The sequence below is a fragment of the Staurois parvus genome, unplaced genomic scaffold, assembly GCF_062004578.1.
Source record: "Staurois parvus isolate SC_StPar_1 unplaced genomic scaffold, SC_StPar_1.0 ptg000258l, whole genome shotgun sequence".
In the NCBI taxonomy this organism is placed as follows: Eukaryota; Metazoa; Chordata; class Amphibia; order Anura; family Ranidae; genus Staurois; species Staurois parvus.
The window spans coordinates 8,981,071-9,053,159 of NW_028318054.1; the positions used below are offsets into that span (position 1 = coordinate 8,981,071).

A 72,089-nucleotide genomic window follows, 5' to 3' on the forward strand; every position below is an offset into this window, starting at 1 on the left:
CTCGGTGCCCGCTGTTCCGCCAGTTGACTCGATGCCCGCTGTTCCGCCAGTTGACTCGATGCCCGCTGTTCCGCCAGTTGACTCGATGCCCGCTGTTCCGCCAGACGACTCGGTGCCTGCAGTCTTGCCAGACGACTCGGTGCCCGCAGTCTTGCCAGACGACTCGGTGCCCGCTGTTCCGCCAGTTGACTAGATGCCCGCTGTTCCGCCAGACGACTCGGTGCCCGCAGTCTTGCCAGACGACTCGGTGCTCGCAGTCTTCCCAGACGACTCGATGCCCGCAGTCTTGCCAGACGACTCGGTGCCCACAGTCTTGCCAGGCGACTTGGTGCCCGCAGTCTTGCCAGACGACTCGGTGCCCGCTGTTCCGCCAGTTGACTCGATGCCCGCTGTTCCGCCAGACGACTCGGTGCCCGCAGTCTTGCCAGACGACTCGGTGCCCGCAGTCTTGCCAGACGACTCGGTGCCCGCAGTTCCGCCAGTTGACTCGGTGCCCACTGCCTTGCCAGATGACGCGGTGCCCGCTGGCGAGCCAAATGACCTGATGCCTGGTGACCCAGTGCCCGCTGTCATACCTGGTGACCCGATGCCCGCTGTCGAGCCAGACGATCCAATGCCAGATGACTCGGTGCCCGCAGTCTTGCCAGACGACTCGGTGCCCGCAATCTTGCTAGACGACTCGGTGCCCGCAGTCTTGCCAGACGACTCGGTGCCCGCTGTTCCGCCAGTTGACTCGATGCCCGCTGTTCCGCCAGTTGACTCGATGCCCGCTGTTCCGCCAGATGACTCGGTGCCCGCAGTCTTGCCAGACGACTCGGTGCCCGCAGTCTTGCCAGAGGACTCGGTGCCCGCTGTTCCGCCAGTTGACTCGATGCCCGCTGTTCCGCCAGTTGACTCGATGCCCGCTGTTCCGCCAGACGGCTCGGTGCCCGCAGTCTTGCCAGACGACTCGGTGCCCGCAGTCTTGCCAGACGACTCGGTGCCCGCTGTTCCGCCAGTTGACTAGATGCCCGCTGTTCCGACAGACGATTCGGTGCCCGCAGTCTTGCCAGACGACTCGGTGCCCGCAGTCTTGCCAGACGACTTGATGCCCGCAGTCTTGCCAGACGACTCGGTGCCCGCAGTCTTGCCAGACGACTCGGTGCCCGCAGTCTTGCCAGACGACTCGGTGCCCGCAGTTCCGCCAGTTGACTCGAGGCCCGCTGTTCCGCCAGACGACTCGGTGCCCGCAGTCTTGCCAGACGACTCGGTGCCCGCAGTTCCGCCAGTTGACTCGATGCCCGCTGTTCCGCCAGACGACTCGGTGCCCGCAGTCTTGCCAGACGACTCGGTGCCCGCAGTCTTGCCAGACGACTCGGTGCCCGCAGTCTTGCCAGTTGACTCGGTGCCCGCAGTTCCGCCAGTTGACTCGATGCCTGCTGTTCCGCCAGTTGACTCGGTGCCCGCAGTCTTGCCAGACGACTCGGTGCCCACAGTCTTGCCAGACGACTCGGTGCCCGCAGTCTTGCCAGACGACTCGGTGCCCGCAGTTCCGCCAGTTGACTCGATGCCCGCTGTTACGCCAGACGACTCGGTGCCCGCAGTCTTGCCAGACGACTCGGTGCCCGCTGTTCCGCCAGACGACTCGGTGCCCGCAGTCTTGCCAGACGATTCAGTGCCCGCAGTCTTGCCAGACGACTCGGTGCCCGCAGTCTTGCCAGACGACTCGGTGCCCGCAGTTCCGCCAGTTGACTCGATGCCCGCTGTTCCGCCAGTTGACTCGGTGCCCGCAGTCTTGCCAGACAACTTGGTGCCCGCAGTCTTGCCAGACGACTCGGTGCCCGCAGTCTTGCCAGACGACTCGGTGCCCGCAGTCTTGCCAGACGACTCGGTGCCCGCTGTTCCACCAGTTGACTCGATGCCCGCTGTTCCGCCAGACGACTCGGTGCCCGCAGTCTTGCCAGACGACTCGGTGCCCGCAGTCTTGCCAGACGACTCGGTGCCCGCAGTCTTGCCAGACGACTCGGTGCCCACAGTTCCGCCAGTTGACTCGGTGCCCGCTGTTCCGCCAGTTGACTCGGTGCCCGCTGTTCCGCCAGTTGACTCGGTGCCCGCTGTTCCGCCAGTTGACTCGTGCCCGCAGTCTTGCCAGACGACTCGGTGCCCGCAGTCTTGCCAGACGACTCGGTGCCCGCAGTCTTGCCAGACGACTCGGTGCCCACTGTAGTGCCTGGTGACTCGGTGCCCGCCGCTCCGCCTGGGGGCCCGTGACCTGTCGCTCCGCCTGGGGGTCCGGCGCCCGCCGCTCCGCCTGGGGGCCCGAGACCTGTCGCTCCGCCTGGGGGTCCGGCGCCCGCCGCTCCGCCTGGGGGCCCGATGCCTGTCGCCCCGCCTGGGGGCCCGATGCCTGTCGCCCCGCCTGGGGGCCCGATGCCTGTCGCCCCTCCTGGGGGCCTGATGCCTGTCGCCCCGCCTGGGGGCCCGATGCCTGACGCCCCTCCTGTGGGCCCGATGCCTGTCGCCCCTCCTGGGGGCCCGGCGCCCGCCGCTCCGCTTGGGGGCCCGATGCCCGTCGCCCCGCCTGGGGGCCCGGCGCCCGCCGCTCCGCTTGGGGGCCCGGCGTTTGCCGCTCTGCCGGGGGGCCCGATGCCTGTCGCCCCGCCTGGGGGCCCAGTGCCTGCTGCTTCACCAGGTAATCCGATGTGCCTCTGCCCGGAGTCCAGCCCGATGTGCCTCTGCCCGGAGTCCAGCCCGATGTGCCTCTGCCCGGAGTCCAGCCCGATGTGCCTCTGCCCGGAGTCCAGCCCGATGTGCCTCTGCCCGGTGTCCAGCCCGATGTGCCTCTGCCCAGAGTCCAGCCCGATGTGCCTCTGCCCGGAGTCCAGCCCGATGTGCCCAGCTAGGACTGTTTGGAGCGTCCTGAGGCCGCTCCTTGAGGGGGGGTACTGTCAGGAATGGACTGGCCAGCAATAGTGGGACTCACCTGCCTTGTGAGCTGCAGTACCAGGGCTGGCCAGCGGGTGCTCCCAGCAATCAGAGACTCAACCTTGCAGCCAGTCAAACACCTGGAACTAATTATACTGGTGTATTTAAGGGACATTCAGACCTGCAGACTCGGCCTTGGTGTTGTGTTTTTCCTGGGCCCTGTATCTTGTTCCTGCATCCTGCTCCTGTTCCTGTTCCTGTTCCTCTCTTGTTGCTGACCCGGCTTGATTCTGACCTCTGCTGACTTCTCCTGTTCTGATCCCTGGCTTGTGACCCCGACCATTCTCTGCCTGACCCCCTGTACCTACCTGCCTGTTAGTTGCTGTACCCTGCTCGTGACCTGACTATTCTCTGCTTGCTCCCCCTGTACCTACCTGCCCGATTGATATTGACCCGGCCTGCCTGACGACGCTTGCACTGTATGTACTGTTATCTGTGGGTGGTTTGGTTTGGTTCATTTGCACTGTGTTATGTTTTAGTATTGCACTGCGTTTATGTTTGTATTGTTAGTGTTAATAAATTGTTTATAACTTATCTGAAGTCTGCGTTTCCCTGCGTCAGTCACACACCTCTGGTCATACCCGGGAGCCCTGACACAAGACATACTCTTCTCCCAGGGACAGCTCCACGTTATCATCAGACCACCAGACAAGAAATATCCCAGGGACAGCTCCATGTTATCATCAGACCACCAGATCAGAAGCATCAGAGGTCGGGGGAAATCTCCACCTTAGGGGCTCGCATATCACGAGCCAGAGACAAATAGGTACTGATAGTGTAGTAATCTTTATTAAAGCTCTAGCAAAAAACATAGTTGAAAAGCACTTACATGAATATAAGAGCAGGTAAAATGGCCGCCGGCCTTCCTTGCAACCGTTTGGTGCACGAAACGCGTCAGTGAGGAACCTACCAGAGTGACGTCATGCCGCAAACGGCTGCAAGGAAGGCCGGCGGCCATTTTACCTGCTCTTATATTCATGTGAGTGCTTTTCAACTACGTTTTTTGCTGGAGCTTTAATAAAGATTACTACACTACCAGTACCTATTTGTCTCTGGCTCATGATATGCGAGCCCCTAAGGTGGAGATTTCCTCCAACCTCTGATGCTTCTGATCTGGTGGTCTGATGATAACGTGGAGCTGTCCCTGGGATATTTCTTGTCTGGTGGACTGGTTTCTTGTCTGGTGGTCTATATGTTTATATAAAATGTTTTTATATGAAGAATCATTAATAAAGGTGATTTTATCGAATGTGTGGCCAATCAGATTTTTTTTCGCCTCATTGGGACTGCTATGGACAGGGCCAACACCTGCGAGCGGTGTTTCGTTTTCCTTAAGTCTCTTTAATAGTTAAGGCATTGAAAAGGTTATGTATAAAAGAGGAGGTGTTGTGTTCTGCAGATGTCCAAAAATTACATCATCATTATTCTAACAACCACATGCCTGGAAGGTTGAAGTGGTTCTAATGGCTGGGTGCATTCCCTGGATTAAGGTTAAAAACATCCCACTAAATATCCCTCCCCCCCCTTTAAACTCCTCAGCCTGTCAGGGATCCAGCGTTATGCCGGGCTGTAGTCTTCAGCTTGAGGTATGCTTTTATGCATTTAGATATATAAATAAATATATAAAAATACAATAAATAAATTTTTCCTTCTATCTAACTTATTATTTTCCTTCACTTGGAATTAGTACCTATACCATCGCATCCTGCAGTCAGTAACCTGAACCCTGAATCAGCTGACGGAACAGAGCCCATGCAGCTTGGGTTGATGCGGCCATCTCTCATGGCTGAGGAACGCCAAAGACGCAGAATAAATAACCTATGTCTGTACTGCGGTGCAGCGGGTCACATAGTACGCTCCTGTCCAGAGAAGCTCTGTAAGTATTCTTCCATTTTTGCTATGTCTGCAATCTGTGTAGATGACCCTACTCATGTAGCCGTGCCAATCTCTTTCCAGCTCCCAGGAAGAACCGTGCAGGTGACGGCCATTATTGACTCAGGGGCCTGTAGCTGCTTTGTAGACCTTAGCTTTGCAGCTCAACAACAGATTCCGTTACTGTCCAAGGAGCGAGGTCTGAATATCTTCCTGGCTGATGGTTCCTGAATTAAATCAGGGTTGGTAGATCGTGCGACCCCTCCTTTATACACCACAGTGGCAGGCCACCACCAGGAAGTCCTCCATCGCCATCCCCTTTATTTCCAGTGATTTTGGGGCTCCCGTGGCTACGAGCTCATGATCCCCAAATATACTGGAAGACTGGATCTGTTCAGTTTCATTCACTATACTGCCAGGAGCACTGCCTCCTAAAACCATCACCAGGCCCCCCAACCCTGTTGTGTGTGAATACAGATACAGACCTAGCACAAACTGTGCCTCCTGCCTATCACCATTTCCTTGACGTTTTGAGCCCACGAGGTGCAGATATTCTCCCTCTGCACCGGGCTTATGACTGCCCCATTGACCTGCTCCCAGGATCCGAGATCCCCTCTGGCCGAATCTTCCCGCTGTCAGAACGCGAGTTGGGCGCATTAAATTACATTGATGACAGTCTGCGGAAGGGATTTATTTGCCCCTCCACTTCACCGGCCGGGGCTGGAATCTTTTTTGTAGAGAAGAAAGACCAGTCCCTGAGACCCTGTGTGGATTATAGGGATCTGAATAAAGTCACAGTAAAAAATCGGTATTCCCTTCCCTTAGTCCCTGAACTATTTCAGAGGCTAAAAACAGCCTATATCTTTACTAAGCTAGACCTCAGGGGAGCCTATAATCTGCTTCGCATACGGGAGGGGGATGAGTGGAAGACTGCTTTTCGCACTCGGTTTGGGCACTTTGAGTACCTAGTTATGCCATTCGGTCTCTGTAACGCACCGGCCACATTCCAACATTTTGTGAATGACATTTTTAGAGACATCCTGGATATCTATGTGATTGTGTATTTGGATGACATCCTGATTTTTTCCTCATCCCTGCAGACACATAGGGGCCACGTCGGGAGTGTACTGGAGCGACTGCGCAAACACGGGCTGTATGCTAAGGCTGAGAAATGTAGCTTTGAGCAGCGCAGTATCTCTTTTTTGGGGTTGATCATTTCAACCAATGGAGTTGCTATGGACCCTCAAAAGATATCTGCAATTTTAGAATGGCCAGTTCCCACGGATAAAAAAGGGGTCCAGCGATTTATTGGCTTCGCCAATTTTTACAGAAAATTTATTAAGAATTTCTCGGGCTTGGTAACTCCCATCACTCAACTTACCAGGATGGGGGTACATTTTCAGTGGACGCCCGAGGCACAGGCCGCCTTTGAATCTTTGAAAAAGCTGTTCACGGCAGCTCCCATTTTGAGTCACCCTGACGCTTCACTGCCCTACATTCTGGAGGTAGATGCATCAGAAAATGCAGTAGGAGCTATTCTGTCGCAAAGAGTAGGAGTAAAGGAGCTGATGCACCCAGTAGCTTTCTTTTCTAGAAAACTCTCCCCATCAGAAAGGAATTATGATATCGGGGATCGGGAGTTGTTAGTGATAAAGACAGCACTGGAGGAATGGAGATACCTGTTGGAAGGAGCCTTGCATCCCATCCTGGTCTATACCGACCGTAAAAATCTGGAGTACCTGAGGACAGCAAAACGCCTCAGACCACATCAGGCCAGATGGGCATTATTCTTCACGAGGTTTACTCTGCACATCACTTATCGACCTGGGTCTAAGAATACTAAGCCAGACGCCCTCTCCCAGATTTTTGAAGACCCGGAGGAAACGGCCAAACCTGATACCATTCTGCCGGCAGGTCGCTTCTTGCTACTACAGTCCGAACCCCTATCTAGATTACAGGCTGCTTCCACGGGGATTCCTAGACCACCTGGAGTCTCATTACAGAGCAAAGAAGGTCTCTTGTGGAGGGGGGAGCAGTTCCTGGTACCTAACGAGACGCGAGCTCTGGTCTTGGGCTATTGCCATGACCACCCGTTAGCAGGCCACTTTGGGGTACACAAAACCTTGGACTTGGTCTGACGCATGTTTTGGTGGCCAAGCATGGCCAAGGATTGCGAAACATACGTCAAGTCCTGTGCCGTCTGCAGCAGAAATAAGCCCACCAGAGACAAGGCTTAGGGCCTGCTGCGACCATTGCCGGTGCCCAACAGACCCTGGAGCATGGCCGCAATGGATTTTGTGGTGGAACTACCGCCATCACAAAACCATACTGCGATCTTTGTGGTGGTAGATCGGCTTTCTAAGACTCACTTCCATCCATTGAAAGGTACACCATCTGCTTCAGTAACAGCACAAGTGTTTATCAAAGAAATTGTAAGACTGCATGGAGTGCCGAAGAATATCGACTCTGATTGGGGTGTTCAGTTCACTTCAAGGTTTTGGAGGGCTTTGTGCGAAGGGTTGGAAATCGAACTATCATTCTCCTCAGCATACCACCCGCAAACAAACGGACAGATGGAGCGAACCAACCAAATTCCTTCAAGATAACTGGCTGGCACTTTTACCCCTAGCAGAAAGTGCGTATAATAATGCATGCCACTCTGCCACTAAGCAATCCCCATTCTTTGCCAACTATGGCTTACATCCCTCTTTTCTGCCTGATTTGGTCCCGGAGAACTCAGTCCCAGCGGCTCAAGAGACCCTGAATTCCTTTACGACAAATAACAAGTTGTTACAGGAAACCATGGCAAAGGCGCAGGAGGATAGTAAAAGGATGTTTGATAAAAAGAGAAGAGGGGAATTGGTTTTACATCCAGGGGACCAGGTGTGGTTGGCAACTACCAATCTGAAACTGGCATGTCCATCAAGAAAATTGGCACCCAAATTTGTGGGCCCTTTCCGGGTAGAGCGTAAGATCAATAAGGTTGTATATAAGCTGGCACTTCCCGAGTATTTCAAAATTCATCCTGTTTTTCACATGTCCCTGCTGAAACCCGCTGTATCAGATCCCTTTGCAGATCGTAGATCTAGACCCCCAGAGGCCATAGACATCGATGGGGAGGAGGAATTCGAGGTGGAAGCTATTGTTGACTGTAGGGGGAGGGGTGGGCAAACACAGTATCTCATCAAGTGGAAGGGCTATGGACCAGAGGAGAACTCATCCGAACATGCTCAAAATGTGCATGCCCCTCGGTTGATTCAGGAATTTTTTCACAACCAGCCTCAAAGGAGAAACCAGTTGGGCATCCGGAGGCTGCCAGTAGGGGGGGCAATGTCAAGGCTCTCGGGCTGAAACGCGGCGCGCGGGTCTGCGAATGCGCGGTGTGCCGAGGCGTACTAGGACCTGGGCGCCCATGTCGGCAACAGCGCTCGCGCATGCTCACTTGTGATCGCGGACGCGCGCCTGGCACCAATAGGAGTGCAGGGTGCCCTATTTGAACAGGCTCTGACAGTGCTTAGTTGCCATATGGTCTTTCCTGTGTCCTGTGAGTTTACTTTGCTGCTGACCCTGCCTGATCCTGATCTGACCCCTGGATTGCCTGACCATTCTACTGCCTGCTCCTGCACCTTTGATCCCCTGTTGCCGAACCTGGACCATGACCCATTTATTCTTCTGCCTGCCGTTTGTACCGACCTGCCCCACTGTTACCGACCTGGCCTGTCTGACCTTGCTTACTCTGCCTCCTCACATCAGACTCTCACCTGCTGCGTACAACCGACAGGTGTCTCTACCACAGCTGGTTGCATCCAGGGGTCGTGACCTGGTCTCGGCTTGCTCCAAGTCCATCTTCACCATCAGGGGCTCTGGTGAACAAGCAGATCGGGACTTACATTCCGCGCCCTGGGGAATTCTGGTCTGTGGAACGCTAGAGGCTACCACCAGTTGGTCCATAACTGTTCATGTGGCCTTGAGATTAGCACAACAACAGTGCGTAGAGAGCTTCATGGAATGGGATTCCATGGACGAGCACCTGTATCCAAGTCTCACATTACGAAGTGCAATGCAAAGCGTCAGATGCAGTGGTGTAAATCACATCGCCACTGGGCTCTAGAGCAGTGGAGATGTGTTCTATGGAGTTACAAATCACACTTCTCTGTCTGGCAGTCTGATGGATGTGTCTGGGTTTGGTGGTTGCTAGGAGAACAGTACTTGCCTGTCTGCATTGTGCCAAGTGTAAAGTTTGGTGGAGGGGGAATATGGTGTGGGGTTGTTTTTCAGGCGTTGGGGAAAGGAACTCTTAAGGCATCAGCATACCAAGACATTCTGGACAATTTCATGCTCCCAACTTTGTGAGAACAGTTTGGGGATGCCCCCTTCCTGTTCCAACATGACTGCGCACCAGTGCATAAAGCGAGGTCCATAAAGACATGGATGAGCGAATTTGGCATGGAGGAACTTGCCTGGCCTGCACAGAGTCCTGACCTCAACCCGATAGAATACCTTTGGGATGAATTAGAGCTGAGACTGTGAGCCAGACCTTCTTGTCCGACATCAGTGCCGACCTCACAAATGCGCTTCTGGAAGAATGGTCAAATATTCCCTAAACACACTCCTAAACCTTGTGGACAACCTTCCCAGAAGAATGTAAGCTGCATAGCTGCAAAGGGTGGGCCAACTCAATATTGAACCCTACGGACTAAAACTGGGATGCCATTAAAGTTCATGTGCATGTAAAGGCAGGCGTCCCAATACGTTTGGTAATATAGTGTATACTGTATATCGCATAAATATTTAAAAAGGTGCACAAATAATACAAATCAAACGTATTGCACATATACATACATAACAAATGAAATAATGAATCTTATCAGGGATCCAACGCTGTGTCTGGCTGTAGTCTTCCACCCTCTCTTCCTCTTCGCAGAGGGACTACAGCAGCAGCAGGATCCATTAGTTCTTTCTGCTGTCAATCAAATGCTGTGAGGAGGGACCGAGGGGTGGGACCAAGCCGCACTATGTATGTCGGGAGCAAGCATGCATGTGTGCCCCCATATCAAGTGGCTTGCTATGGGGGAACACAGAGAAGAGAAGGAGCCAGGAGTGCCGGGGGGACCCCATAAGAGGAGGTTTGGAGCTGCTCTGTGCAAAACCATTGCACAGAGCAGGTAAGTATCAAAGGTTTATTATTTTAATGTAGAAAAACCTAGACTTTAAAATTACTATAAGAGGTCTCATCATGTGGAAATGGCGGCAGTCTGTGATCCTTATCAATGTTTAATAAGGACATTATGGCTTTGTACATGTGATATTTATGCACTGCAATACACCAATTTAGCTATTTCAGTCCCAAGCATTTGAACTTTTCTTTACAATTCACTCCATCAGTTTTTATAAAATGAACTTTTCTACTGAAATTAAGTTACTGATTTGCAAACTGACATTTTGTCAACGTTAGCAGCTAAGACATGATCTCCATCACCAACTATTCCTCCTGGCCCCTGAACTGTGCAGAGAGCACTGACACATGGTTGTCAGAGGATAGACAGAGATGTCTTTGACATATGGACTGTGAATGACAGTTTGGTTTCTCTTTCACTATACGAGAGACAATATGGTGGTGTTTAATGGCTAGAATAATGGGGTCTCTAGGGAGGGACTGGAGCAGTTTTTGTTCATTAATAAAGCACTGGGGAGTTGTTTTTTTAGCTTAATAGTTCATATTTGATAGTTGCTGTAAACAGAGTTACAGAAAAGGTTTGCTGTGAGATCTCTTGCTCTCGATCTCCAGGCAGATGTGCTACCATGGACTGGGATGATCTTTATGCTGAAGCTCATCTAGTTTACATTCACTTACTTATGGATGATTTATTAAATTGTTTTTTTACTACTACACTTAGTGGCACCCCCTTCTGTTCCCTATTAGAGAGTACTGTGTGCAGTCCTTAAAGGGTGCATTATAGTAGTACTTTTTCATTCCTGACAGTGCACCTGATCTCTGACTGTTTGCTATTTGTCCTGACCTGTTTCGGATGAAGACTGATAGTGAAAGTACATGTATCCTTCCCCTTTTTATTTTTATTTTGGACTTTCAGTTATCTACAATATATTGCATGCAGATATATTTCTCAAAACTTTCCTATTTCAGCAAAGAAATAGATGTGTTTATATATATAGTTTATACTGAGGCACACCAGTTTCAGCTTTAAAACATTTCTTAAGTTTAGCAGATATACCTTGCATTTAGATATGTAAAAAAATATAAAAATAGAGTAAATATATTTTTTTCCTTCTATCCAAGTCATTATTATCCTTCACTTGGAATAAAAAAATGAAGAAGAAAACCTCTTTATAATAATGAATAAAAACAAGGGTTATTTCATCTTCAGTATACCCTATAAAAATACTAATATACTGCAAATCACATAAATATGTCAGTGTTAATAGGAAAACAGAGAATGGCAGGATCGCCAGGGATTTCACACAACGCAAGTAATACAAAGAGAACAGGATATTCTTTTAAACAAGTACATGGAACAGCGGGCATATATCAGGAATATAAAATGCTGGGTTTGCATACTCTTTCAAAAAAATTCTTAAAATGGCACCACTCAAAATTTGCTGCATCAAAAAGTTCCCCCGATAAAAAATTCCTCAAAGTGACCCTAAACTGTAATATATTTTGCTTTTAAAATGAGGCTTCAGTAGGAGTGAAATGTGAACAAAATAACAAACATCAGAAATGTCACATGACAAATGTCAGCCATATCCATTTGCCATGTGGCATTTCTGATTTCTAAGAGTACAGGAGTACAAAGTTTTTGCCACTTCCTGTTGCATCCTGTGTACAGGAAGTAAAGAAAATGTCCCCAACAGAACACATATAGCAGTAGCTAAATAAAAAACAAACATAATTAACCACTTCCCAACCGCCCTATAGCAGAAATACTGCTACAGGGCAGCACGGGCGCACAAAATCATGTTTATATATGTGATTTTGCATTTCCGGGTAGGGGGCGCGTGCACGCCCTACCCGCGCCACCATTCACGGCCTCGGCTGTCAATCACCGGGTCCCTCGGATGGGGAGGAGGACTGTTTTCTTTACTAATAGTTCATCTCCCTGTCAGCTCGGGCACACTGCTTTGCACAACACAGCCATCCAAAGCAGTGTGCTTACAATGAAGCACACTGACATGGCCCCCTATTAAAACACTCCCTGCACAAAGTTAACCCTTTGATTGCCCCTCATGTTAACCCCTTCCTGTCCAGAGCCATTAGTACAGTGTTAGTGTTTTTGTTTAGCACTGATCACTGTATTGGTGTCACTGGGGATGTCAGTGACACCAAGTCAGTTCCCCCCCTCCGTGTCAGAATGCCCACTGCAGGGACTGCAGCTATAAGTCGCTGATCTCCGCAATTACTAGTAAAAAAAAATTACAGTATCTATACCGCCATTTGTAAACGCTATAACTTTCATGTAAACCAATTAATTTACACGTATTGGGATTTTTTTTTAGCAAAGACATGTAGCAGAATACATTTTGGCCTAAATTAATAAAAAAAAAATAGGAAAAAAATTTATAAAAAAGAAAATAGAAAAAAAAAGTAAATTATTATTTTTTTTTTTAATATACATACTGTCACCAGTCAGTGTCCCTGATCACTGCCACACCAGTTATATAATCACGCTGTACTGGAATGGTGACAACACTGTGAATTTCTTCTTTTAATTTCTTAATTTTCCAAGAAATTGTAACAAAAAATTACAACTTCAAAAAACTCGACATGCCTCGGACTGTATATTTTCCAAAAATGGGTCATTTGGGTGGTATTTATACTATCCTGGCATTTTCGGGCCTCAAGAAATTAGATTTCAGTACATGAGGACTGATAGATTGTCAGATATATATCATGGTTTGTGGACTCTATAATTTTCCTACAGACTAAATATTTTATACACATTTTGGGTATTTTCACCAAAGAAATGTAACAGAATATATTTTTACCTAAATTTATGAAGAAAGGTTATTTGCAAAATTTTATAACAGAAACGAAGAAAAGGGCATTTTTTTTCAAAAGTTTGTTTTTTATTTAGCAAAAAATAAAAAAACTCAATGGTAATTAACCACTTGCCTACCAGGCACTTATACCCCCTTCCTTACCAGGCCAATTTTCAGCTTTCAGCGCTGCTGCACTTTGATTGACAATTGCGCGGTCATGCAACATTGTACCCATATGAAATTTTGATAATTTTTTTCTCAAAAATAGAGCTTTCTTTTGGTGGTATTTAATCGCCACTGGGTGCTTTACTTTTTGCGCTATAAATAAAAAAAAGTGCAAAAAATTAAAAAAAAAAAAAAAGTTTGTTTCTTTTATAAAATTTTTCAAACAGGTATTTTTTCTCCTTCACTGATGTGCGTTGATGAGGCGGCACTGATGGGCACTGATAGGCGGCACTGATAGGCAGCACTAAAGGGCACTGATAGGCAGTACTAATGAGGTGGCACGGATAGGCGGCACTGATAGACAGCACTAATTAGGGGTCACGGATAGGCGGCACTAATATGCAGCACTGATAGGCGGCACTGATAGGTGACACTGATGACGGGTACTGATAGACGGCACTGACTGGCATCACTGCTGGGCACTGACTGGCGGCACTGACTGGCACAACCCCTGGGCACTGACTGGTGGCACTGACTGGCAGCACTGCTGGGCTGCACTGGTGGGTGGCACTGCTGGGCAGCACTGGTGGGTGGGCACAGGTGGGTGGGCACAGGTGGGTGGCACTGCTGGGCACATGTAGGTGGCACTTCTGGGCACAGGTAGGTGGCACTGCAGAGTGGCACAGGTGGGGGCACTGCTGGGCACAGGTGGGTGCACTGATGGGCACGGGTGGGCGGAGCTAGTGGGCGCACTGCTGGGCGGAACTTGCGGGTGGCACTGCTGGGCACCGATCATCAGGGCACTGATCATCAGTGCCCTGATGATCGGTGCCGATCCCCGCTCTGACAACTGCCGGTTCTCGGCAGTACTTTCCTCACGATCTGACAGCGTGAGGAAAGTGCAGCCGAGAACCGGCACTTGCATTTCCCTCTGATCAGCGTGTCATTGGACACAACGCTGATCACGTGGTAAAAGGCCGCTGTGATTGGCCTTTTACCACATCACATGATCAGCTGTGTCCGTAGGACACAGCGATCACGGAGATCGCCGGGTGCGCGCCCCCTGGGGCGCGCAGGAAAGCGCGTTCTGGGAGGACGTCATATGACGTCCACTCAGAACTGGCCGGCCGCAGTGAAGCCGTCATTCGGCTATCTGCGGTCAGCAGCTGGTTAAATACCACCAAAATAAAACAATTTGTGTGAAAAAAGATAAAAAAATTTTATTGGTAAAGTGTGGATTGACCGTGCAATTGTCATTCAAAGTACGACAACACTGAAAGCTGAAAATTGTCCTGGGCAGGAAGGGGGCAAATGTGCCTGGTATTTAAGCGGTTAACAGAAATTACAAAGCCTACCTGCTCTGTGTGTTTGCTAAAAAATAATGTTGTATTAAAGTTCCTTAAAGGATGAGTTCACCTTCGGGATCATGTTCCACCCATTTTTAAAGCATTGCACCCGATCCTGCAGCCATCTGCTGAACGCTGTTGCAATGCTTTAGAGGCTCCGAATACAAAAAATAATTTTACCTGCAAAAAATGTGCCTTTATTATCTTTTGCGTAAAGGTGAACTTCTTTTAAGCATTCTTGGGAGAGTGCATGTGATCAGCACAGGGCCAATCAGCACTGTCCAGACAGAGGTCAGGGGTTCTGCATCCTCCTAGACCAGAATGAAAGCTCCTCCTACAAGCTTTACCATGTGCTCTACTGGACACTGATGGAAGTCACAAGACTGCTCTAACTGCTGATGAGAAAAGGTATTTAGCAGTTTATATTTACTAAAATAATTGCATTTCCATATTGTGTGTACTGTGGGAGACCAGATATAGTGAATGCTTGGTCCTGGGTTTAGTAACACTTTAAAGCAGAACTCCAGTCACACAAAGTATTATTTGAAAATATTCCTCAATAGGATAAAAATCCATTTTGTGTGCACAAAATGCCTTTGCATACACATATATTACTTTGATACAGTAACAGTGACATCATCAGTGTGATGTACATAGGCTGTGCAGGGAGTAGAGCTGTGGGAGGTACCCAGCAACATAGTAGTCTTCACATTTTTAGTTCATGTCCACTGTAGAGAAGGATTAGTGTAATATAAAGCATGTCCTCAAATAAGCTTGTACACTGATTAAAAACTAAAAATGTAATGTATTGCAGCTTACCAATCATTAGATGTGGTGGCTGCATTAGTTTTCTTGTTTTTAGATATTTTTCACCTTGTTTTCACTTGGTGATCTGGCCAGTAACACACCTCCTTTATTACAGAGACACCACTTTGGATGAAGGAACACAGGAGGCACAGTTTGTGGTAAGTAGGAGATACTTCTCCTGACCACCAACAAAGCGGATATTTCTACTGGCCACCAGTGAAGAGGATACCTCTCCTACTGACAACCAATAAAAGGAAATCCTCTCCCACTGATTGCCACTGTTAAATAGCACTTCTCCACTTCATTGTAAGGGGGCACTTCTCCACTGACCACCAATGTAGGGACTACCTTTTCTACTACCCACCAGTGTAAGAGGGCACTTCACTGATCACCAAAGTGAGTGTCGACTTCTCCTTTGACCATCAAGGTAAGGTTGCATCTTTCCACTTCACAAATGTAAGGAGACACTTCTCCACTGATCATCACATTAAGGGTGCATATCTCCACTGGTCACCAATGCAAGAGTGTATATCCCTACTGATCACCAAGGTATGGGTGCATATCCCTACCGATCACCAATGTAAGGATACATATCTCCACTGATCACCAATGCAAGAGTGTATATCCCTACTGATCACCAAGGTATGGGTGCATATCCCTATTGATCACCAATGTAAGGGTGCATATCTCTATTGATCACCAATTTAAGGGTGCATATCTCTATTGATCACCAATTTAAGGGTGTATATCTTCCTACTGATCACCGATGTAAGGGTGCATATCTCTATTGATCTCCAATGTAAGGGTGTATATCTACACTGATCACCAATGTAAGGGTCTATACCCACACTGATTGCCAATGTAGGGGTCTATACCCGCAATGATCACCAATGTAGTGAATCTCTTCTTCACTGATATGCAATGTAAGGGGGCACTTCATTGATTACCAAAGCAGGAGTAGGAGGGCACCAAAATTGGAGGCACTTCACTTACCAATGTAAGGGGGCACTCATCTACTGGTCTCCAATGTAAGGAGGCCCTTTCCCAATGACAGGTAAGGTAAGGAAACCTTTCTCCATTTACCAGGAATGTAGGTGGGCACTTTTACACTGATAATTGGTAAGGAGGCACCTCTCTCACTGACCACCAATGTATGAAGGCCTTTCTCCCTTGACTACAAAGGAAAGGAGGCCCATCCCCACAGAAACTTTTTGAAGACCCCTTGTATATTACAGAAAATTATACTGACCTATAAAGCATGGTGGTTAAAAATATATACCTTGTAAGTGTCAAATGTGGATACACCAAATTCATTTAGTTTTGGACAGCGTGGAGATGGATTAGAACACCTGTCAGTTTTTGTTGCTGTCTGTGCTCCTGTTAAGGAGTTTCACCCTCTCTATTTGTGTTTATCATTATCATTGAAAGTAAAACAAAATCCCGAATTTTGGGTTGTCCCCAGAAAAGTAATAGAGGGGAAATCTTCCGCTGGGGACACTAGTTCTGGTGACCTGGGAGTCCCCAAGGGAGTTCCTTATTTTGCAGGAATTTCCTTTATTAAAGGCATAAAGAGAACATACAAAAGTGATAACAGTGTTGTAAGTAACCCAGGAACCAAAAGAATGCAAAATGATGGAGCTCTTCTGGTTCAAATGAATGTCATCACACCATACGACGCGGCTTGGGGGGCGTGTGTTGGCAGTTATTACCTGAGGAACTCTGTTCAGCTGCTCGGGGATTTCTCGGCAATAAGGTGGCAAGTTATATAATTTTACATGAACATTGGGAAACATTGTTTGATTGCATTTGCATAAATGCCAGCAGGTGGTGGGATTGTACCTACTCAGATTTTTCTGTGTTTTTGCTTGCAATCTTTTAAACTGGAGAGAGGGTCACTTCAGGCAATAGAGGAATTAAAGATGGCTCCTTAAAGGGGGATTACTAATGTCCTGTGGACTGCCACCAGGTATTTTCATATAAAATTAGTATTTTCTTCGTGCTGGCCAGCTATGTTCTTCCTTCTACCTTTGTAGATCGGTAAACATCAGCCCCATCCACATTTGCTTTCAGACACCTTTTTTTTTTCTTCCTGTGAATAACTTTATTGCATGCATTATATAGTGGCAACACCATTGCCTACTGTTCATGGATTCAGTATTGCAAACAACTAGATCAGGGATTCTCAACCAGGCTTCCATCGAAAACTAAGGTTACTCCAGAGGTTGCTAGGGGTTCCTTGAGCAATTTCTGCCTCTCAAATGAGTTCCCACTGACACCACTGATCTTTTTAGCTACCCATGAGGGAGTAATTCATCCCAATGACTACAAGTGTAAGGAGCATTCTTCCCACTGGCCATCACACTAATGTATCATGAGATAAAAGAAAACAGTATAATGGGAATTCTGCAGCACACCATTATTCATTAAAATAAATTTTTATATATAAAAGAGAAGATATTTAACCAAAATACATAATCAATTACACCTAGAAATCTTGCAACAGCTTTACACAATAAAATGTAGATGTAATTAATGATGCATTTTGGTTAAATACCTTCTCTTTTATACACTGCTCAAAAAAATTAAAGGAGTACTTTCTAATCAGAGTATAGCATCAAGTCAATTAAACTCCTGGGATATTGATCTGGGCAGTTAAGTAGCAGAGGGGGTTGTTAATCAGTTTCAGCTGCTTTGTTGGTAATAAAATTAACAACAGGTGCACTAGATGGGCAACGAGACGGCCTGCAAAACAGGAATGGTTTTACAGGTGGAGGCCATTTACATTTTTTCCCCTAGTCATTTTTTCTGACTGTTTTTCACTAGTTTTGCATTTGGCTAGGGTTAGTGTCACTACTGGGAGCATGAGGCAATACCTGGACCCTACAGAGATTGCACAGGCAATCCAACTCCTCCAGGATGGCACATCAATATGTGCCATCACCAGAAGGTTTGCTGTGTCTCCTAGCACAGGCTCAAGAGCATGGAGGAGATTCCAGTTAACAGGCAATTACTCTAGGAGAGCTGGACAGAGACGTAGAAGGTCCTTAATCCATCAGCAGGACCGGTATCTGCTCCTTTGTGCAAGGAGGAACAGGATGAGCACTGCCAGAGCCCTACAAAAAGACCTCCAGCAGGCCACTGGTGTGAATGTCTCTGACCAATCAGAAACAGACTTCATGATGGTGGCCTGAGGGCCAGACGTCCTCTAGTGGGCCCTTTGCTCACTGCCCAGCACCACAGAGCTCGATTGACATTTGCCACTGAACACCAGGTCTACCACTGGCACCCTGTGCTTTTCACAGATGAAAGCAGGTTTACCTTGAGCCCATGTGACAGACATGAAAAGGTCTAGAGAAGCCATGGAGAACTTTATGGTGCCTGTAACATCATTCAACGTGACCATTTTGGTGGTAAGTCAGTGCTGGTCTGGGGAGGAATATCCATTGAGGGATGCACAGACCCCAACCTCCTAGACAATGGCACCTTGACTGCCATTAGGTATCTGGATGAAATCCTTGGACCCATTTTCAGCCCCTACGCTGGTGCAGTGGGTTCCTCCTGGTGCACGAAAATGTCCGGCCTCATGTGACAAGAGTATGCAGGCAGTTCCTGGAGGATGAAGGAATTGATACCATTGAATCGCTCACCTGACCTAAATGCAATAGAACACTTCTGGGATATCATGTTTCTGTCCATCCAACACCACCAAGTTGCATCTCAGGCTGTCCAGGAGCTCAGCGATGCCCTGGTCCAGATCTGTGAGGAAATACCCCAGGACACCATCTGTTTGCTAATTAGGAGCATGTCCTGACGTTATCAGGCATGCATACAAGCACGTGGGGGCCATACAATTTTCTGAGTACCATTTTGAGTTGCTGCAATGAAATTTCAGCAAAATGGACTAGCCTGCTGCATCATGTTTTCACTTTGATTTTCGGGTGTCTTTGAATTCAGTCCTCTGTAGGTTAATTGTCATTTCCATCAAATGATGGGGCATCCTTATGTTCTAACACATTTCCCAGCCCATAGCAGTTTAAATATCCAGCATGATATTTTTCCTCATTGAGATCTGATGTGTTTTCAAAGACTTCCTTTAATTTTTTTTTATCATTGTATATGGATGAAATAAAAATGTATTTTAATTAATAATGCTGTGCCTCAAAAGTCCCATTCTATATTTTTTTCATATTGCAATAGACTCAGGAATGTGGCATATCTATTTTTTTTATGTTATATCTTGGTTGGATCTAAATTTATCATGCGCTGTAGATATTTTTAGCAGGGGATCCCTGAGACCAAAAAGGAATTTCAAGGGTTCCTCTGTGATTAAAAGGTTGAGAAAGGCTGAACTAGATGTTGTATGTTAAAGTACTCCTCAGATTGCCAGAGGCTACGCTAACACCTACTTGCATACACATCTATTTATGTGGCTTAATTTGGGTTTTAAAAAGAAGGAAACATTCATCTAGTAAAAGTGAATAAAGGGAAACCATGTACTAATTATGCAAATCAAGGCAAAATAGGACTTTATTTCTTAAATTCATCTGCATTTAATGACTGTCATCTCCCCCGTACAGTTACCTGACATGCAACCCTATATCATCAATGATTGTGGAAATTTGCATGTTTTCTTACAAGCAGTCATTTTTATACATTTCATTGTAACAGCACCAAACAAAAGTTCCAGTATCATCACCCTCCCCAATGGAGATTCGTAATTAATCACTGAATATCACTTTCATCCAGTCATCCACAGTCCATGATTGCTTTTCTTTAGCCCAATGTAACCTTGTTTTTTTCTGTTTTGGTGTTAATGATAGTTTTTGCTTGACTTTTCTGTATGTCAATTCCATTTCCTTTAGGCCATGTCTTACAGTTCAGCCACAGACATTGACTCCAGTTTCTGCCCATTTGTTTTGTTATGTAGTATCGGTTTTCAAAGCATATTGCTTTTAGTTTTCTATCTTGAGGCTTTGATGTCTTCCTTGGTCTACCAGTACGCTTTCCTTTTACTACCCATTTGATTTGTGCTTCATCCAGATTTTAGACAAAGCTGACTGGGAACCACCAACAGCCCTTGCAACATTGCATGATGATTTACCTTCGTGAAGTTTTATAATCCTCTCTTTTGTTTCAACTGATATTTCTCATGTTGGAGCCATGGTTCATGTCAATCAGCTTGGTCCTCCAGAGTTACCATGGGGCTCTTGCCTGCTTGTCTGATTGATGCTCTCCTTGCCAGGCCTGTCAGTTTAGATGGACGGCCAGGTCTTGGTAGGTTTGCAGTTGTGCCATACCCTTTCCATTTTCAGATGATGGATTGAACAGGGATCCGTGAGATGTCCAAAGCTGGGGAAAATTTTTTTTATAACCTAACCCTGCTTTAAATTTCTCCAAACCTTTATCCCTGACCTGTCTGGTGTTCCTTAACCTTCATGATGCTGTTTGTTCACGAATGTTCTCTAACAAACCTCAGAGGGCTTCACAGAAGAGCTGTATTTATACAGAGAATAAATTACACACAGGTGGACTATTTACTAATTAGGTGACTTCTGAAGGCAATAGGTTCCACTAGATTTAGTTAGGGGTATCAGAGTAAAGGGGGCAGAATACAAATGCACGTCACACTTTTCAGATATTTGTAAAAAATTTTAAAACTATTTATCATTTTCCTTTCACTTCACAATTATGTGCCACTTTGTGTTGGTCTATCACATAAAACACATTTACGTTTTTGGTTGTAACATGACAAAATGTGGAAAATTTCAAGGGGTATGAATACTTTTTCAAGGCACTGTAGATGGATAACACAAAAATGGTATACTTTTAAAAGTAAGTAAAACACCAAAATTGAATATATAAATCCTTTTGAACTTCAGAAACATTGCTGAGCTATTAGAATTACATAGGGAATTTAAACTTCAAAAAAAAGTAGTACAAACTGCTGACATTATTTTTTTTGTGGAAGTTAATCGGTGGTGCTGGTTTTCAGCCTTATGTAAAGGTTTAAAATCACTGATAAGTTAATAGTCCTGCCTAGGAGCAGGCAAACGCAAATGGCTGGCTGGAAAATTCCTTGTTAACCATGAAATCTCTACGTCTTCGCTGTTTGAAGTTAGTTTAATTTTGTTAACAAAGCCTGACTCCCCATTTTTAGGGCTAAGCTCCACCAATTGGCCTTCCCCTCTCCAATTTAAGTGACTCAATTTTCAGTAAGGGCACTCTTTTAGGATATTAGCAGTGGCAAGGCTTTTTTTCCCCCCCCAAAAGTCTAACACCAGATTTACTTTCACTTTAGCTAGTTTAGACTGCACTGCTTAGCCATTCACAGAAAGTCTTGTATTTTTATTAGTTAGGATGAAGAGGCAGGAAGTGGATGACATCACAATCTCTACTGAGGTATCAGAGATAGCCTTGTATTTATTGCTAAAATACAAGGCTTTCTGGGAATGGCTGAACAGCATTCAGCCCACTTGTTTTTGTGCTGGCAGGAAGTCCCCAAACCGCTGCCAAAACACAGCATTTCATACTGTATGTAGGTAATGCTACATACAGTTTGCACAGCACTGACACAGGGCTTCCTAACGTAATGAAATTTTTCATTTGGGCAAGCTTGGCCCAAGAGAACTATCTAATGTAAAAGTAAACCTGGAGTTAAGCTTTTGAGTGTTATAAAGCATAAGTTCATTCACCTTTGGGAACATGTTCCACCAGTTTTTATCCCCCCCCCCCCTCCCCCCATGACAGAAGTACAGGGAGAAGTCCTCGTACTAGCTGTCCATATTTAAAAACGACGTGGCTGTGCAGGGCTCCGCCCACAAGGCCGCTTCATTCATTTTACAGTGTTCTGTGAATGAATGCATTATGAGTCCCAGCAGCCTTTGCGGCTGTCGGCTTGTAGTTCTCAAACTACGGTGCTCAATAAACTAAACGGTGCTGTGGCGTGCCGTGGTAGGTCATTCTTCTTGTCAGTATATCTGCTTTCCCATACGGGCAAGCAGATATACTGGCAGGTCTGCAGGAGACCCTGAATGGCACCAGCAATCTGCTGATTGCAAGTGCAATGCTTTACGGGCTCCTGTAGCCAAAAATAATAAATGCATTTTTTTTTTTACCTGCAAAAAAGAAAAAATAAAAATGTTCTTTTATTACTTTTTTGAAAAAGGTGAACTTATCCTTCTTTTAATCAAAATAAAACATGTATATGCACCTGCCCTGTGCAAGAGTGGTCCTGCACCTCCTCTTCTGGTGTCACCCGGCAGCGCTCTTTGTTCCTCCTCTTCTCCGTGTGCCCCCACAGCAAGCCGCTTGCTATGGGGACACAGTGCATGCTCACTCCCGAGCTGTGTGGCTTGGCTCCAACCCTAACTTCCTCCTAACAGCATTTGATTGATTTGTTTGACAGCAGCGGGAACAAATGGCTTCTACTGCTGTTCCTGTGTGTAGAGGAAGGGAGGAGAGAGGAGATGCAGCCATGCACAGATCTGGATCGATTAAGGACTCAGGTAGGTGTTTAGGAAGGGGGGGGTAGGGGTAGTGGACAGCAAGCTATAAAACAGTTTTACCTTAAAAAGTACGGCCAAAGCGCTTATGGATCACAGGAGTTCCGTTCGTTTGATACTCCTGTGACCCGTTTTCAGCTGACAGTCACCGCTCTATGCTCACAGTGGCGGTGAAAACTCAGAGGTCTTGTGTGATCGCTGAGTTTTGACACTTAGAGCCAGCGGGGGACTGATGCTACATCCACCTAGGTAAGTATCATTTGGGGGGCGGGGGGGGGGACACACAAAAACAAACATTCTAATGCAAGGAATGCATTAGGGTAAAAAGAAAAAATATTTTCGCTTTAGAACCACTTTAAGTCAGACCCACTAGGAAAGTAAAAATAGTTCTAAATAGCAAAAAAGGAGAAAGGTTTACTTACTAGCAAAGATAATAGTCGGCAACGTGTGCTGTATGGTCTTGGGCACAACTTTTACTTTTAAGAAACATTAAAAATGGCTGAGGTGTTCACTATTAAGGAAAAATCTATAACAAAATACTATACCAAATACAATTTGTGAACTGTAACCATTACAGAATACAGAGGTATGTAACAATGTGCAAGTAAGCTCAGATTAGAAAAACTGGACCTGCAACAAAAGAACTGTTTGACTGAACCCAATAAAGGGAAGGTGTCGAGGAAGCTGTTGTCTTACCAAAAAAAAAAAAAAAACAAAAACAAAAAAAAACACTGCAATCAATAGTCCTTTATATTTTCTTTGTTCTCCCCATCCCTCTGCTTGAGCTGCTGGATCTCATTTTCTAGTTGCACAATAGCACGCTCTATCTCATAGTTCTTACTTACAAGGGATACCCACCTGAAAGGATAAAGAAAAATAAATTAAATAAATCTAAATTTAATATAGATTATAATATACATGCACTGAGAATTAGTGAATATTTTATTAAAAAAAAAAAAAAAAAAAAATCAACTTACAGCATTTCTGTGTTGAAAAGGGGTGGTGAATACAGAGCAATCACTTTTCTTTAATCAAATTCCAGAACCCCCCTCCAGCTTTTAATCAAATAGACCAAAATGTACAAGTGTAGTATATGAGAACACCACAAGATTACATGCTGAGAAAGATAAGTCATCCCTTTTACTGGAACTTAAGAAAAAAATTAGTGGACAGGATTTTTAATGCAGAAGAGACATGCTTTGTCTCTTCTACATTAAAGTTACTTACCTGTCTGTCTGCCCCTGTACACAAGCAACTCATTCTACAGATCACTGAACTCCCACACAAATGTATGGGAGGGATGTCATCTAGGCACAGCCAATGAAAACTGCCAAATATCAAGACCTGGAAGTCAGCCACCTGAAAGGCAGAGGGGAGCTCAGAGATTCCGCACTGCTGGACTGAAGGAAGTATAGTTCCACTTTAAGCACAAAATATAAGTCTGAGATGCCCAGTCTTTTTAATTAGTTCAATACTAACCCGTAATACCTCTTCACTACCTGAACTGACAATTACTTGGTCAACTGTGACAATGTACCCAATATTTTTTTTTTTTTTTTAAATCAAACCACCACTCTCTTCCCCTTATGTTCGGTTATAAAACATATCAAATAAAATTAAAAAAAAAAAAAAGTGCATCAGGATGGTACAAAACCCTTCAAAAAATGTCCCTTTTTGGAAAACAGACACACCAAGATGACCTCATTTTTTTGCCAATCTTTTGTAAATTGAGAAACATGTTAGTATTGGAGGTGGACCTTGGTAATGTTGCACCAAGGAAAAAAATAAATAAAAAAAAGCCCACACAGACAGTTAATTTGACTGTTTGAATCTGCATCAGATGCTGATCCCTTTATGCATTTATTGATTATCCTCACTTCCTCTCCTTCCACAGTTGTAAGAGGAAGGGGCAGAATCAAATGTAAACATTGTTATTTGTGATCACTGTGATTGGTCATCACAGCAGCCACAATATACAGAGCCGCTCTAATCAGCTGTGTACATTGTGTCAGATCTCAGCCAACTCAGATCACAGCCATTCATTTAAAAATGGCATTACAGAAATATATGTTCCACCCTCTGCCATTCTATGAGAGCAGCAAAGTGGTTAAAGAAGCAGGAGTTGTACGTAACAGCAGGTTTAGTTAATGCAAGGCTATCCCTGAACTAGCACACTCCAAATAAACTGGTTGGTTATTAAAAACAGAAATCAGTCATGTGCACTGAACGCTGAACAGTGCATTGCCTCCCGGGTACTCGGATTCACTATATTTCAAACTGGACAGACATAATTTTTGGACTGTGAAGGTGTATTGTATCCATTGCACACCTTACAGGCTTGCTCATAGCTCATGCACGATGCTATAGTAAAATGGTGGATGGCGCCACTATACAAGCATAAGTGATAAAAACTTTCACCAGCATACCTTGGGATAATGATAGCCTTTATTTCCATAAAGCAACACGCATTACAAGCCGACATTTCCAGACCTCAAAGCATCCCTTTCTGAAGTCAGAGTTCAGAAACGTCGGCTTGTGATGCATGTTGCTCTATGTGAATAAAAGGACAAGACAGGATTGTCACTATCCCAAAAGATCCATATTTCTTTACCATTGTTGGATGGAACTGGGGAGCCCCCCAAACAATCCGATGACGTAGGAGATACCAAGCAGCTCGAGTGCACAACTCTCATCAACAGAATACTACAAGGATACGAAACGTGCAGTGGTTTAACGCCACATCAACAAAAATGAATATATAATTTTGAAGTGCACAGATTAATTACAGTACAGGTATCATAATTTTTTGTCAGTTGAGCCAATTCACCTCTGTTGCAGGGTCAGGAGGTTGTTTACAATGAAAGACAGAACTGACCACAGTTGCCAAACAATTTTGTTTGCCTTCACCTGGACTAAACACTGGAAAGTAACATATATTGAGTAGGTTTGCAAAAATGTATTTTCACTTACGTTGACTCCATTTCTCTCAATTTTGCACCTGATGTAAGTTGAGAGTTCTTTCTCTGCCAGTTCAAATCCTGAATACGCTTTCTAGGAGGAAAAAAAAAAAAAAGTGAAATGAAAATTACCAAATTAATTCCCGGGTGTAAATTAAATGAAAGGTTTACTAACTGTAAAGAAGAAAAGAAAAGGGGGAAAAAAAAAATTGCAATCCACTCCCTACATATGCCTATACTATACCTTCCTTTACCACACTCAGATCAGCAAAGCCACTGAATAAATATCCTGGTAATTGAGGTTATGGGGAAGCATAACTTTGAGAATTAACATTTGGATAGTATAATGGAAGTGTATCCAAACTAGGTTTGTGAAAATCAAAGTAAAAGGCCCAAAAGATATTTTGATATATCATTCTCCCCTCTTTAACATTAATAATTTCAAGTAGCAAAAAAAAAAGTTCTCACCTTAATTTTTGAAGATCTTTTTGTGCAGTTTCAATCATACGCACAAGGTTTCTAAAAGACAACAGTCAGGATATCAGTCATAGGACACAACTGACCCATTATATTAAACCTTCAAAAATGATCACAGAGGGGCACTCGCTATGGATTTAAAAGGTGCACTTTATATTTAAGCATTCTCTTGTGCAGAAACACCCCAGCCTAGCCTACTCCCCTCAGATTCCTCCCCCCTACAAGTCACCTTGCTATCCCCACTCTTTTTGCCTCCCCACCCCCGCTACATAGTTTTCACGTCGGCACATACACTTCACCACCCCCATTATTACAGCAACATTATACTCCCCCTAGATCTCCACAAATCTTGGTGTGAGGGCAACATAGATACCTTTGTGCTCTCATATTTGTAGGTTTGTGTGTCCTTTATCCATGTAATGGATAATTTTATTTTTGCATAGATGACCACATTGAACTGGGGTGTTCCTCATGGTTAGTTATTTCTCCTATTTCAAGGCAGTTGAAAGACTACATCTTACACATCATGCTTCCCCCCCATCAAAGGAACACATCTATAAACAAAGTTTACTTTTACAGATGTAAACCGTTTGTTAAAGCACTACGAAAAGAAAAATTACAGGTGAGTAGACTTTTACCGGTCCTTAATCATACACTGACATGCTGCTTGAACTCTTGCGCAGTCACATGTACACTCAACTGCTTCCTACTTTTTTCAGTAAAAATGGGAAGGATTGGCCCAGCTGTAAAGAGATTTTTCAGTAAATTGGAGAATTTGATAACCAGCATTTTGCTGGAAGGGCTACAGAAGTATTTATTACCTGAAAGCATTTTTATGCAATAATGAGCATTTAACCCTTTCGTCCCAGGTCTGTATGTTGACAGCAAGTCAGTACATTGAGAGACCTGACAGCAGGGGGTTTTATACACAATCCGGTGGTTGCAGCCACTGGGATTGTGTATAGTACTGACAGGCAGACTCCTGCCTGTCAGGTGGAAGCAGTCAAGCGCTGCACTGCCATGCAAATGCTTCTACAGCCCCCCGTACCGGTGCACCCCCAATCCCCCCCCCACTTGCCCATCTGCAGGCCTGGGAGCACCATGGCAGGAGCAGGGGAGAGAGGACACTCTCCTTTTCTGTGACCCGGAAAGGTGCCGTGTATGATGTCACTTCAAAGTCACGGCTGTCACTTTCCCAAGAACTTTGTATCCCCTATGTGATTAAAAAAAAAAAAAAGAAAAGTTGAAGTAAAATTTTTTTTCTTTTAAAATTGCAAAAAAAAAAAAAAAAAAAAAAAGTTACGCACGAACACATTACACCCCCCCCCCCCACATATATTCATTTACAAAACTTAAAAGCACAAATCGGGGGCACCTACGCGTGAAAACGGCAATTGTCATACACGTTACATATCGCCACACACGCTGGAATGAGAGCAATAATTCTAGCACAAGACCTCCTCTGTAACACTAAACTGATGACCTAGAGAGGCTTTTGAAGCATTGCCTATAGAAAATATAGGGTACTGAAGTTTCTCGCCATTTCTTAGGCACACTCTTGGGTATCTTTCTACTTGGCACAACCTCATATTTTAATTTTTTTGGGTAATTTATTTAATGTGTGTTTGCCGAAAAAATTCACTTTAGTGCATTTTTTATTGAAATTTAGTGTTTCCTAGACCTTTGCCGTAATATTTGGTGACATAAAAAATTTTAACTGCCACTAATTTATCCTCTAGGGTGTCTGCTTTCAGAAAATATATAATGTCTGGGGGGTTTGTGTAACCTTCAGGCCTGAAATTTTTTAAACGTGTGGAAAAACTGCTCAGGCAGTGAAAGGGTTAAGCATGGGTGTAAAAGGGAAAAATTAGTCTAGACAGTGAAAGTGTAACTCAAGAACCGATTTGAGAACATGACCCTAAAGAGAAGAAAGAACCATAGATGGACAGGACAAAATTGTGCGCTAAAATTCATAACCAAGGCTTAATCTTTGTAAGAATTCAAAGAACAACAGTAAAATCAGTCTGTATATGCAGTAAAGCATGCTTGTTATACTCACTGTGGAACCTAAAGGGTAATAGCCGCATTGTGTAAAAAGGCTGTTTGATCCTGTCTTCTCTGATTCTCCCCTTCTTTTACAGCCTCCAATACACCTGCTGAAAGGACAGAGCCCTAGGAGGCACTCTGCACATGCTCAGTTTGTATTTCTATGTGTATTTCTAGAGGGTTTGTTTGGGAGGGTGTATCAGCACAGTGCCAATCAGAACCATCCAGACAGAGGGTCAGGGGTCATGCAGAAGAGGATGAAAACTCCTCCGACAAGATTAACCAGTGCTCAACCAAACACTGACAGAAGTCACAAAACTGCTATATACTGTTGATGAAAAAAAGGTATTCAGCAGTTTATATTTACTAAAAATAAATTGCATTTCCATGTTCTGTGAACCGTAGGAGACCAGATATAGTGAATGCAGGGTCCTGGGTTTAGCAACACTTTAATACAACACAAACCCTCTCCACCCCCTAGGTGCAGGTAATAAATGGGATAGGGTTGGGGCCATACACAGCTGCCGGAAAAGTAGAGTGACAGCTTATTCTACTGTGACGGACAGCAGAAATATTCTTTTATTTTTGTGTTGTTTTGTTAACACGTGTGGCCAACAGTCAGCTTGTCTGCTTTGTTTATAATTTGAAGTTCCTGTGCTCCGCAGGGGGTGGGAGGTGAGAGTTATCCCAGTAAGGAGCGCAGACAGCATGGTGTTTTATGGCTATGGAAAGCCAGACGTGTTGGCACCGGGAGCTTGGGGCTTGGTCAATTGAAAGGGCCATATACTGTCCCTATGTGGGGAGAAAGACTCTTAGAATGGGAGAGCTTGAGTCAGGATGGACAGAGCAATGCATCTCCAAGTTAAGTCTCAGCCATGAACGGAACTGTGCTTTGCGCACTGCTGGGACTTGTGGTCCTATATTGCCTGTGTAGTCTTGAAGCTGCGGCCAAGACACAACCCTCTGAAGACCCGTGAGGAGTTGGTGTTTATCTGCCTAGACTTCCTCTGCTGAGGCCACTCCTGGCTGGTGAGTCCCTGGATCGCTACCCTGTGAACTGCCCTCTGCTGAGTGCCCGGACCTCCTGCCTGCCAGAGCTATCTTCTGCTGTGTGCCCTGATTACCCTGCCTGCCAGAGCTGCCTTCTGCTGAGTGCCCGGACCTCCTGCCTGCCAGAGCTACCTTCTGCTGTGTGCCCTGATTACCCTGCCTGCCAGAGCTACCTTCTGCTGTGTGCCCGGATTACCCTGCCTGCCAGAGCTACCTTCTGCTGTGTGCCCCGATTACCCTGCCTGCCAGAACTGCCTTCTGCTGAGTGCCCGGACCTGCTGCCTGCCAGAGCTGCCTTCTGCTGTGTGCCCTGATTACCCTTGCCTGCCAGAGCTGCCTTCTGCTGTGTGCTCGGATTATATTTGCCTGAACTGCCCCTCTACTGTGTGCCCGGATTGCCCATTGTCTGCCAGCCTTCCCTTCTGCTGCGTGCCCGGACTTACCCATTGTCTGTCTGAACTGCCCTGTTGTAGCCTGGACTTTACCCATTACCTGCCTGAACTGTTCCTCTGCTGTGTGCCCCGGACTTAACCCTTGCTGCACCGATCAAGTGCCCCAAATCCCTCAATAAAAACCTTGTGTGCCCACTGCTCTGCGCGTGTGTTCTGTCTCACCTATACCTCCGTCACAGCTACTAAATACAATATTTTGTTTATTCAGTTAATGTTTGTTACAGGTTTGCAAAGCCATTCATATTTTAAAAGACTATTTTTCTCTTCCTAAGTTGAACTCACTCATTATAGACTTTCCATGCATTGCAACCATGCTGGGACATAATTTCAAGGTTCTCAATTCGAATTGCCTGGTGCTCCAGCTGTGCCATTGAGTTATTGACGCACTCCTGCCATGCTGTTATGTCATTCCTCTGACCCGAAGAAGGGGCAGGTAATTCATATCTGGAAAGTAGAAGACATACAAAAACTGCATTATGATTCATTTTCAAGACACGTCTAAACAAGTTTTAGATTTGTTCTTTACAAGCTTCACACACACATTTTTACAAATCATTAAATAAAAGAATATTGTACTTCAGAAGAAAAAGAAAAAAACATCTGTATGCATCATCCACAAAAGAAGGACAAAAGGCATAACAAGTAAATATGTAATACTATTTACTGCAGCTTTAAACTGCACCCTATAATAATAAATAACTAAATATACCATATCAAAATAATGAATACATATTTACAAAGCAAAGCACAGAACTGGAAGTCAGTATTAACAATCCATAGAATCTGTGCATAGGTATAGACAAATGGGTAAATCAAAGCAATGTCTGCACCTTTTAAAAAGGTAATTATGCATCTGCATAAAATTTATGTTTCAGCCTTAAATCAAAAGAACAGATGAGCACAGATATGCACGATGACATGTCGGGAATGTGAAGGCCCACACATCAATATAAAAACAAAAAAATAAAAGTCACCTTTTCATGCTGAGAAGTTCAAGCGGTTGGCGAGCAGATAGTCTTTCAAACTCGTTCCTCATTATTTCAGTCTGCAAATAAAAGGCCACATAAAACAAAGAGCAGCAAGTTACCTGACTTGAATACAGAATTTCCCCAGCAAAGTATACAGCAGTTTTGATTTGTCTCTGGTAGTAAGGGCAATTTATGATATGGAGCACCTCCTCCCCCATGTGAAAGCATTGCTATATTGTTGGCAGGTGGGAAGGAATGTGTCAAGTTCCTCAACACTGGACTTTTCAGACCTCTGGTTGTGGACTGGTAAGGTAGAGGAGCACTGCCTGCTATAAAGTGGACCCTGTTACCCTACCTAGTAGAAACAAAGCAACATTTCTGTTAAAATATAGTATATGTAAACCCTCACCTTTTAAATATTTTGCCTTCCATTTTTCCATTTCTATTTTAAACTGAATTATTTTGTGTAAAAGATATAAACATTATATATATATATATATATATATATATATATATATATATATATATATATACACATACAGTGGGGATCGAAAGTTTGGGCACCCCAGCTAAAAATTTGCATTAATGTGCATAAAGAAGCCAAGGAAAGATGGAAAAATCTCCAAAAGGCATCAAATTACAGATTAGACATTCTTATAATATGTCAACAAAAGTTAGATTTTATTTCCATCATTTACACTTTCAAAATAACAGAAAACAAAAAAATGGCGTCTGCAAAAGTTTGGGCACCCTGCAGAATTTATAGCATGCACTGCCCCCTTTGCCAAGCTGAGACCTGTCAGTGTCATGGATTGTTCTCAATCATCGTCTGGGAAGACCAGGTGATGTCAAGCTCAACGGTTTTAAATGCCCAGACTCATCTGACCTTGCCCCAACAATCAGCACCATGGGTTCTTCTAAGCAGTTGTCTAGAAAACTGAAACTGAAAATAGTTGATGCTCACAAAGCTGGAGAAGGCTATAAGAAGATAGCACAGCGTTTTCAGATGTCAATATCCTCTGTTCGGAATGTAATTAAGAAATGGCAGTCATCAGGAACAGTGGAAGTTAAAGCAAGATCTGGAAGACCAAGAAAAATATCAGACAGAACAGCTCGCAGGATTGTGAGAAAAACAATTCAAAACCCACGTTTGACTGCACGATCCCTCCAGAAAGATCTGGCAGACACTGGAGTTGTGGTACACTATTCCACTATAAAGAGATACTTGTACAAATATGGTCTTCATGGAAGAGTCATCAGAAGAAAACCTCTTCTATGTCCTCACCGCAAAAATCATTGTTTGAACTTTGCAAATGAACATATAAACAAGCCTGATGCATTTTGGAAACAAGTTCTGTGGACCGATGAGGTTAAAATTGAACTTTTTGGCCGGAATGAGCAAAGGTACGTTTGGAGAAGAAGGGGCACAGAATTTAATGAAAAGAACCTCTGTCCAACTGTTAAGCATGGGGTTGGATCAATCATGCTTTGGGGTTGTGTTGCAGCCAGTGGCACAGGGAACATCTCACGAGTAGAAGGAAAAATGGATTCAATAAAATTTCAGCAAATTTTGGATGGTAACTTGATGCCATCTGTGAAAAAGCAGAAGTTAAAGAGAGGATGGCTTCTACAAATGGATAATGATCCTAAACACACCTCGAAATCCACGGGGGATTACATCAAGAGGCGTAAACTGAAGGTTTTGCCATGGCCTTCACAGTCTCCTGACCTCAACATAATTGAAAATCTATGGATAAACCTTAAAAGCGCAGTGCGTGACAGACAGCCCAGAAATCTCAAAGAACTGGAAGACTTTTGTAAGGAAGAATGGGCAAAGATACCTCAAACAAGAATTGAAAGACTCTTGGCTGGCTACAAAAAGCGTTTACAAGCTGTGATACTTGCCAAAGGGGGCAGTACAAGATATTAACTCTGCAGGGTGCCCAAACTTTTGCAGACGCCATTTTTTTGTTTTCGGTTATTTTGAAAATGTAAATGATGGAAATAAAATCTAACTTTTGCTGACATATTATAAGAATGTCTAATCTGTAATTTTATGCCTTTTGGATATTTTTCCATCTTTCCTTGGCTTCTTTATGCACATTAATACAAATTTTTAGCTGGGGTGCCCATACTTTCGATCCCCACTGTATACACACACACACACACACACACACACACACACACACACACACACACACACACACACACACACACACACAGACACAGACACATATAGTTGTGTTCAAAATAATAGCAGTGTGTTGAAAAAAATGAATAAAGCTCAAAATCCTTCTAATAGCTTTTATTTCCATACACACAAATGCATTGGGAACATTACACATTCTATTCCAAATCAAAACATGAAGAAAAATATCAAATTTGTGTTGTTGCTCTAAAAAAATTGAAGAAAAGTGATTAGACTGTTCAAGAAAATAGCAGTTTGTATTCTTCTTTACAAACTCAAACATTCACTATATAAACTGAAAAATGTTTGAAGATTTTGCTTTCCTTTGAATCACTTAATATTTAGTTGTATAAGCACTGTTTCTGAGAACTGCTGTACATCTGTGTTGCATGGAGTCAACCAACTTCTGGCACCTGTGAACAGGTATTCCAGCCCAGGATGACTGGACTACATTCCACAGTTCTTCTCTATTTCTGGGTTTTGCCTCAGAAACTGCATTTTTGATGTCACCCCACAAGTTTTCTATTGGATTAAGATCCAGGGATTGGGCTGGCCACTCCATAACGTCAATCTTGTTGGTCTGGAACCAAGATGTTGCATGTTTACTGGTGTGTTTGGGGTCGTTGTCTTGTTGGAACACCCATTTCAAGGGCATTTCCTCTTCAGCATAACCTCTTCAAGCAGGGGCGGACTGACAACTCATGGGGCCCCTGGGCAATAGGGGATCATGGGGCCCGTGTCCTTGCCCAAACTCAAAAAAGCCTATGAAAAAGGTACCAGGGGCATCTCATGGGTCCCCCTACTCACCCCGGGCCCTCAGGCAATGCCAGTTTCCAAATGGTCAGTCCGCCCCGGTCTTCAAGTATTCTGATGTATTCAAACTGATCCATGATCCCTGGTATGCGATAAATAGGCCCAACACCGTAGTATGAGAAACATCCCCATATCATGATGCTTGCGCAACCATGCTTCACTGTCTTCCCAGTGTACTGTGGCTTGAATTCAGTGTTTGGGGGTCGTCTGACAAACTGTCTCCGGCCACTAGACCCAAAAAGAACAATCTTACTTCCATCAGTCCAAAAAATGTTGCGCCATTTCTCTTTAGGCCAGTCAATGTGCTCTTTGGCAAATTGTAACCTCTTCAGCACGTCTTTTTTTCAACAGTGGGACTTTGCGGGGGCTTCTTGCAGATAGCTTGGCTTCACTAATTGTAACAATTGCTAGTAAATTATTTGCCATGTAGAAATATCATTTCTACCAAAAACAGTGATTGATCAGGTTAGTGATGTCTGACTGCTATTATTTTAAACACAACTGTATATACACACACATACATACACATATATACATATACACACATAGGTGAAACTCAAAAAATTAGAATATCGTGCAAAAGTTCATTTATTTCAGTAATGCAACTTAAAAGGTGAAACTAATATATGAGATAGACTCATTACATGCAAAGCAAGATAGTTAAAGCCGTGATTTATCATATTTGTGATGATTATGGCTTACAGCTCATGAAAACCCCAAATCCACAATCTCAGAAAATTAGAATATTACATGCAATCAATAAAACAAGGATTGTACATAGAACAATATCGGACCTCTGAAAAGTATAAGCATGCATATGTACTCAGTACTTGGTTTGGGCCCCTTTTGCAGCAATTACTGCCTCAAGGCGGCGTGGCATGGAAGCTATCAGCCTGTGGCACTGCTGAGGTGTTAAGGAAGACCAGGATGCTTCAATAGCGGCCTTCAGCTCTTCTGCATTGTTTGGTCTCATGTCTCTCATCTTTCTCTTGGCAATGCCCCATAGATTCTCTATGGGGTTCAGGTCAGGCGAGTTTGTTGGCCAATCAAGCACAGTAATCCCACGGTCATTGAACCAGGTTTTGGTGCTTTTGGCAGTGTGGGCAGGTGCCAAGTCCTGCTGGAAAATGAAGTCAGCATCCCCATAAAGCTCGTCCGTGGAAGGAAGCATGAAGTGCTCCAAAATCTCCTGGTAGACAGCTGTGTTGACCCTGGACTTAATGAAGCACAGTGGACCAACACCAGCAGATGACATGGCTCCCCAAATCAACACAGACTGTGGAAACTTCACACTGGACTTCAAGCATCTTGCAGTGTGTGCCTCTCCATTCTTCCTCCATACTCTGGGTTCTTGGTTTCCAAATAAAATGCAAACGTTGCTCTCATCAGAAGAGGACTTTGGACCACTGAGCAACAGACCAGGTCTGTTTTTCTTTAGCCCAGGTAAGACGCTTCTGACGTTGTTTGTTCTTCAGGAGCGGCTTGACAAGAGGAATACAACATTTGAAGCCCATGTCCAGGATCCGTCTGTGTGTGGTGGCTCTTGATGCACTGACTCCAGCCTCAGTCCACTCCTTGTGAAAGTCACCAACACTTTTGAATGGCCTTTTCCTGACAATCCTCTCCAGGCTGCGGTCATCCATGCTGCTTGTGCACCTTTTTCTTCCACACTTTTCCCTTCCACATAACTTTCTATTAATGTGCTTTGATACAGCACTTTGGGAACATCCAACTTCTTTTGCAATTACCTTTTGAGGCTTTCCCTCCTTATGGAGGGTGTCAATGATGGTTTTCTGCACAACTATCAGGTCAGCAGTCCTTCCCATGATTGTGATTCCTACTGAACCAGACTGAGAGATCATTTAAAGGCTCAGGAACCCTTTGCAGGTGTTATGGTTTAATTAGCTGATTAGAGTGGGACACTTTGAGCCTAGAATATTGTACCTTTTTTCACAATATGCTAATTTTCTGAGATTGTGGATTTGGGGTTTTCATGAGCTGTAAGCCATAATCATCACAATTATGACAAATCACGGCTTGAACTATCTTGCTTTGCATGTAATGAGTCTCATATATTAGTTTCACCTTTTAAGTTGCATTACTGAAATAAATGAACTTTTGCACGATATTCAAATTTTTTGCATTTCACCTGTATATATATTCACATTCCCTCCAAGCTTCTTATGCACCCCCCCCCCCCTTGCACAACTGTCCAATGAGTGGCTGTGCAGGGGGGGGGGGGGTGTCAGGACAAGTCTGATCATTGCAGGAGAGCAGGCTGAGTTTCCAGCACAGTTAGAGGACTGACTAGGCTTTGCTCTCATGCAATGTGTGGTCAGTTTTTAATAGGAAAGCAGAGGGACTGGTAGGAACAACAAAGATTTCACACAAAAGGAAGCAACACAAAGAACAGGATACTTTTTCATACAAGTACATGGTACAACAAACACATTGATATGTTGGACACACACACACACACACGTAATTTGATCCCCTGCAGATTGTGAATGTTTGCCCACTCACAAAGAAATGATCAGTATAAAAATCGAATTGTAGGTGTATTGTAACACTGAGAGACAGAATAGCAACAAAAAATTCAAAAGAAATGCATGTCTAACAAATTATGCACTGATTTGCATGTTCATGAGAGAAATAAGTATTTGATCCCCTATCATTCAGCAGGATTTCTGGCTAAAAGGTGTCTTTCATACAGGTAACAAACTGAGATTAGAAGCAGTCTCTTAAAAGGGAGTGATGCTAATCTCATTTTGTTACCTGTATAAAAAGACACCTGTCCACAGGAGAAATCAAACAATCAGATTCCAAACTCTCCACCATGGCAAAGACCAAAAGAGCTGTCCAAGGATGTCAGGGACAAGATTGTAGACCTACACAAGGCTGGACTGGGCTACCAAACTATCACCAAGCAGCTTGGTGAGAAGGTGACAACAGTTGGTGCAATTATTCGCAAATGGAAGAAACACAAAACAACTGTCAGTCTCCCTAGGTCTGGTGCACCATGCAAGATCTCTCCTCCTGGAGTGTCAATGATCATGAGAACTGTGAGGAATCATCCCAGAACTACACGCGAGGATCTTGTCAATGATCTCCAGGCAGCTGGGACCACAATCACCAAGCAAACTATTGGTAACACACTACGCCGACAAGGATTGAAATCCTGCAGTGCCTGCAAGGGCCCTCTGCTCAAGAAAGCACATGTCCAGGTCCATCTGAAGTTTGCCACTGAACAGCTAAATGATGCAGAGGAGGACTGGTTGAAAGTGTTGTGGTCAGATGAGACCAAAATCGAGCTTTTTGGCATCAACTCAACTCGCTTTGTTTGGAGGAGGAGGAATGGTGCCTATGAACCCAAGAACGCCATCGCAACTGTCAAACACGGTGGCGGAAACATTCTGCTTTAGGAGTGTTTTTCTGGTAAGGGGACAGGACAACTGCACCGCATCAAAGGGATGATGGTCGGGGCAATGTATCGTCATTTCTTGGGTGAGAACCTTTTTCCCTCAGCTAGGGCATTGGAAATGGATCATGGATGGGTGTTCCAGCATGAGACAATGACCCAAAACACACGGCCAAGGCAACAAAGGAGTAGCTCAAGAAGAAGCACATTAAGGTCCTGGAGTGGCCTAGCCAGTCTCCAGACCTTAATCCGACTGAAAATCTGTGGAGGGAGCTGAAAGTTCGAGTTGCCAAACTTCAGCCACCAAACCTTAATGACTTGGAGAGGATCTGTCAAGAGGAGTAGGCTAAAATCCCTCCTGAGATGCGTGCAAACCTGGTGGCCAACTACAGGAAACGTCTGACCTCTGTGATTGCCAACAAGGGATTTGCCGCCAAGTACCAAGTCATGTTGGTGAAGGGGATCAAATACTTATTTCCCTCATGAACATGCAAATCAGTGCAAAATTTGTTAGACATGCATTTCTTTTGAATTTTTTGTTGCTATTCTGTCTCTCAGTGTTACAATACACCTACCATTCAATTTTTAGACTGATCATTTTTGAGTGGGCAAACATTCAAAATCAGCAGGGGATCAAATATTTATTTCCTTCACTAAAATATATATATATATATATCTATCTATATCTCATTTTGGCTCGGGCTGTCCACTTGCTAAAAGTCTATGGCATCCAAAAGATCTTCCTGACACTTCCAGAAATTTCAGATACCTGTGTGCCCCATCGTGTGCTGTGGTTTGATCCACCAGCCCCCACATCACTATACAAGACCTATCAATGACATGGCAACCAGCAGGAAAAACCAAAGTGAAAGGCAGAGGACCGAGCATCCAACACACCTGGAAATATCGTATGCTGGCTCTGTCTGCAGTGGCTGTAAATCTTCAGCAAACCAATGTATGTGCAAATATAAAAAGCATGGAAAAAAGAAAGTACAGCCACTATCCATGGACTATTATGCTGTAATGTATTACATGTTCTGGGGTTTTGATATGTTTTGGATAGAATAAAAGGGTTATAACCCCTGGCATTTTAGTTTTTTTTCTTTGACATTAGGGTTAGAGAAGATTTTCCTTCACTTCCTGTCCTCTAGCCACAAGAGGAAGTGAGAAGAAATCCCTCCAAAGTGAGGGAATCCCACAGTGTCACCAGAACTAGTGTCCCCATTGGAAGATTTCCACTCTATTGCTGTTCCAGTGTCAACCCAAAATTTGGGATTTTCTTTTACTTTCGATAACTGTACACCGGATAAATAGAGGGTAAATCTCCCCAACAGAGTCCAGACAGGAACAAAAGCTGACAGAGTTGGGGTGCTTGTTGGGATGAACCAGCATTCCAGAAGTCCACATGTTCACCCAGCACCTGCCAAGAGAACATGCCATGAGCAACGGCGGCTCGTCTGAAAACTACCAGCTGAACCATACAGTCAGGACTTCATCAGCCTACAGTACGTGACTCTCCTGATGCCTCTCTTCTCTCTTACTTGAGCGAGATTGTCCGGGACAAGTTAGCTGAAGCCAGAGTCGCATCACCTTGGAGCCCCAATGTAAGACCCGTGAAATTAGCCAGCGCATTGCATCACTGGAGTGTGAGAAGCAAGCTGCTAGGAGTGTCCTTGAAGGACATGAGCAAGACCTGGAGGCAGCCCAAAAAGGAGTTGGCCTCACCTTGTGACCAACTTGAGGACTTTGGGAATAGGGCCCGCAAAAGGAATTTATGCATACGGGGCCTATCAGAGACGATTGAGGATTTCAGGGCCACAGATACAGTTTGTGCGCTGATCTTGTCCAGCAGACCCTCCATAAAACACAAGGCCTTTCACCCCTTTCTGCAGGTATAATGCTCAGCTTGGATTAATTATTGGAGGTGTAACCCCCCCCCCAAATAAATTCTTGTTTTCTCATGATGGAAAAGATCTACAAGCCCGTACCCCTGAACTTAGCCTAAAGCTACCACAGGTTTTACTTTCATCCTACAGTGTACCACAAGAGTCTGGGACCAGATCCTCCCAGAATAGCAAGACATCCTCCCTGGACTTCCAAAAAGAACAGACATTACAGCAGCTGCATTCCCAAATCTTCCACCCTGTAGGCAACAGACAACAACTTGGACATACCTCCTTTTTGCAAGTGGAGACTCAGTCTCATTTACCCTCGATGCCACGAAATAGACTTTTTTCCAACCCTTGTTTAAACCTGTTCTCTCTGGTAGCAGATACTCCGCTTAATAGCCATATTTAGCTCTCATTTATTGTCTTATCTATGCGGGAAAAGCCTGGTGCCTACATTAAACTTCTGCTACCTGGAGGTCAGGGGTTGGTTCTCCCTCCATCCAATGCACTCAACATTGTTGATTTTTAATTTCCAATAACCAGCAGTATTCTTAGCCAGCCCATCTACATTGGTGTAAACCTGGTGCTACTCCTTCAACTTCATTACTTAAACACATATAAAACATTCCCTATCAAACCCCTAGGAGGCGTCCTCTAAGCTTCTCCAGGCATTTCCAAGGCTTGCGGTCGCTGCCCTCTACACCCTCTGAGGTTAGGGTGGAGAGCCCCCAGGGGTCGTATGGCTGAACAGTCTACTTAACCTTTGATAGTTCGAACACCTAATCTTTATTTTGGCTTTGTGATTCGTTTTATGCACCTGTTCATGTTGGGGAAGCCATATGCGGAATATCCAGCAAGGGATCTCCTACATTGTCCAGAACTCTATATGCCATCAGAGATACAATCTTTATGACAGTCCATAGTCCACCTGTGGTGTAACTAAAGTCTTTTTCCCCTCCCCATTATTTATACTTCTGATAGCTATCCCTGCCCTCTGCTAGGTCTTTGTGTTGACCCCTCTTCCCTGGCAGGACATTTCACTTTATAGTTTTTTTTATTCAATGTGCCCTTTTTTCCCCCCTCCTATGGCAGGGAAACTGTGCCCACCGCAGCTTTGGTTTGTTTAATCGATCCCACAGCCTCCTATTCCTCCTTAGCCTGTTCCCATTTTGCCATAGGGGAATAGGCTCAAACTGATGCTATTGCCTTTGCCTTGCCACAACTGATCCTACAAACAAATCATTAGGTTTATTGTACATGTTTTACACAGTTGTTACCAGATTTTAAGCTGCGTTTACCATATGCCTCGCTATATGCCCTTGTAGCCAGAGTGGCCTTAAAAATGCACCAGATTTCCCTCCCCTTCCCTCTCTACCCCTTGTCTTTTTCCCAATGCTACTACAATGTTTGTACTACCTGGCTTGTCAGCAACCTATGGCCATATACTCTCAAGTGAGATTGTTTGTTACCTTTCCCAATATTTTTTCTTCATTATCGTTGTATCCTCTGAAACCTCTAAAATATATACACACACACACACACACACACACACACACACACACACACACACACACACACACACACACACACACACACACACACACACACACACACACACACACACTCTGACACTGTGGAATAGGTGGATGTTGTTTCTCGACCCCCTCCTTGGGTGTTCGGCCCCATGTCCCCACTCGGCCTCTTAGGCCCGGCTGAGTCATGATATATAATGCTAATTTACACATAGTCTGTCCTTACAACTCGCATGATATGCATTTCTCACAGACTCAAACTAATCATTGTATATTGCTCATGCAAAACAGCACTGTTTCCAATTCACTTTCATTTGATACTCTGGGCTAAACTTCATGGGCCTTGGCCAATCCGATTAGTCTTGTCGCCCCCACCTCTGACCACAGGTTCTTCCCCGAGCTCCACTAAAATTACAGACTACTTGAACTCCTTGTAGCCTTCTTTGCGTCTTTCCATCTACTGTCTTCTTCACCTAAAATTACCTTCTCTACTTTTTCTCCCACTGCTCCTCTACTCTATTCCTCCCTTCTCTCCACCTGTAAGGCTCCCCACTCAACGGGGAAATATTTTACCCCTGCCTTCATGTGCTCATTCCAATCCATTCCTACACCCATCGTGCCTTTCTAACTAAATGTGCGAGGTTCAAATTCATCCTCCAAAAAGGAGGATAGCCATTACCGTATTTTTCCCTCCATAAGACGCATATTTTTCCCCCCAAAAAAGGGGGGAAAAGGTCAGTGCGTCTTATGGAGCGAATGTAAAGCGGCCAGTCCGGTATTTCTGCCGCCACCATGTCAGAATATCGGGCCGGCCGCTCAGCTCTTCTCTCCTGCAGGACCTTACCAGTTCCTCGCTCCAGCGCTGCAGTCTTCCCGCAGCAGCTTCTGTGACAGCCGGGTGCCCACTGCGCATGCGCGAGAAGCGCCGCGCTTTGTGAATGGTCCGGTGTCTTCTGGGACACATGACAGGTCCCAGAAGGCTCCGGGCACCCGGCTGTCACAGAAGCCGCCGCGGGAAGAAGGAAGGAAGGATAACTCCGCAGAAGTGGGAGCGGGTATCTGTCAAATTTAGGTACCCGCTCCCCCTCCCTCCCCAAAGGTACGCAGACTCTGGCCATCCCCTGTACCGTGTCCGCAGTCTCTGGCCATCCCCTGTACCGTGTCCGCAGTCTCTGGCCATCCCCTGTACCGTGTCCGCAGTCTCTGGCCATCCCCTGTACCGTGTCCGCAGTCTCTGGCCATCCCCTGTACCGTGTCCGCAGTCTCTGGCCATCCCCTGTACCGTGTCCGCAGTCTCTGGCCATCCCCTGTACCGTGTCCGCAGTCTCTGGCCATCCCCTGTACCGTGTCCGCAGTCTCTGGCCATCCCCTGTACTGTGTCCGCAGTCTCTGGTCATCCCCTGTACTGTGTCTGCAGTCCATTGGTTCAGAATATTTTTTTTCTTGTTTTTCTCCTCTAAAACCTAGGTGCGTCTTATGGAGCAAAAAATACGGTAATTACCTGCTCTCCCAGATGTGGCCTGTCTGTAGGAAACTCATTTTTCCACCAGTTCTACACCTAGATTTCTGTATCGTTCATTGAGCGACACAGTCTTTTATTTGTGACCATAGGATTTATAGCGTCACCTACAGGATTAGGACAAGAGCAGGACACACACACCTCCTGGTTGGAATATACAGTGAGGAACAGAAGTATTTGAACACCCTGCGATTTTGCAAGTTCTCCCAGTTAGAAATCATGGAGGAGTCTGAAATTCACATTGTAGGTACATCCCACTCTGAGAGACAGAGAAAAAAAAAAAAAAAAACCCAGAAAATTACATTGAATGATTTTTAAAGAATTTGTCTTGTACTCCTCTACTCCACTCATTAATTAACTTAGTAGCACCTGTTTGAGCTCTTTAAAGACACCTGTCCACCCCACAGTCAGACGCCAACTACTACCATAGGCAAAACCAAAGAGCTGTCAAAAGACACCAGAGACAAAATTGTGGACCTCCACAAGGCTGAAAAGGGCTACGGGGCAATTGCCAAGCAGCTTGGTGAAAATAGATCAACTGTTGGAGCAATTGTTAGAAAATGGAAGAGGCTAAAGACGACTGTGAGTCTCCCTCGGACTGGGGCTCCATGCAAGATCTCACCTCGTGGGGTATCACTGATAAGAAAGGTGAGGAATCAGCCCAGAACTACAAGGGAGGAGCTGGTCAATGACATGAAGAGAGCTGGGACCAGTTTCAAAGGTTACGGTCGGTAGAACACTACGCCGTCATGGTTTCAAATCATGCATTGCACGGAAGGTTCCCTTGCTCAAGTCATCACATGTCCAGGCCCATCTGAAGTTTGCCAATGACCATCTGGATGATCCAGAGGAGGCATGGGAGAAAGTCATGTGGTCAGATGAGACCAAAGTAGAACTTTTTGGTGTAAACTTCACTCGTCATGTTTGGAGGAAAAAGGATGAGTTGCATCCCAAGAACACCATCCCTACTGTGAAGCACGGGGGTGGTAACATCATGCTTTGGGGGTGCTTTTCTGTGAAGGGGACAGGACAACTGCACTGTACTAAGGAGAGGATGAATGGGGCCATTTATTGTGAGATTTTGAGCAACAACCTCCTTCCCTCAGTCAGAGCATTGAAGATGGGTCGTGGCTGGGTCTTCCAACATGACAACGACCTGAAGCACACAGTGAGGATAACCAAGGAGTGGCTCCGTAAGAAGCATATCAAGGTTCTGGACTGGCCTAGCCAGTCTCCAGACCTAAATCCAATAGAACATCTTTGGAGAGAGCTGAAACTTCGTGTTGCTCAGTGACAGCCCTGAAACCTGACAGATCTGTGTGGAGGAGTGGGCCAAAAGCCCTGTTGCAGTGTGTGCAAACCTGGTCAAGAACTACAGGAAACGTTTGACCTCTGTAATTGCAAACAAAGGCTTCTGTACCAAATATTAACACTGATTTTCTCAGGTGTTCAAATACTTATGTTCAGCAGCGCAAGACAAATAAATTCTTTAAAAATCATACAATGCGATTTCCTGAATTTTTTTTTTTAAATTCTGTCTCTCAGAGTGGGAATGCACCTACAATGTGAATTTCAGACCCCTCCATGATTTCTAAGTAGGAGAACTTGAAAAATCGCAGGGTGTTCAAATACTTCTGTTCCTCACTGTAGGTGTGTTGTATGGAGTCATTCCTCTGGGTCAGCAGCTTGGTCCCGGTACAGGGCTTTCTATGGCTGCGTGGCTCCAGAGCTGATGTGCTGTCCAGAATGTGGAGAGTTGGTGGCAGCCTTCTGGGTTTTTCCTGCCACCTTGCTTGCTCCAGTACTGGCCTTACGACCCTGTCTGTGCTGCCAGTATTTCTAGTGCATCTCCACCGTGTCTGCAGGCTGTTGTGGTGCACTTGGGCAGTGGGGGTATGAGGCATCATGCCTAGGCCTTCTGTTGCTGTGCATTTGCCCGCCACATCACATGTCCAAACATTTTCCTGTTAAGGACTGGTGTTAACTGGCCTTCCCCTCCTTCATTGGATGTCATGTGGTCTCGTTTCTGCAAAGGGTTTTCCATACCCTGCCAGTTTTAAAGGCACACACTTACATGTGGTAAGGCAGGAGGCCCCTCTGAAGAAGTGGAATTCTCCCTCCTGGCATGAACCCTCCCTGTCTCTAGGTAGCAGAAGACATCTGTAATACTAGTGGAGGAATCTTACTCCCTCCAGGGCCTCATGGATAGGAAATTAAATTGGTAACCTGCTCAAAGATTATGGTGGTGGGTTCAGTTCTTCCTGCAGTTTTGCCCTTGGCCTTTGTTTCACAGACTCATTGTGTGGGCTATGCTCGGGTCCGAGTATGGAGCAGATCTCCCTGGTTTACTTGGAATTGGTGGAACACTTGGTAAGGGGCCTGAAGTGATGCAGTCATGGATGCGGAACTGGTTATCTTGCAGCTCTCTGCCTCAACTGTGGTTCTTCGGCAAGGTCTCTGGCTTTTACATTGGCCTTCGGACAAGGTATCAAAGCCCATCGGGCTCCCACGGGGGCACAAAGCGCTCCTGGCCTCACAAGCCCACTGGGTCTACGGCCAAGTCTTCATCGGCACAAAGGCTCCTTCACCCAACATTCTGGGTGAGGGCTCTACTTTGACAGCGGGTCTATATACTGATACAGTCAGGCTACATAAAAGCATTTTGTTCCTATCCACCAGCCAAAATCTTTCCACCCATTCCGAAGCTTCCCTCCCTGTTTGCAGGTTCTCTACAGGGCAGTGTGGGATTTGCTCCTTCAAGGGGCGATAACCCTGGTAATGAAATCAGAGGGATGGCAGGGTTACTCTAAACTGTTTACTAGCTGAAGACAGAAGATATCAGGTCATATCTGAACCTCAAGGCTCGGAATTTTATCATGCCTATACAGAAGTTCAGGATTAAGTCCATCTATGCGGTGATGGGCTTCTCTACACCAGGGGGATTCCTGGTTTCCATACACATCAGAACACATTTACGCTTTCCTTTGTCTGCCAGACAGCAGCACTCCTGTGTTTTGCAGTTGGGGATATGCATTATCAAAATTGTGGCACTCCCCTTTGGAGTGACCTTGGCTCCCCCAGGTTTCACTAGGTGCTGGCCTGGTCCTGACATTGCTGAGACAGCGAGATATTGTCACGATAGGCTATCTGGACAACCTCCTCCTACCAGCGGAGTGTCTTTTGACACCAACATGGAGATCACAACTTAAGTACTCTGCAGGAGTTCGGCTAGGTGTCAACCCTTCCAAAAGTATACATCGGCACCAAAAAGTCACATGGAACATCTGGGGCTGATCTTTGACTCAATGTAGACCAAGGTGCTCCTTCTGCTGACAAGTTTTGGAATCTCCAAGCTAAAGTTTGGCTGTTACCGCCTTGTAAGTGGTTCTCTCTGCATTCCCGCATGCAGGTCCTGGGCTTCGTGGTGTCCCTTTACAGTGGGACCATATGCACAGATCATACCAGAGTACTGCAAAAGGTAGATTCTATCCAAATGGGACAAGTCCCCTACATCCTAGGACAACCATATGCACATGGAATGGTTGGCCAGAACCTCCCGCTGTCTCCAGTTCTCCGGGCTGAGAAGAGGTTTCTTCCTCTCCATTGGATGGAGGCTCCGACGGATGCCAGCTTGTCCAGCTGGGGAGGTGTAATGCATCCCAGGCTGGCTCAAGGCCAGTGGACGCCGGAGCAGTCTCTGTTACCTATGTTCTGGAGGTGGGCAACCATGCATTGCCTAACTCACTAGATGGAGCAGCTTCAAGAGTACCCAGTCAGGATCCATTCAGACATCGCCATGGCTGGGGCCTACATCATTCACCAGGGCAGCAAGAGGAGTTCAGCTGCGGTACAAGAGGCCTCACTCATTCTAAGGTGGGCGGAACTCCACACACCAGCTCTCTCCACAGTTTACATTCTGGGCATAGATCATTGGCAGGCTGACTACCTCAGTGGGATCACAGAGGGCGAGTTCTGCATCCAGACGCATTTCATGACGTCTGTGGTGGGGTTCCCTGGACGTCGACCTGTTGGCCTTTCATCTGAATAGGTAGGTGTCAAGGTTCATGGCAAGAACAAGAGACCCTTTGGTGGATGTGACGGACATGCTAGTGGTGCTAAAAAGCCATTACCAGCGCATTCACGCTTCACCTCAAGTTGCTTCCTCGCCTTCTACACTGGATAGTGGCCAGTGGGATCCCAGGTGTTCTGGTGGCTACATATTGGACTCTGAGAGCCCGGTACACCAGCTTGGTATGGTTGGTTGCAGACATCCCCTGATGGCTGCCATTATGGGAAGATCTACTCTCCAAGCATCGATCCTCTACTCTGCTTTAAAATTGCTGGCTTGCCTTTGGCAAATCGCAAAGATTGAACCTGACAATATTCTATGATCTCTACCATGCTGGAACTTAATAAAGCCTCCAACCTGATTGTGGACCAAGTTGGCTCGGCTATTAGAGTGAATCTGTTATACCAGTGTCGGCAAGGACACACATCAATGTGAATTTTTTTTTTTTTAAAACAAAGATTTTACACTATGTGTGCCTCCTTTTCTTCCTACTTCATGCAATATGATGAGAGAATGTAGAATGACATTTTAAAGAGATCCCTGAAAGGATGGGACTTTTTTTTTTTTTTTGCATGAAGTTATCACTGCATGTTTTTTTGAAGATTCACTATGTAGGGCACTTTATATTGCATGCCATTATTTTGTAGCATTGTTTTTAATATTTTCATGATTATTATGAATTATATAGAGTGCACATCGCACTAAGATATTGCAGACATGAGAGACTAGCACAATCAGAAGTAGTAGCGCAGTTCACTTTATTTTTTGTAACAAAAAATCCTGTTTTTCAAAATCACGGTGCTCATTGATATGAATGGGCACCATTGAAAATAATATGATTTCCCTTGTCATGCAACTCTGTGCGACTCGAGAACCAGCACTTAAGGGGCACTCCCCACTGAGCACCACCACTACCATAGGGGGTATTAATGGCTTACCACTGAAATCGGTAAGTGGTTATTAGCCACTTCAATACTGGGCACTTCACCCCCTTCCTGCCCAGACCAAATTTTCAGCTTTCAGTGCTGTTGCACATTGAATGACAATTGTGCAGTATCCTTATGAACTTTTTTTTTTTTTCACACAAATAGAGCTTTCTTTAAGTGGTATTTAATCACCACTGGGTTATTTTTTGCTAAACAAAAAAAAGAAAAAATTCTGAAGAAAAAGCATTTTTCTTCGTTTTGGTATAAAACATTGCAAATAAATAATCTTTCTTCATAAATGCAAGCCAAACTGTATTCTGCTACATTTCTTTGGTAAAAATAATCCAAATTAGTGTTTATTATTTAGTCTGTAGGAAACAAAACCATGATATATATCTGGAAAAAACAAAAAACGATCAATCGTGATGTACTGATGATTTATCATTTCTTGAGGCCCAAAAACAATAGGACAGTACAAATATCCCCCAAATGACTCCTTTTTGGAAAGTAGACAGTCCAGTGTTTTGTAATTTTTTGGAAAAGTAACCACTTTAAGAAATACTGCTACAGGGCGGACTCCCTGCACAAAATCACGTGATTCACTCTCCCATGGTGACCGTGGGCGCACCCGCCCGCCAACCTGACAGTGCTGTTACGGTGATCACTGTATTAGTATCACCAGAGACTTCAGATAGTGTTAGTTAGCATCTCTCCCAGATAGTGTCAGATTGCCCGTCACTACATCAGTCATCACATTTAACCCCTTCATTGCCAGGAACACGCTCACATACACAATAAACCTCCATTGCTAGTATAGTATCTGAACGGATCAACATCTTTGATCAGATCAGCACTATATCAGCGTTTACATTAGTATAGTGTCCCCGAAAATGCAGCGTTAGTGAGATCGGAACCAGCACCTGCGTTTAGCCTCTACGTTTACCCCCCACCCCTTCTCCCCAAGCAAGTGCAGTGTCCGTTGGTCACAGTCACTTGATACATTGCACACAAAACAGAAGCTCTTGCAGAATCAGGCCTGATCTCTGCTAGCACTTGCAGGTAAATTTTTTTGTAGCGGTTCAAGCAGTCCCCAACAGCCAGGTGCTCTTTTTCCCGTGAGTCGCACTAGGTACCTATAAATTTAGTGGCCAATATATCCAACAAAAGTTACTCTAGTGAGGAGGCCTTCAGGATTCTAAGCATGTCAGATGAGAGCGAAGGGGAAGCCTCACTGACAGAATCTGCCTTAGAATACGAACCTGTAGACATCAGAGGTACACTGACAGATAGCGAAGACGATGGAAAACAGGTCCCTGCTAACGTCAGGCGTACCCAACCCCGTTCCAAGGTTGCTGAGATGTTACAATTGCATGATGATTCTCATATGCAGCAGAGTGCCAGTACTAGTGCCGCTCCACCTTTTGGGGAACTGGCGAGCACCAGCAGCCTAGTACATCCTGGTCTTATACATACCAGCTCTGCAGTATTATTTGGTGACGTGGCAAGTCCCATAAGTGCAGTATAAGCTGGTGCAGTAGCTAGTCCAAGTAATGTCCCGCAGTCACCAAGAATTCACACACAGGCCCATAGAGCCCCTAGTGTCCTTCCGGATGTGCTTGCAAATCCTGATTGGCAGCCCACAAATTCTGCAGCACCCGTACTTCCGCCATACACTGCCCAACCCAGAAATTCAAATGGAAACAGCAAATTTAAAACTACTCCCCTTGATTTTTGGAGCGGATTTTCACAGAAGATCTGTATGCAAAGTTAAAAAAAAATTTAAAAAAGGAAAAAGGAAAAAAAAAATATTTTTAAATTTTTAAAAAAACATAGCATATATACCCAACAAGGACCAGCGACATACTGGTACATCACTGGACTTTAAGTGGTTATACCAGGATGATGCCTACAGCTAAGGTTTCATCTAGGTATCATTTTTTTTCAGCCGGAAATTAGCTTTCATGTAAAAGCAATCCTAGTGGCCAATTACTTGCAGGATTGCTTTTACAAGGGAGAAGATGCCCCCCCCCCCCACGTTGCCTTCCATAGCCTTCTCGGGCAGTCTCGTGCCATTGGAGGAACCTGAGAATGCAGCCGGCTGACCATCGAGCTGATTGGAGACTGGAATGGTGCCAGTCATCTCTACAGTCTAAGAAATCAGAAGCTACGAGTATTTCATCACTTCAGTTTCGCAGGATATAAACAGCACCATTTGTAAATTAGAAAAGCAACTGATCACACCGATCTTGGCGAGATCAGATGATGTAAGGGCAAAGGAGATATCTAGAATCTAGTAGACCCCAGATTTCTCAAAAAAGAACACCTGTCAATGCCTATTGTAGTCACAGGGGATATGTACATTCCCTGTGATAGCAATAAAAGTGATAAAAAAAAAATGACCCCCCAAATGACCCATTTTTGGCACCTTCAGGCTTTTAAAAGGGCTTTATTTCCTCATTACACTTCCTGACTACCTACCACTGTTTCGGAGGCCCTGAAATATGCCAGAATAGTACAACCCCCCCCTTTCCCCAAAGACCCCTTTTTGGAAGTAAACACCCCAAGGAATTTGATAAGAAGCATGGTGAGTACTTTGCAGATCTCGTTTGTTGCCACACGTTTTTGGAAAATGAAGGAAGAAAACAAAAACATATTTTTTCTTTTTTTATATATCAAAACCTTGCGAGAAAAAATGATACTGCAAAATACTCACCATGCCTCCTATAAAATTCCTTGGGGTGTCTACTTTCCAAGAAGGGGTCATTTGGGGGTTTTGTACTGCCCTGTATAATCATATCACTTCCAAAAACTTGTGGAAATAACTAAATCTTCTATGGACTCAACATGCCTCTCAGCAGATAGCTTAGAGTGTCTACTTTCCACAAAAGGGTCATTTGGGGGTTTTGTACTGCGCGGTTTCTGACTGCCACCTCAAGAAATGTGATGGGCAGTCAGAAAGTAAAAGCTGTGTAAATTCCAGTATCTATACCATAGTTTGTAGATGCTATAACTTTCACACAAACCAATTAATATGTAGTTATTGGGATTTTTTTTTTTAACCAAAAGACATAGCAGAATACATTTTAGCCTAAATTTTACGAAATTTTAGTTTTTTTGGATTTTTCTTTTAATGACAGAAAGGCGAAAACATTGCTTTTTTTTCAAACTTTTCGGTCTTTTGAGAAATACCACCCAAAGAAAGCTATTTTTGTGAAAAAAAGGACATAAAAAAAACTCAGCACAATAAATGGCACCACATGTCACAGGCACGCTGAAAAATAAATGTTACTAAGTTTAAAAAAAACAAACACACACACACACACACACACACACACACACACGTATAAGCTACACAGTGCACTTTGCACTGCTCTTTACCACTTTGTTAGTGTCTGCAAATACTCATCAATGATCTATACAACACATAAATGTATTATTGTTTAACACTGTTCAAGTGAACTTAGTCATGAGAGAATAAAGCATTTCAACTAAAACTGCAGCCAGCGGGAAAAGGGACATTTTGCATTGATTGCACGTACTGTCCCTTGTGCTTATGTTTTTTAAAAAAAGTTTTGATTAAACTTAGGCTTTAATGCCAAAACAAATAAATCAGAATACCTCAAATGCTGTGTAGTCAGGAGTGGGTAAATAACTCAGGTAGTTTTTTGTTGGGCGATATCTTCTGGTCTCCTCTTCCACCAGAGCTGCTGCCTAGACACAAAGAAACACAGAAGGCATTACAATTATAAAAAGGTATAACATACAAGGTGAACTGGATAAAATGTTTATCTACTCCCCTATTAAAGTGACACGATGGCCTGGTCAAAATAAAAATGGAGATTGCTCCATTTATTGAAGAGGAAACCTCTGTCCAAAAAAATCTTCAGACTCTGACTCTTCTAGGAGTGTTGGATCTCTGGTCCTTTGCTGAGCTCAGTGGTTTGATCCATCAGCCTCTACATCACTACAGAAGGTAAAGGCCAGCAGGGAGAACCATGGCAGGGGACCAGAAATGTGACAACCCCCCTAGACTTCGTCGCTGCTCAAACTCCCTCCAACCCTGTTCCCCCTCACTCAGCTACCCCCTCTTCACCCCTCTCCCACGGACCCACCACTGCTCTGACCTCCACTTCCACCCCACCCTACATTCCTCATACTGAAGCTCCCCCAACACTCCGCACCTTTGACCTTACTACCATCGAGGAAGTCTCCAAGATCCTCTCTGATGCCCGCCTCACCACCTGCCCCCTCGACCCTATCCCCTCACAACTCCTACGACCTCCCTCCCCCTCCATCCTACGCTCCCTCACCCACATCTCCAATCTCTCCCTCTCCTCCGGCACTTTCCCCTCCCCTCTGAAACATGCACACATCACCCCCATACTTAAAAAGCCCTCCCTGGACCCCAATGACCCAAACAACCTCAGACCCATCTCCCTGCTCCCATTTACATCTAAACTCCTCAAGCGCCTAGTCTACACCCGCCTAAGCTCTCACCTCAATGACAACAACCTCCTCGATCCCCTACAGTCCGGCTTCCGTCCCCTACACTCAACCGAAACCGCCTTACTCAAACTCTCCAACGACCTGCTAACCGCCAAAGCTAATGGCCACTATTCAGTGCTCCTACTCCTCGACCTCTCCGCGGCTTTCGACACGGTTGACCACCCCCTCCTCCTCAGAAAACTACACTCCCTCGGCCTCAGAGATTCTGCTCTCTCCTGGCTCTCATCCTACCTGTCACAACGCTCTTTCAGCGTTACCTATAATGCTACCACCTCCCCCTCTCTGTTGGGGTTCCTCAAGGCTCTGTCCTCGGGCCCCTTCTCTTCTCCATCTACACCTCCTCCCTTGGCCAACTCATACACTCTCACGGCTTCAACTACCACCTCTATGCCGACGACACACAAATTTATCTCTCAACCCCCCACCTCACCCCCTCGGTCTCCGCCCAATTCACATACCTACTGAGCGACATATCAGACTGGATGTCGCTCCACTTCCTTAAACTGAACCTCTCCAAAACCAAGTTTCTGGTCTTCCCCCCAGCCCGGACACCACCCCCCATTGACTTCTCCATCACATCCAACAACGCCAACATCAAACCCGCCCCGCAGGCCAGAGTACTTGGTGTCATTCTGGACTCCAACCTATCCTTCCAGCCCCAAGTCCAATCTTTAACAAACTCGTTCAGACTCCACCTCCGCAACATCGCCAAAATACGCGCGTTCCTAACTCCAGAAACCACTAAACAGCTCATCCACTCCCTCATCATATCACGATTCGACTACTGCAACTCCCTTCTCACTGGCCTGCCTCGCCGCTGGCTATCCTCGCTTCAGTCGATCCTGAATACGGCTGCCAGACTCATTCACCTTTCCAACCGCTCCGTTTCCGCCACCCCTCTCTGCCAATCCCTCCACTGGCTTCCGGATCAAATTCAAAATCCTAACACTGATGTAGAAAGCTGTCCACCATACTGCCCCGAACTATATCACTGACCTAATATCCAAGTACCACCCAGCACGCACACTCCGCTCCTCACAAGACCTCCTTCTCTCTAGTTCCCTGGTCTCCTCCTCCCATGCCCGTCTCCAGGGTGTCACCCATCCTCTGGAACTCCCTGCCCCAACCCATCAGATTATCACCTACTCTCCTCTCCTTTAGGTGCACCCTGAAAACCCATCTCTTCAGGGAAGCCTACCCCACCCCCTGCTAACTTGCCGACCTCCTCCACTCTTCCTACCACTCCATCCCCCACAGCTATCTCCTCCTGTGCCACCATCCCCTCCCTCCTAGATTGTAAGCTCGAAAGAGCAGGGCCCTCAATCCCCTCATGTTTTGCATTGTATTGGTATTGTTCTGTCACATGTTCTGTCCCCCTTTGTAATGTACAGCGCTGAGCGAACTATTGGCGCTTTATAAATACTTTATTATAATAATAATAATAATAATAATAATAAAGTGTTAAATTCTGAAATGTCTTTGGGTGGTAGTTTTACTTTCCATTAGTGGTGCACCAAAATGAAAATTCTTGGACCGAAACTGAATGCCGCCCAAATGCTGCCACACAGTGCCAGCCTCTCTGCCAGGAAAGAATATAATGCAGTACGATGTGCACTGCATTACATTCAGGGGAGCAGAGAGGAGACATCCAGGGTCTTTTAGACCTTGAATGTCTCAATAAAGAGAACTTGTCAACAAAAAATCATCATGAAAAAAAAAAAAAAAGTAAAAAAGTTTTTGTTTTTTTTTTAAATTGTAAAAAATGAAAGTTACACCCAAGCACACAATATTCCCCCCCACAAAAAAAATTTGAGCCCCCACATGTACAAACATAAAAGCACACGCTGGGGCGCCTACGCATGAAAACATTGATTGTGATACACATTACATATCGCTGCGCACGCCATAATGAGAGCAATAATTCTAGCACCAGACCTTATATGTAATACTATACGGATGACCTAGAAGGGGCTTTAAAAAAGCGTCACCTATAGAAAATATAGGGTACTGAAGTTTGTCGCCATTTCACGAGTACACGCAAATTTAAGGTTTGACAAGTTGGAGATCTATTTACTCTCTTCTTTTATAGGTTTACGTTAAAAAAAAAAAAGGGTAATTTACTGCTTTTTTGTGCAAAAGTTAACTAACTTGTATTATTTTGCTGAAATTTTGAAATTAATATCATGCAACATAAAGAATTAGAACTACCATTATTTTATTCTCTAGGGTCTCCGATTTCAGAAAACATATCATGTTTGGGGGTTTTGTGTAATCTTCAGGCCTAAAATGATTTTTTTTAATCTTGTGCAAAAAAAATGCAAAAACAGCTTTGACAGTGAAAGAGATAAAGGATAAGCCCGACACTCCCCTTTCCTGACAAGCACCCAATCAGTGCTCAATACACTGAAAGGTCTCCCTGCTACCTACTAGTCCCTGAGTGCGGTGCTGGAGACAGGCAGGGAGGGGAGGAGGAGATAAACAGCGCAATGTTAAAAAAATTCAAACGTTAAGTCACCATAAAACCCCTTTTGTTTTTAAAACATTCCTAATATCACCTCCAATTTAAATATCGTTTTGGTAAAAAAAAAAAAATACAAACAGCATTGGTGTGAACCAGGCCTGGAATGCATTGAATGCACGTGTTGTGTTTTTAATGCATTTTTATTCTGCCCAACAACAAGTTGGCCAAAGAAAAAAAATGCAAAACACAACAAAAAAAATGTCAAAAACACGTGCAAAAAAAATGCAAAAAGCACTGCAAAATGGACAAAACACAAACTGCAATGGTGTGGAACCAGGCTTGAAATACATTAAAAACAGCAAAAATGCATTTAAAAAAAAAAAAAAAAAAAAAAAAAAAAAAAAGTATTGCGTTTATTTATGCATTTTGTGCTTTTAATCTGCCCAGCAACAAAAATTGAAGAAAAAAAAAAAAAAAAAACGCAAAACACATGCACCAAGCACGCGCAGGCAAAAACGATATACACTGCAAAATGGACAAAACGCAAACTGCATTGCTGTGAACCACGCCTGAAATACACTGAAAAACCATTAAAAAAAATATATATATAAAAAATGCACCCGCGTTATGTTTTGATGCCACGTGACCCATGAAAAATGCACCCTAAACATGGATCTAGTGTCTAAATGCACACTCCAGCCTTTCTGCACGTGGTGCTTGCCCCAAATTCATGCAGCTGGTACACAAATTCCTCACCCTCACGAAAGTGTCATGGGCAGGCACAATGGAATTCTAAAGAGTGTCTAAGCCCTGGGTCACACTGCAACTTTGAAATCGCACTACTTCACTTGAAGTAGTGCGATTTCAAAGCCGTAGATCAGTGTGATTTGTACCTTCGATCTCATTGTGGCTCGCGACTTCATTATTTCAGCTTCGTTATTTCAACTTCATCACTTCACAAAAAAAAAAAAAAAAGTAGTGCAAGAACTTTTTTGAAATCACGCTACTTCAAATTACACTGGATTAAAGACAATGCCATAGAAATACTTTAAATGCCACTTCAGGTGCAGTTTATAAATCACATGTCACACCAGTCACATGATGCAATTTAAAAATGCGCAATTTGTGTGCGATTTTAGTTGCGATTTCTGAAAACTTTCAATGATTTCTTGCAATTTGCATTGCAATTGCCAATATATTCCATGTATGTGAAATTGCAATAAATACAAGAACCACTTTAGAAATCGCACATGTTAAGACACTGACATTCACAGTAAATGCGATTTCAGGTGTGATATTAATTCATAAACCGCACTGGTATGCCTGGGCACTTAAACACAGATGGTAAAGAGTAACTTAACCCACCCCTACTTTTTCCCCCTAGCCTCCTTCCCATCTCCACTTATCTGTTATGCTGGGTTAAAATATACACACTCACCTGTCCAGTGGTTCCCGTGTCGTCCTGCAGCAATCTACTGTTCAGATGTCTGTGCTTGTGTCAGGTGCCAACACCATTCAGCTGGCTACAGGCAGCCCAATCACCAATGACATGCCTGAGCCATTGTAAATAAAATGAGCCCCCGCAGCCTCCTGGGATATGCAATAGGGGGATTCCAAGGGAGTTGCAGAAGCAGGACACTGACATGACAGGCTAGAATGGTGGCAGAGCACAAAGGAAAAAAAAAATGTGCAGAGACACAGCAACAAATTGTTTACACAATGAAGTTCTCTTTTACAGTCCAAGGCCCATTTCACACAGGGTGGATTCCATTCAGATTGGAGCAGAGTGGGCGGATGTCACATCTGTGTCCGCTCAGTTTATGCTGAGCTGACGCATACAGAGCCCGCTCTGCTCTATGGGTGGACTTTGCTGTCCATTTACACCTGACTAACCTCTGATCCAATCTGCTGCTCACCTGATCATACTGGCAGTAGGTGTCTGTAAACAGACATAATTCCACGTACACCCACAGTCCATAGAGGTGAATGGAACATCTGATCCAGCTCGCCTGAAAAACTGTCAAGTGAACCTGATTGGAAGAGCTGTGCGAAAGGAGCCCAACTGTGAGACTGTAAAATTCTCCATGGCAGTGGGGCTGCAGCTGAACTGCGAGGGTTATTTGCTCATTTATGTCTAAGGGACACAGAAAAGAAGATATACGTACTTATTCCTTCACACTGCTAGGCTGGTTCCCGCAACGTTTTCTCCCCTATGCTCAGGGGAGAAACTTCTGCGAGGCAAACAAGGCAGTCGCCTTGGGCAGCATTTTTTTTTTGGGGGGGGGGGCACCCCCCCTAGGCAGAAGGGATGGTAGGGCGGTCTCGGCAGTGCTGCAGGCTGACTGGTACGATGTCTTCAGAGTCCTGAGGATTGGGGTGATTGTTGCCTTAGAACTGCAGCTGGCTTTACCTGCAAGTAAAATCTAAGCATCCTTTTCAGAGCACACTGGGGTAAATCATTATGGAGGGCTGCAAATCACATGTTAGAAAATAGCAATTGGCAGTGCAGACTTATAACAGTGTTATCACCTTCTAGGTGCTGAAGAGTACATCAGATTTTTTTGGGTTCTGAAGGGTAAAATGTTTTTTTTTTTTCAAAACACTTTTGCTTAAAAGTGTTTTTGTCCTAAAAAAAAAAAAAAGTTAGGAAAGTAGTTTAGGGCTCAGCAGTGCTCAAGCTGGGGAGGGGGGGTTCTCGGCTGACCCCCATCTCCTGTTAGTCTCTGACAGCCTTCTGTCCGCAGTCTCTGTCTGTCTTCTGTAATATGTCCACAATCTTACTGTCTACTGCGGTGTTTCTCAACCTTTTTTCAGTCAAGGCACCCTTTAAAATTATGGACAGTTTTGAAGCACCCATTCTAAAATATGAAAAACTATTCTAATCATTTTATATAACGCAGTAACATCCACACATGTGGGACAGCCAACAGAGGTGATTTATTCTTCCAAATCAAATACACTTTTGCACACTGGTACTGACTAGTATTCCAATGTTTCTCTTCTCCCTCAGTTTTTCTCCATCACTGAGATAATGTGACCCCAGCACTGATGGAGAGGGGTAGGGGAGGGGCAAACAAGGATGCTGTGGAGATAACTGACACCCTCCTTATCAACTGATGTCTTTGGTTGTCAGGACGCCAGCACCTAGAAGGTCCTAATGGTTCACAATAAAAACCTGTGACTTTGTGTAACTAAAAGGCAGGCTTGTTTCATCCGCTGGTTTGTATACAAGTTTTGGGAATTTTTTAGACATTTTGCCAAGGCAACCTGGTTGAGAAAGGCTGATCTACTATATTGTGTCCATAGTCTCCTGTACTATGTCCGCAGTCTCTGACCAACTACTGTACTGTGTCCGCAGTCTCTGACCAACTACTGTACTATGTCCGCACTCTCTGACCAATTCCTGTACTGTGTCCGCACTCTCTGACCAATTCCTGTACTGTGTCCGCACTCTCTGACCAATTCCTGTACTGTGTCCGCACTCTCTGACCAATTCCTGTACTGTGTCCGCACTCTCTGACCAACTCCTGAGGTGGAGCTCAAATAAGAAAAGGTGGAGCCAAAAGAGGAAGGGGTGGGGTTTTGTTGTTTTAGAGCTCAGCAGTGCTCAGGCGGGGGCCCCTTAGCTGACCTCCATCTCCTGTCCACAGTCTCTGACCATCTCCTGTACCGTGTCCACAGTCTCAGAGATGGAGCTCAAATGGGAAAAGGTGGAGCCTAAAGAGGAAAGGGTGGGGTTTACAGATGAAGGGGTGAGTGCCCGATTTTAGTCTTGCTTAGGGCAGCTCAATACCAAAATACACCACTGCCTATGCTCCAGCAGTCTAGGGTCCTGATGTCATCAAGACCAATCCGGGGTCCATAGCCCTGCACTGGAGGTGATGCAGAAGAACAGTCCAAAGCTGGAGTGATGCGGAGCGCCATCTGCAGGGGGAGCAGAGGATCAGGTAAAGTAAAGCATTTCTCCTCTCCCCTGGACAAAAGCAGCAATTAACCCTCACAGTGCAGCCACAGCCCCACAGCAGAAGAGGATTGTAACGTTTCCTCTATGGGCTTGACATCCCACAGCATGGCTGTGTTTACAGCACAGAGTTCATCACGTGACAAACCAGCGGTCAGTAGAGGTTCCATACACTACCCGGATATACTACACCGCCTGACATCTGAGAGAGAAGCAAGAGGACCACAGCCGCTCTACAGTCCCATGTGACCTCTCCAACAAGGCATGGGGTGCGCAACCCTCCCAGAATCATGCACTCACCGCCTCCCGGACCCCCGCGGCATCGTAACCCTGATCGAAGTACGGTAACGCATCCACGACCACATCTCCAGCAACCAAGCTCGTACCCGCCATCTTCGAACCTGGCAACGTAAGAAAGCCGCACATGCGCAGACACCAGCGCGATTCGTCAACCACTGTACGGAGAGCTACTATTTGATAGCGAGGCATAGAAGCGGAATCCTATTGGCCGCTAAGAAAGGCTGGTTTAACACAATTTGTCAATGCTGATTGGCTGTGATTTTGCTTTTGAAAGCGCTACCTCTGAACGTAGCTAGGCAAGTGAGCACTGAAGAATAGCAGTGGCAGAAGTGTGGAAAATGTCAGAGAGATGCATTTTGTGTTACTGCAAAAAAAAAAAAAAAAAGGGCATTTGTTAATTACTTCAAGTCCGGACACTTTTACCCCCTTCCTGTCCAGGCCAATTTTCAGCTTTCAGCGCTATCACACTTTGAATGACAATTGTGCAGTCATGCAACACTGTACCCATATGAATTTTTTTAGCATTTTTTTGAGACAGATAAAGCTTTATTTTGGTGGTATTTTTTCACCACTGGGATTTTTATTTTTTTTTGCTATATAAATGAATAAGTCCAAACATTTTGAAAAAAGTGTTTTTCTTATAAAATGTTGCAAATAAATAATATTTCATCATAAATCTTGCCCACAATTTTAGTAAAAAAACAAATAACCCAAATTAGTTTAGAACCAAAAATAATTAAAAACATTTTTTACATTTTTATTTTTTTATATTATTATTTATGTGGGTTTTTTTTTTACATACTGTCACCCTAGCAGTACAGTGTCACCATAGTGACACTGTACTACTTGTGGGGGGTGAAGATTTTTTTTTTTTTTTTAACACTGATTGCTTTTCCATAAAGGCTGTAAAAGCAATCATTTCTTCTCTCTGGCTGCATTCTTGCAGCCATTGAGAACTACCGTGTGAGCTGTGATTGGTCACAACTGGTCACATGGTACAAGGCTGTTGTGAATAGCCTTGTACCATGTGACCTCTGTGATCATTCACAGATTTCACACGTAGTAAGCAATGATGTCAGAAGTGACATCTTGCTTACTACTCTGTATGTGATCACTGATTGGCCAATCAGTGATCACACGATCGGGACCTCGCACAGAGGTCCTGTATGACGATCGGTATTCCACTGTGTCCGGAGGCCCAGGGAGCGCGCACAGCTTTAAAATGCGGGTGCTGTTTATGAACGGCAACTCGATCCTGGACTGCCACCGTCCTGCTGTTTATAAACAGCGGCCAGACGGGAAGTGGTTAATGTTTTTCTTTGGAGCCTGCAAAGCATTGCAATTGTGACCAGTGCAGCACAGCTGTGATGCTCTGGCTCCTGTGGATTTTTCACTCCCTTCAGTAATCGATTTGCGGGAAGTAGCATTCCCACTGTAGTGCCACCCTCGTGAGGGCTGCTTGTGTATTTGCCCAGGTTTCCGCATTCTTTGCCCTGCAGCCAGGCACAAGGTATTTTACACAGCCAGGTACACACCCTTCATGGTCTCCAGTAATCAGTCTAGGGGATGTTTGTTTTTTGAGTTTTATTGCAGAACTGGGAATGTAGTAGGATACTCCAAAATTATAATTATTCCCACTGAGGACATCTAGCTGATCTCTTAGTTGAGCACTTTTGAAGTCTTGGCTGAAAGCAGATAGCAGACGTCCCTTAACCTTGTAGCAGCAGATAGTTTAGGAGTGAGCAAAGTCCCTTGCTGCAGTAGTAGTAGTTACAGGGCTGAGCTCCTCAGGTATAAGCCAGCTACGACAGACTGAGACAGCCCAAAGGTAAAGTAACTGAGCAAAGTCCTTTGCAGTAACAACTGGACAAGCTCTTCAGAACACTAGCTAGTGTTCCCTTTCCTTTTCAGACCCTTGCTGACTATCAAGCAGCAGGGGGGTGGCAAGCACACAGAGTACCGAAATTACCCAATGTCAGTACTCACCAGACCCAAGGACAGAATGGTTGCCTCCTTCTAATCTTCCAATCGCAACCCTCCATTGATACCAGACAGAGCTTTGGCAGGCAGCTCCCCTCAGTCAGCTTACTGAAGAACTAGGGTCACTCTCTCTAACTTCAGGCCCTTAGGCCGACCCACCTTAGGCCACATGGCAGCTTGTGCCAGGCAAGGCAAGCCTACCTCCAGCCTGGCTTGGTGCAATCCTCTCCCGGGAAAGACACTGAACCCATGTGCTCCCAAAACATAAATACCACACCCAGCATGCATTGGGACTGCCCTCCCCTGCAACTGGCCAGGGCTGTATCCATATTCATGCTGCTCATCTGCATAGTTCCCTCCTAGGGTCTGGAAGGCTCTCATAGCTTCCTGAAGGCAGCCAGAACTCAAGGCAAACTCAGCAACCCCAGAGCATCATGAGCAGACCTGATTAATCCATCACAGCACTCTGTTAAGCAGAGAGCTCAAGTAGATTTTCCTAACAGCTTCTCTGTTAAAGCGGAGCTCCACCCAAAAGGGGAAGATCCTCTTTAAGGACTGCTCCCCCGCTCCCCATTAAGGATTGCCACCTTTGGGGGGCGGGGGGGCAAAAACCCAAATTTGACAGGTACCCGCTCCCACTTCTGGTCTGATCGCCTAGGCAATCGGAAGCGGAAGGTGTCCTCCCTCTCTGTAGTCTTTTGGGACACATGACAGGTCCCAGAAGACTACAGGACCATTCATGAAGCGCAGTGCTACTTGCGCATGCGCAGTGGGTACCCAGCTGTGAAGCCACAAGCTATCACAGCCAGGTGCCCACACTGAAGATGTTGGCCTCCTGGAATACAGGATGGCCGGTGAAACACCGCAGGACCGAGGGGCAGGTAAGTGGCTGTTTTATAAAAGTCAGCAGCTACAGTTTTTGTAGTTTATATTGTATTTTTTGACAGGGTGATTAGAACTCCACTTTAAGTGTGCTTTTTAAAACGCATTTTGCTGCGCAGTTCTGTCACTCACAAGGCCCAAGAACAGAATGGTTGCCTCCTTCTAATCTTCCAATAGAAACTCTCCAGTGATACCAGACAGATCTTTGGCAGGCAGCTCCCCTCAGTGAGCATAGTGTAGAACCAGGTCACTCTCTCTAACCTCAGGCCCTCAGATCGACCCACCTGAGGCCACATGGCAGCTTGTGCCAGGAGAGGCAAGCCTGCCGCCAGCGTGGCTTGGTGCAATCCTCTCCCGGGAAAGACACTGAACCCATGTGCTCCATAAACATAAATATCACTCCCAGCATGCAATGGGACTACCCTCCCCTGCAACTGGCCAGGGCTGCATCCATATTCATGCTGCTCATCTGCCTAGTTCTCTCCTAGGTTTTGGAAGGATCTCATAGCTTCCTGAAGGTGGCCAGAACTCAAGGCAAACTCAGCAGCCCCAGAGCATCATTAGTAGACCTGACTGATCCATCACAGCACTCTGTTAACCCCCCTGGCGGTATTCCCGAGTGTAGCTTGAAGTAAACTGTCAGTACCAAAAGTGATAACCTCGAGCTACACTCGGGATTACCCTGCAGCGTTGCTCTGGGATCCCCGTTTCACTTACCTTGTCCTATGCTCCCGCAAAGTCCCCCCTGCAGCGCCCCCAGCCATCTCCTCTGGCCGATGCCAGCATCTGGGTTCTGTTCCCTGCGAGGGTTGGGATGTACGGGACATATGGGGGACGAAACCGGCGGGAAATTCAAAAATGTTAAAAGTGACATTCACTCAATACACTAAAATTTCGTAGTATAACATTACTGTATCAGAGCATTTCACATACATTGTGTCCCTAGTGCTTTGTCCTGTGCTCTAACTGCATTTTTACCATTCTTTCTGCCTGGAAACTGAGAAACGTCCATGGCATCCAAAAAGCGTCCCTTTAGGTCAAAAGCGGTTTTAGACCAGCTAGAGAACAGTGATAGTAAATCAGAACCACTTGCAGAATTGAGTGATAATGATTTGTGGGGAAATTCGTCAGACACTGAAAACGATTTTGCGACTTTGCTCAGTGATGTGCGAACTTGGCGCTATATTTCAAATTTCAGTGTTTTTGGTTTGATTACATTATTGAATTAAATTTATTATATTATTATTTTTTATGATTATTTAATATATTATAATTTATGATTTAGTGTTGCAAATTTTATCATACCCGGGATGTTTAGTAGACTCTTGTTCGGACAGATTTCAGTGAGTTATTCCTAAGAATTACAGGCCTACAATAAAAAAAATACATATTTCCATGCAAGAAAATGTACCGCTTTGAGCACAGAAATATTGACATAATCATACAGCTAAGGAGGTTAAGCAGAGAGCCCAACTAGATTTTCCTAACAGCTTCTCTGTTAAGTGCAATTCTTAAAATGCGTTTTGCTGCACAATTTTATCACATGACAGTTGTGCAAAATCATGCCATGTTTGGGGTGCCATTAAATATAATGGAATTCAAAAGCACATTATGTGTTTTGCCACAGCTTGGAATCGCCTAATATGAACAGGACCTTATGGTGGCCACAGACAGTTCAGTTTTCATCCTTATGCACACTGGACATTTTTACAGTGGCTGTTTTTGGCTTTTGAGATTTTTTTCTACAGCCAGTAAACTCCCCAGCATGTTACCCTATGTGTCCGTGCACACATAGAATGTAATCAGCGTTTTTTTGGCAGGGCGTTTTTGGCTGGAAAACAACTGAGAACTAGTGGGTTTCTAGAGGAGTTTTTTAGCTGTAGAAACACTCTAATGCTGAAAAATGTAGTAAAATGCGGCAAAACATAGTAAAATGCCGAAAACCAGCATTTTTGGACTGTTTTTGAGCAAAATGTTTTGTTCACTAAAAAAACGCAAACGTGGAAAAACGTGGCTAAACGCTAATGCAAAAACACTGAAAAACTCTGAAAAACTTTTTAATGTGCCTTTACATAGCTAAACGCTAATGCAAAAACACTGAAAAACGCTGAAAAACTTTTTAATGTGCCTTTACATAGCTAACGTTACCAGTGTTTTTAAAACTCCCAGTGTGCATGAAGCCTTATTGTCCAAATGATTACATAGTTAGTCTGGCTGAAAAAAAAGTCTATCCAGTTCAACTATAAAAATAAAAAAATTTAAAAAAAGTTATAATCCTATACCCACAGTAAGTCAATAAAAACAATTGAGTATGCAAACAGTCGAATAGTTATAACTTCCCTTCTGATTGATTTAAACCCCATTTAGATTGAAATCAATTGAACAGAGCCAATCAGCCAGATTGAAAAATTATCAATCCTTTTGCATTGAAAAGCAGCATCAAGATACTGGGGGAGATTTACTAAAATTGGAGCATTCAGAATCTGGTGCTGCATGGCATGGTAGCCAATCAGCTTCTAACTTCACCTTGTTCAATTAAGCTTTGACAATAAAACCTGGAAGCTGATTGGTTTTTATGCAAAATTGAAATAGATTTTGCACTCTAGTTTTAGTAAATAACCCCACTGTGTTCACGAATACGATCGTATTTCAAGCGACCAGATTATATGGTGGAAACAGGGATGCAATAGATAACGAATGATCATAAATTACAACCATGTCTTAACTGTGGATTGAAATCCACTTCCTCCTATGTGGCATATTGGTTGTTTATGTTGTGGACCATAGATTGATTATTCCTTTTTTTCTGTGCACAGCACTATATGGGACAATGTGCCAAAAATGCCCCAAACCTGCATTCAGAGAGAAACGTGCTGGTATCATTTGTGCATAATGGCATGCATATGTGCATAATTTTAGCCTAGTCCCTAGAACAAAGGAATATTCTAGCCAAGAGAATGAAGCGCATGGACACTATTAAAGGTTTACATTTCTGTTTTAAAAATAATAAATATGTTATACTTACCTACTCTGTGCAATGGTTTTGCACAGAGCAGCCCCTATCCTCCTTTTCTCGGGTCCCCCCGCTGGCTCTCTGGGTTCCTCCATCGCTGAGTGCCCTCGGAGTAAGCTGCTTGCTCTGGTGGCACTCGTGTGCTCGCTGCCAAGCCGGCCGTGTGTGTCTATAGGACACAAAGAGTACAGCTTGACCCTGCTCCCCCCTCACTGGCTGTAATTGGCAGTCAATGGCTCCAGCTGCTGTCTCTGAGCCAATGACGAGGCATAGAGCCAGGACAGCAGCCGCTCTCGTGCACATAACTAGATGGGGATTGGGCTCAGGTAAGTAGTAGGGGGGCTGCACGCTAAAGGTTTTTTTACCTTCATGCATAGCATGCAATGTAAAAAAAACCTTCAGCCTCTACAACCACTTTGAACATGAGCTTTTTTATTGCTGGGTTTCTCTGCCAGCTCCTGGCAGAAGATCAAGTATAAATGGGATTATCCTAATACACCTTTGCCGCTAATGACCCTGCTACTGACAATTTGTCAAAATGGACAGAGGCAGGATCACTGAGAGGCTGCCTGGTTTGTCCTTATGGAATTGCTCCCGCTGTAGCTGAGCCAGTGAGATATCCCCACCCCCATTGCTAATCATTCAACATCGTTCAGGCAATGGGAAAGGATAGAAGAGCATAGCAATGTTTGTAGGAAATTGCTAAGAGACTCTTAGCTGTTACTGCTCACAGGAGCGAGTTCTCAAATGCTTAGCTCAGAGCTACTGTATCAGGGGAGAGAAAATGCATGTGAGGAGGTTTGAGTCAGAGAAAGAACCCACTCCTGTTATGGTAGAGGTGAGCAGTAAGAGCTAGGAGTCTCTTAGCAACATCTTAGCAACAAGGCAGGGCAAGATGGTGTGATCTCTGGTAGTTTTTCAGTCAGTTTTCATGAGGTATGTAAATGGCCTACACCTATAACAAGGGCATTATCTAGCTTTCGTCAAAGCTGCACAGTTTGTTTTTATCTACAGACACCTCTTTCCTGCAATAGCAGTTTTTTGATAAAGGTGAACTATTCCTTGTGATTAAAACAAGTGAAGTAGTCACGGCAGTGGCTCATTCTTCTGCCTTCCCCTCCCTCCAAATGCCACCATACAGGGTCTTTTTTCAGCTGGAACCTGGTGGAACTCCGCCACCTCTGGCTCAGGCCTTCTGCTCCCTGATCACCACCATCACTTCCAGCTTCTGTGTTTACAAGTGATACTTGTCTCCCAGTAGCTCCCACAGATAAGATCTTCTGGGGAGATCCCACTGAGTGCAGGACAGGGACAAAGGAGCCGCAGGTGCCCCGCAGTGCAGCCATGGGCGGGAGGGATTGCGTGGTAGACTGAACCTTCTGTGGTCTCTTCACTGGATGATCTCCCTTCCCAATTTGGACCAATACACTGTAACCAGGGCTGTCTTTAATATTGATTGGATTGGGCAAACATTTCCTGCCCCCCCCCCATGCAATTTTGGTATCAACATCCCAAAAACATACACAAAGTTATGTAAAAAAAATAATATAAACATTGATGGGTTGCTAGAGGTAATTGCACATCCTTACTGCTCACTGATTAGTTGCTAGAGGTTACTGTGCATCATTACTACCCACTGATAGGTTGCTGAAGGTTACTTCACATTATTACTGCACATGGATTGGTTTTTATAGGTTACTGTGCATCGTTATCACTTACTTATAGGTTGCTAGAGGTTATAGCACATCATTATGGCTCACTGATTGGTTGCTGAAAGCTACAACACATCATTTCCTCACTGCCTGCACACCATGGACTGGGGAGGTTAGGGGACTAACCAATAGACAGAAGATTACTCCTAGAGCTTGTTATTAGCAATGAGCAGAGCAGAGCACAAACAACTATAAAGGTTAAGTAGGAACAGAGCCCAATGTGTGCAGCATCCCCAAGGATGGACTGCCAGGAATAAATGACTAATCATGCCACCTGCAGTAGAAGGACCAGCCGGGAATAGAGAAGTCATACAAGACAGGTGAGACTTATACAAAGTTTGTCCTCCCAGTGCAGCTCGTTGTCAAGTGTCCAGAGGCAGCCAGCACCTCTCTCTCCTCCACTGTCACCTTCCTTCCCCAGCTCACACAAGTCAGCACAGCCCCGGCCAGGCACAGCAGCACTCTGGAGCCCCACCCTCTTCCCTGCCAACACTGGCCGTGGCCACCCTGCTATCTGAGCCAGGCCACCGTTCTCATTGGCCCTTTGTGCTGTCCATCTACCATCAGGCGGCTGCTGATTAGGCAGATTGCTGTAGACTCCCAGGGTGGAGGCTGCATGTGTTGTGTGTCCGCACATTGAGTGTGAGTGCTGGAAAGCAAAAGCCAGTGTAACTCCACCCCCGAAGAAGCCACTTGGTAAATTTGGGTTCTCTCCTCTGCACACCTCTTTGCTTACCTCTGCTCCCCCATCCACAGCTCCTCTCTGTACCACCCCATCCACAGTTCCCCTCTGTACCCCCGCCATCCACAGCTCTCCTCTGTAAAGCTCCCTGACCACTGCCCACCTCTGTACCGCCCCTTTCAAAGCTCACCACTTTTCCTCCTGTCCACAGCCCACCTTTTCTTGCCACAGTTCACCTATTTTCCAAATCAGACCTAAACTCTGTACCCCTGGCCACGGTTTGCCTTTGTACTCCCCTGTAAAAAACAACTCGTCCCCCCATTCACAGCTTACACCCCAAGCTGTGGATGAGAGGCAGTTTACACAACCTGACCCCCTCCCTGCACAACTCTCTTTTCACAAATTCACCACCCACCCTTTCCCCCCTTCAGAGCTCTCACCTCTGCACATATTTAGTTCCCCAACTCTCTACAGCTCTCACCTCTTTTCACAAATCCACCAATCTCCCCCTTTACAAATTCACCCTCACAGTCCTCTTCTCTTCACAAATCCCTCCACCCCCCAGCTGGCACCTCTGCACTACACCTTCAACCTCCCCACAGCTGATTTTCTGCACAAGCAACCACCGCTCCCCCCACAGTTCTAGGCACCGCTCTCTTTCTCCAACACACTGCAGTCTCTGCCTGTCAGACCTGTAGCACACAGCCAGAACACTTCACTCGGCTGTGTGCTACACAAATCTGGCAGGCGAGGGTGGGGGCAAGGGAACACAGAAAGTCATTCTGCCTCACTCCATGTCATGGCAGCTCCCCTGTCAGTGTGGCCGCTTGTATTAACCCAGCTAGGAGAGCAAGTAGGGTGGGGGGCATCGGCTGCACCCGATACAACTTGGAAACTATTTGTGGGCAGGGCGAGCTCAAGGGGCAGCTGCTTTGGGCCACAGGCCCAGGGCAGCTGCCCCTTTTGCCCCACATTAAGGACAGCCCTGACTGTAACTATGCAAAAACATATCTAAATTTCAGCTTTTATCAATGGGGGGGGACTGGTCTGGAAGCAGGAGGAGCTGGATGGTAATAACTTGCACCTCCACAGATAAAGAGGCTACCTAGCATAAGAGTAGAGTGGCTGCAGAGTGCAACATCTTTTACAATATTTTCTGCTGCCACAAGATGGCAATACTGGTTAGGTTAAACTTTAAATTCTTCTTTTTTTTTTTTTTTGCTTCCCTTTTTCATTTCAGTGGCATCCTTTGTGATTCTGTTTGTTAGAGTTTTTTTTTATAACCTATATAAAAAAAAAATACTTTTGCCCTTCAAAGATGAGCAGGCCAGTCGCAATAACAAAATACACTGCTCAAAAAAAATGAAAGGAACACTTGGAGTCTTCATGCACACTGGACATTTTTACAGCGACTGTTTTTGGCTTTTGATGTTTTTTTCTACAGCCAGTAAACTCCCCAGCATGTTATCCTATGTGTCCATGCACACACAGACTGTAATCAACGTTATTTGCCAGGGATGTTTGTTGGTTGGAAAAAAAAAACAGAACTAGTGGGTTCCTAGAGGAGCTGTAAAAACACTCGAACGCTAAAAAAAATATTTTTTTGTCAAAAAACCATTCCACACTGTGTTTCCACACTATTTACTAACATGCCTGTATTACTCTACTAACATGTGAGTGTTCCTACTTTTATGCTGAATTAAAGTGGTCTGCTGCACTTAGAGGCGTTTCTTCTTCTCTCCTTTATGCAGATTGATGAAGCAAGGAGATGCTTCAGGAGAAGGATAGTGTCACTACCAAGATTCCTTCAAAGAGCAAAGCCCACCTGAGACAGCTCTTAGGCTTTTGATCCATTAATGCTTTTTGCATTTTGCTTTGTGTTTTTAACACATGCATTTTTGCCATGTTTTTACCACGTTTTGCATTTTTTCCATTTTTTTTTCGGTAAAGTGGACATTGTTTTCCGCAAAATGCAGTAAAACACAGCAAAGATGCACTACATGCATTTCACCAGCTTCTCCATTGAACTCTGTTGTAGCAAAATTGCTGCTTTTTGCTTTTAAAGAAAGTCCATGACCCTTTCCAGTAGCTCAAAAAAGCAAGCATAGATGTGAAAATGTCCCATAGAAAACCATGTTAAATGGACTGTAGTGCGTTTCTGCAAAAAGCATTAAAAAATGCATTAGTGTGAATCAGGGGTCACCTGGAATTGAAGGTGTTTGGCCAGCTCCCTGCTTTTCTTCTTTAACTACTTCAATACCGGACCTATTCTGACACCTCTCCTACATGTAAAAATCGAAATTTTTTTGCTAGAAAATTACATAGAACCACCAAACACTATATACTGTATATATTTTTTAAAGCAGAGGCCCTAGAGAATAAAATGGTGGGTGTTGCAATTTTTTATGACATAGAGCATTTGTGCAGAGGTTTTTAAAAATACGATATAATACCTAATTGTTCAGTACAGTATAAAAGATGATTTTGCATAGAGTAAACAGATACCTAACATGTCACACTTTAAAATTGCACATGCTCGTAGATTGTCACCAAACTGCGGTACTTAAAAATCTCCATAGCTTTAAAAGCCTTTACAGGTTACCAATTTGTACACAGAAGGTCTGGTGCTAGAATTATTGCTCTTGCTATAACGTTCACAGCTATACTTCATATGTATGGTGTGAACATTGTTTACATATGCGTGTGCGACCTACGTATGCTTTCTCCTTTGTGAACAACTTGTGATAGCATGGGCAGTGGCAAGTCCTTTTTACTGAGAGATCTGGGGTCTATTAGACCCCAAATCTCTCCTCTGTCCTTAAAAGCATCAGATCAAATCAAGATCGGTTTGATCTGATGCTTTCACAGACCGGTAACAGCTTCTTTACCTTAGCCGAAACCAGAAGTGACAAAATACTCATCACTTCTGCTTTCTTAGACTATAGAAATGAAAAAGGAATTTCCGGTCCTTGGTCATCTCTATGGTCAACTGGCTTCATTCCTGGCATCCACAGAGGCCGATAAAAGTGGCCCAGCAGTAGCTACAGGCATCATCCTGGTATAACCTCTTCAACCAGTAAGTGTGCAATGGGTTTGTGAAGACCCACCACCCTCCGGACCTCCTTTTCCCTGCTACTGTGCCTGGACTTCCTTCGCTGAGGCCACTGTTAGCTGGTAAGTCCCTGAACCCTTGCTGTACAAGATTGCTGCCTGTCCCTTATGCCAGAACTGTTGCCCTGTGATCCTGGGCTGTGATTGTGGCCTGCTACACACTGTGCCCAGATTGTTGCCCTGTGACTCTGGACCTGCTGTACTAGATTGCTACCTTGAGCCAGAAGTTGGATTCCTATGCTGACTTCTGTTAATGAATGACAGCATACCCCAAATGAGACCCCCTTAGGAGTTGCTGAAGTTTAGGGTCCCCCTATAGTCCTGCACAGCCAGAGAAAACATATTTGCACACTGACTTGCATTCAGGAGTCAGTAACCAGTCCTTAAACTTGTTTTTTGATTTTTATTTGGGGGATTTAAACTTGGATGGGGTAAGGGGTGTACAGGAAACTGAGGACAATTTCCTGAATTATGTACAAGTGGTCACAGCAAACAATCTCTTTTGGAGAGCTAGCCAGCATCTCCTGTAATACCACCCCAGACCCTAGATACTCCTTATTCAGCTGTTCTGGGTGAATCCCTGAGCAGGGGATCCAGTGTCTGCCACATAAATAGTGAAACAATGCCTCTTTCCTCTTCCTTGCCCAGGTGGTGCAGGTCTACTCACTCAGTCCTTCTCCTGTGCTGCTGCTGGGTCGGTGGCTGCTACCAGGCCTTCTAGCTGGGCCACTCCTTCCCTGCTGCACAGGTGGTCCTCGCTCTGGGGGCCGGAGAAGGCCTGACCCACATGGAAGAAAAATATATTTGAAATATATTTTAAAAATATTCTTCCCAAATATATTGCCATACATTTGAAATGCTACAATTTTGGCCATATGCAATATATATATATATATATATATATATATATATATATTTTATTATTATACAGTATTTATAAAGCGCCAACAGTTCGCTCAGCGCTGTACTTTGTAAAGGGAGACAGAACATGCGACAGTACAATAACAATACAATACAATGCGATACACGAGGTGTTCGAGGGCACTGCTCTTTCGAGCTTACAATCATATATATATATATATATATATATATATATATATATATATATATATATACACTGAAGAATCTATTTTTAAAAAGTATATTTTTTAAAAATCATATTCTTCAGATTTTTTTAACATATAAAAAAGTAATTTTAACATATATCTCTGTGCCCTCTTTCCCCCCTCTCTCTCTCTGCCCTCTCTCTCTACCTTCTCTCTCTCTCTGCCCTCTTTCTCCCCCCCCCCTCTGCCTTCTCTCTCTCTGCCCTCTTTCTCCCCTCCCTCTCTGCCTTCTTTCCCCCCCCTCTCTGCCTTCTCTGTCTCTGCCCTCTTTCTCCCCCCCCTCTCTGCCCTCTTCCCCCCCCTTCTGCCTTCTCTCTCTCTGCCCTCTTTCCCCCCCCCTCTCTGCCTTCTCTCTCTCTGCCCTCTTTCTCCCCCCCCCTCTCTGCCTTCTCTCTCTCTGCCCCCTTTCTCCCCCCCTGCCTTCTCTCTCTCTCTGCCCTCTTTCTCCCCCCCCCTCTGCCTTCTCTCTCTCTCTGCCCTCTTTCTCCCCCCCGCCTTCTCTCTCTCTGCCCTCTTTCTCCCCCCCGCCTTCTCTCTCTCTGCCCTCTTCCCTCCCTCCCGCCTTCTCTCTCTCTCTGCCCTCTTTCTCCCCCCCTCCCTCTGCCTTCTCTCTCTGCCCTCTTCCCCCCCCCTCTCTGCCTTCTCTCTCTCTGCCCCCTTTCTCCCCCCCTCTCTGCCTTCTCTCTCTCTGCCCCCTTTCTCCCCCCCTCTCTGCCTTCTTTCCCCCCCCCTCTCTGCCTTCTCTCTCTCTGCCCTCTTTCTCCCCCCCCTCTCTGCCCTCTTCCCCCCCTTCTGCCTTCTCTCTCTCTGCCCTCTTTCCCCCCCCCTCTCTGCCTTCTCTCTCTCTGCCCTCTATCTCCCCCCCCCTCTCTGCCTTCTCTCTCTCTGCCCTCTTCCCCCCCCCCCCTTCTGCCTTCTCTCTCTCTGCCCCCTTTCTCCCCCCCCCTGCCTTCTCTCTCTCTCTGCCCTCTTTCTCCCCCCCCCTGCCTTCTCTCTCTCTCTGCCCTCTTTCTCCCCCCTCTGCCTTCTCTCTCTCTCTGCCCTCTTTCTCCCCCCCTCCGCCTTCTCTCTCTCTGCCCTCTTTCTCCCCCCCGCCTTCTCTCTCTCTTCCCCCCCCTCCCGCCTTCTCTCTCTCTCTGCCCTCTTTCTCCCCCCTCCCTCTGCCTTCTCTCTCTGCCCTCTTCCCCCCCCTCTCTGCCTTCTCTCTCTCTGCCCTCTTCCCCCCCCTCTCTGCCTTCTCTCTCTCTGCCCCCTTCCCCCCCCCTCTCTGCCTTCTCTCTCTCTGCCCCCTTTCTCCCCCCCCCTCTGCCTTCTCTCTCTCTGCCCCCTTTCTCCCCCCCTCTCTGCCTTCTCTCTCTCTGCCCCCTTCCCCCCCTCTCTGCCTTCTCTCTCTCTGCCCCCTTTCTCCCCCCCTCTC

General features: G+C 45.1%; 1 protein-coding gene across 1 annotated transcript; it reads right to left on the reverse strand.

The window, feature by feature from the left end:
• Positions 1 to 19,661: 19,661 nt before the first annotated feature.
• Positions 19,662 to 58,326, reverse strand: BCAS2 (BCAS2 pre-mRNA processing factor). The gene is made up of 7 exons (XM_089681086.1): positions 58,187 to 58,326; positions 50,577 to 50,669; positions 30,611 to 30,681; positions 29,919 to 30,080; positions 26,080 to 26,130; positions 25,625 to 25,705; positions 19,662 to 23,512 (listed from the first exon to the last, which is right to left on the reverse strand). The coding sequence occupies exons 1-7, from the start codon at positions 58,310 to 58,312 to the stop codon at positions 23,392 to 23,394; spliced, it is 705 nt and encodes a 234-aa protein (XP_089537212.1). The 5' UTR covers positions 58,313 to 58,326; the 3' UTR covers positions 19,662 to 23,391.
• Positions 58,327 to 72,089: the final 13,763 nt, after the last annotated feature.

Excerpts from the sequence above, each read along its gene's own strand:
- BCAS2 (XM_089681086.1), bottom strand. The coding sequence starts at position 58,312 with ATGTGCGGCTTTCTTACGTTGCCAGGTTCGAAGATGGCGGGTACGAGC. Across the intron at positions 30,682-50,576 it reads CTGACTACACAGCATTTGAG|ACTGAAATAATGAGGAACGA; the intron begins GTATTCTGATTT and ends TTTTATTTGCAG. Across the intron at positions 25,706-26,079 it reads AAAGATCTTCAAAAATTAAG|AAAGCGTATTCAGGATTTGA; the intron begins GTGAGAACTTTT and ends TTTTCCTCCTAG.